Source organism: Schistocerca gregaria, unplaced genomic scaffold (genome assembly GCF_023897955.1).
Source record: "Schistocerca gregaria isolate iqSchGreg1 unplaced genomic scaffold, iqSchGreg1.2 ptg000198l, whole genome shotgun sequence".
Lineage (NCBI taxonomy): Eukaryota > Metazoa > Arthropoda > Insecta > Orthoptera > Acrididae > Schistocerca > Schistocerca gregaria.
In genome coordinates this window covers 5,588,802-5,660,890 of record NW_026061736.1, presented here as the reverse complement: position 1 = coordinate 5,660,890, position 72,089 = coordinate 5,588,802, and positions in this window count along the sequence as shown.

Below are 72,089 nucleotides of genomic sequence, written 5' to 3'. Positions count from 1 at the left end.
GCTGGCTTTGGAGCCTTAGACATGTTCTAGGACCTTAAGATTCTGCATGAAAGGACGACTAGCAGCCGAGTTGCACGGGAGAATGTGAAAAGTGTTCATATGTAGTAAAAACCTGAGAAATCCGTCCGTTTCCGTCATATGTTATCGAATCGACTTAAAGCCAGATGGTCACATTGGCCGCTCTTCTCTCTGAAACGGTTGTACATATCGTCTGCAAAGCTATGTCGCGTGCAGCGGTATGTGGAGACACTAAAATCACCATAGAAGAACACAGATGAAGCATCTAAGTTGATGAAATAGCCAGTAAGAAAAAGTACAATTCAAGTTTTAGGAATCGATTATTGACTTTTTAGCTGGCTTTGGTGCCTTGGACATGAGCTAGGACTTTAAGATTCTGCATGAAAGAAGGACTAGCAGCCGAGTTGCGCGGGAGAATGTGAAAAGTGTTCATATGTAGTAAAAAACTGAGTAATCCGTCCGTTTTCGTCATTTGTTATCGAATCGACTTAAAGACAGATCGTCACATTAGCCGCTCTTCTCTCTGAAACGGTTGTGCTTATCGTCTGAAAAGCTATGTCGCGTGCTGCGGCATGCTGAGACACTAAAAGCACCATAGTAGAACACAGATCAAGCTTCTAAGTTGATGTAATATCCAGTAAGAAGTAGTACAATTCAAGTTTTAGGTATTGAATATGGACCTTTTTGCTGGCTTTGGTGCCCTGGACATGAGCTAGGACCTTAAGATTCTGCATGAAAGGAGGACTAGAGCCGAGTTGCACGGGAGAATGTGAAAAGTGTTCATATGTAGTAAAAACCTGAGAAATCCGTCCGTTTTCGTCATTTGTTATCGAATCGACTTAAAGCCAGATCGTCACATTGGCCGCTCTTCTCTCTGAAACGGTTGTACTTATCGTCTGCAAAGCTATGTCGCGTGCTGCGGTATGCGGAGAAACAAAAAGCACCGTAGTAGAACACAGATGAAGCTTGTAAGTTGATGTAATAGCCAGTAAGAAGTAGTACAATTCAAGTTTTAGGTATTGATTATTGACTTTTTAGCTGGCTTTGGTGCCTTGGACATGAGCTAGGACCTTAAGATTCTGCATGAATGGAGGACTAGCAGCCGAGTTGTACGGGAGAATGTGAAAAGTGTTCATATGTAGTAAAAACCTGAGAAATCCGTTCGTTTTCGTCATTTGTTGTCGAATCGACTTAAAGCCAGATCGTCACATTGGCCGCTCTTCTCTCTGAAACGGTTGTACTTATCGTCTGCAAAGCTATGTCGCGTACTGCGGTATGCTGAGACACTAAAAGCACCATAGTAGAACACAGATCAAGCTTTTAAGTTGATGTAATAGCCAGTAAGAAGTAGTACAATTCAAGTTTTAGGTATTGAATATGGACCTTATAGCTGGCTTTGGTGCCTTGGACATGAGCTAGGACCTTAAGATTCTGCATGAAAGGAGGACTAGCAGCCGAGTTGCACGGGAGAATGTGAAAAGTGTTCATATGTAGTAATAACCTGAGAAATCCGTCCCTTTTCGTCATTTGTTATCGAATCGACTTAAAGCCAGATCGTCACATTGGCCGCTCTTCTCTCTGAAACGGTTGTGCTTATCGTCTGCAAAGCTATGTCGCGTGTTGCCGTAGGCGGAAACAGGAAAAGCACCATAGTAGAACACAGACGGAGCTTCTAAGTTGATGTAATAGCCAGTAAGAAGTAGTACAATTCAAGTTTTAGGTATGAATATTGACCTTGTAGCTGGCTTTCGTGCCTTGGACATGAGCTAGGACTTTAAGATTCTGAATAAAAGGAGGACTAGGAGCAGAGTTGCACGGGAGAATGTGAAAAGTGTTCATATGTAGTATAATCATGAGAAATCCGTCCGTTTTCGACATTTGTTATCGAATCGACTTAAAGCCAGATCGTCACATTGGCCGCTCTTCTCTCTGAAGCGGTTGTACTTATCGTCTGCAAAGTTATGTCGCGTGCTGCGGTATGCGGAGACACTAAAAGCACCATAGTAGAACACAGACGAAGCTTCTAAGTTGATTTAATAGCCAGTAAGAAGTAGTCCAATTCAAGTTATAGGTATCGATTATTGACTTTTTAACTGGCATTGGTGCCTTGGCCATGAGCTAGGACCTTGACATTCTGCATGAAAGGAGGACTAGCAGCCGAGTTGGACGGGAGAATGTGAAAAGTGTTCATATGTAGTAAAAACCTGAGAAATTCGTCCGTTTTCGTCACTTGTTATCGAATCGACTTAAAGCCAGATCGTCACATTGGCCGCTCTTCTTTCTGAAACGGTTGTACATATCGTCTGCAAAGCTATGTCGCGTGCAGCGGTATGTGGAGACACTAAAATCACCATAGTAGAACACAGATGAAGCATCTAAGTTGATGTAATAGCCAGTAAGAAGTAGTACAATTCAAGTTTTAGGAATCGATTATTGACTTTTAAGCTGGCTTTGGTGCCTTGGACATGAGCTAGGACCTTAAGATTCTGCATGAAAGGAGGACTAGCAGCCGAGTTGCACGGGAGAATGTGAAAAGTGTTCATATGTAGTAAAAACCTGAGAAATCCGTCTGTTTTCGTCATTTGTTATCGAATCGACATAAAGCCAGATCGTCACATTGGCCGCTCTTCTCTCTGAAACGGTTGTACTTATCGTCTGCAAAGCTATGTCGCGTGCTGCGGTGTGAGGAGACACTAAAAGCACCATAGTAGAACACAGATCAAGCTTCTAAGTTGATGTAATAGCCAGTAAGTAGTAGTACAATTCAAGTTATAGGTATTGAATATGGACCTTTTAGCTTGCTTTGGTGCCTTGGACATGAGCTAGGACCTTAAGATTCTGCATGAAAGGAGGACTAGCAGCCGAGTTGCACGGGAGAATGTGAAAAGTGTTCATATGTAGTAATAACCTGAGAAATCCGTCCTTTTTCGTCATTTGTTATCGAATCGACTTAAAGCCAGATCGTCACATTGGCCGCTCTTCTCTCTGAAACGGTTGTGCTTATCGTCTGCAAAGCTATGTCGCGTGTTGCCGTAGGCGGAAACAGGAAAAGCACCATAGTAGAACACAGATGAAGCTTCTAAGTTGATGTAATAGCCAGTAATAAGTAGTCCAATTCAAGATTTAGGTATCGATTATTGACTTTTTAGCTGGCTTTGGTGCCTTGGACATGAGCTAGGGCTTTAAGATTCTGCATAAAAGGAGGACTAGCAGCCGAGTTGCACGGGAGAATGTGAAAAGTGTTCATATGTAGTAAAAACCTGAGAAATCCGTCCGTTTTCGTCATTTGTTATCGAATCGACTTAAAACCAGATCGTCACATTGGCCGCACTTCTCTCTGAAAAGGTTGCACTCATCGTCTGCAAAGCTATGTCGCATGCTGCGGTATGTGGAGACACTAAAAGCACCATAGTAGGACACAGACGAAGCTTCTAAGTTGACGTAATAGCCGGTAAGATGTAGTCCAATTCAAGATTTACGTATCGATTATTGACTTTTTTACTGGCTTTGGTGCCTTGGACATGAGCTAGGACCTTAAGATTTTGCATGAAAGGAGGACTAGCAGCCGAGTTGCACGGGAGAATGTGAAAAGTGTTCATATGTAGTAATAACCTGAGAAATCCGTCCGTTTTCGTCATTTGTTATCGAATCGACTTAAAGCCAGATCGTCACATTGGCCGCTCTTCTCTCTGAAACGGTTGTACTTATCGTCTGCAAAGCTATGTCGCGTGTGCGGTATTCGGAGACACTACAAGCACCATAGTAGAACACAGATGAAGCTTCTAAGATGATGTAATAGCCAGTAAGAAGAAGTACAATTCAAGTTTTAGGTATCGGTTATTGTCTTTTTAGCTGGCTTTGGTGCCTTGGACATGAGCTAGGACCTTAAGATTCTGCATGAAAGGAGGACTAGCAGCCGAGTTGCACAGGAGAATGTGAGAAGTGTTCATATGTAGTAAAAACCTAATAAATCCGTCCGTTTTCGTCATCTGTTATCGAATCGACTTAAAGCCAGATCGTCACATTGGCCGCTCTTCCCTCTGAAACGGTTGTACTTATCGTCTGCAAAGCTATAACACGTGCTGCGGTATGCGGTGACACTAAAATCACCACAGTAGAACACAGATGAAGCTTCTAAGTTGATGTAATATCCAGTAAGATGTAGTACAATTCAAGTTTTAGGTATCGATTATTGACTTTTTAGCTAGCTTTGGTGCATTGGACATGAGCTAGGACCTTAAGATTCTGCATGAAAGGTGGACTAGCAGCCGAGTTCCACGGGAGAATGTGAAAATTGTTCATATGTAGTAAAAACCTGAGAAATCCGTCCGTTTTCGTCATTTGTTATCGAATCGACTTAAAGACAGATCGTCACATTGGCCGCTCTTCTCTCTGAAACGGTTGTACTTATCGTCTGCAAAACTGTGTCGCGTGCTGCGGTATGCGGAGAAACTAAAAGCACCGTAGTAGAACACAGATGAGGCTTGTAAGTTGATGTAATAGCCAGTAAGAAGTAGTACAATTCAAGTTTTAGGTATTGATTATTGACTTTTTAGCTGGCTTTGGTGCCTTTGACATGAGCGAGGACCTTAAGATTCTGCATGAATGGAGGACTAGCAGCCGAGTTGCACGGGAGAATGTGATAAGTGTTCATATGTAGTAAAAACCTGAGAAATCCGTTCGTTTTCGTCATTTGTTGTCGAATCGACTTAAAGCCAGATCGTCACATTGGCCGCTCTTCTCTCTGAAACGGTTGTACTTATCGTCTGCAAAGCTATGTCGCGTACTGCGGTATGCTGAGACACTAAGAGCACCATAGTAGAACACAGATGAAGCTTCTAAGTTGATGTAATAGCCAGTAAGAAGTACTACAATTCAAGTTTTAGGTATTGAATATTGACCTTTTAGCTGGCTTTCGTGCCTTGGACATGAGCTACGACTTTAAGATTCTGAATAAAAGGAGGACTAGCAGCAGAGTTGCACGGGAGAATGTGAAAAGTGTTCATATGTAGTAATAACCTGAGAAATCCGTCCTTTTTCGTCATTTGTTATCGAATCGACTTAAAGCCAGATCGTCACATTGGCCGCTCTTCTCTCTGAAACGGTTGTGCTTATCGTCTGCAAAGCTATGTCGCGTGTTGCCGTAGGCGGAAACAGGAAAAGCACCATAGTAGAACACAGATGAAGCTTCTAAGTTGATGTAATAGCCAGTAATAAGTAGTCCAATTCAAGATTTAGGTATCGATTATTGACTTTTTAGCTGGCTTTGGTGCCTTGGACATGAGCTAGGGCTTTAAGATTCTGCATAAAAGGAGGACTAGCAGCCGAGTTGCACGGGAGAATGTGAAAAGTGTTCATATGTAGTAAAAACCTGAGAAATCCGTCCGTTTTCGTCATTATTTATCGAATCGACTTAAAACCAGATCGTCACATTGGCCGCACTTCTCTCTGAAAAGGTTGCACTCATCGTCTGCAAAGCTATGTCGCATGCTGCGGTATGCGGAGACACTAAAAGCACCATAGTAGAACACAGACGAAGCTTCTAAGTTGACGTAATAGCCGGTAAGATGTAGTCCAATTCAAGATTTACGTATCGATTATTGACTTTTTAACTGGCTTTGGTGCCTTGGACATGAGCTAGGACCTTGACATTCTGCATGAAAGGAGGACTAGCAGCCGAGTTGCACGGGAGAATGTGAAAATTGTTCATATGTAGTAAAAACCTGAGAAATCCGTCCGTCTTCGTCTTTTGTTATCGAATCGACTTAAAGCCAGATGGTCACATAAGCCGCTCTTCTCTCTGAAACGGTTGTACATATCGTTTGCAAAGCTATGTCGCGTGCAGCGGCATGTGGAGACACTAAAATCACCATAGTAGAACACAGATGAAGCATCTAAGTTGATGTAACAGCCAGTAAGAAGTAGTACAATTCAAGTTTTAGGAATCGATTATTGACTTTTTAGCTGGCTTTGGTGCCTTGGACATGAGCTAGGACCTTAAGATTCTGCATGAAAGGAGGACTAGCAGCCGAGTTGCACGGGAGAATGTGAAAAGTGTTCATATGTAGTAATAACCTGAGAAATCCGTCCTTTTTCGTCATTTGTTATCGAATCGACTTAAAGCCAGATCGTCACATTGGCCGCTCTTCTCTCTGAAACGGTTGTGCTTATCGTCTGCAAAGCTATGTCGCGTGTTGCCGTAGGCGGAAACAGGAAAAGCACCATAGTAGAACACAGACGAAGCTTCTAAGTTGATGTAATAGCCAGTAAGAAGTAGTCTGAATCAAGATTTAGGTATCGATTATTAAATTTTTAGCTGGCTTTCGTGCCTTGGACATGAGCTAGGACTTAAAGATTCTGCATAAAAGGAGGACTAGCAGCCCAGTTGAACGGGAGAATGTGAAAAGTGTTCATATGTAGTAAAAACCTGAGAAATCCGTCCGTTTTCGTCATTTGTTATCGAATCGACTTAAAGCCAGATCGTCACATTGGCCGCTCTTCTCTCTGAAACGGTTGTACTTATCGTCTGCAAAGCTATGTCGCGTGTGCGGTATTCGGAGACACTAAACGCACCATAGTAGAACACAGATGAAGCTTCTAAGATGATGTAATAGCCAGTAAGAAGAAGTACAATTCAAGTTTTAGGTATCGGTTATTGACTTTTTAGCTGGCTTTGGTGCCTTGGACATGAGCTAGGACCTTAAGATTCTGCATGAAAGGAGGACTAGCAACCGAGTTGCACAGGAGAATGTGAAAAGTGTTCATATGTAGTAAAAACCTGAGAAATCCGTCCGTTTTCGTCATCTGTTATCGAATCGACTTAAAGCCAGATCGTCACATTGGCCGCTCTTCCCTCTGAAACGGTTGTACTTATCGTCTGCAAAGCTATGTCACGTGCTGCGGTATGCGGTGACACTAAAATCACCATAGTAGAACACAGATTAAGCTTCTAAGTTGATGTAATATCCAGTAAGATGTAGTACAATTCAAGTTTTAGGTATCGATTATTGACTTTTTAGCTAGCTTTGGTGCATTGGACATGAGCTAGGACCTTAAGATTCTGCATGAAAGGTGGACTAGCAGCCGAGTTCCACGGGAGAATGTGAAAATTGTTCATATGTAGTAAAAACCTGAGAAATCCGTCCGTTTTCGTCATTTGTTATCGAATCGACTTAAAGACAGATCGTCACATTGGCCGCTCTTCTCTCTGAAACGGTTGTACTTATCGTCTGCAAAACTGTGTCGCGTGCTGCGGTATGCGGAGAAACTAAAAGCACCGTAGTAGAACACAGATGAGGCTTGTAAGTTGATGTAATAGCCAGTAAGAAGTAGTACAATTCAAGTTTTAGGTATTGAATATTGACCTTTTAGCTGGCTTTCGTGCCTTGGACATGAGCTACGATTTTAAGATTCTGAATAAAAGGAGGTCTAGCAGCAGAGTTGCACGGGAGAATGTGAAAAGTGTTCATATGTAGTAAAAACCTGAGAAATCCGTCCGTTTTCGTCATTTGTTATCGAATCGACTTAAAGCCAGATCGTCACATTGGCCGCTCTTCTCTCTGAAGCGGTTGTACTTATCGTCTGCAAAGCTATGTCGCGTGGTGCGGTATGCGGAGACACTAAAAGCACCATAGTAGAACACAGACGAAGCTTCTAAGTTGATCTAATAGCCAGTAAGAAGTAGTACAATTCAAGTTTTAGGTATCGATTATTGACTCTTTAACTGGCATTGGTGCCTTGGCCTTGAGCTAGGACCTTGACATTCTGCATGAAAGGAGGACTAGCAGCCGAGTTGCACGGGAGAATGTGAAAAGTGTTCATATGTAGTAAAAACCTGAGACATTCGTCCGTTTTCGTCATTTGTTATCGAATCGACTTAAAGCCAGATCGCCACATTGGCCGCTCTTCTCTCTGAAACGATTGTACATATCGTCTGCAAAGCTATGTCGCGTGCAGCGGTATGTGGAGACACTAAAATCACCATAGTAGAACACAGATGAAGCATCTAAGTTGATGTAATAGCCAGTAAGAAGTAGTACAATTCAAGTTTTAGGAATCGATTATTGACTTTTAAGCTGGCTTTGGTGCCTTGGACATGAGCTAGGACCTTAAGATTCTGCATGAAAGGAGGACTAGCACCCCAGTTGCACAGGAGAATGTGAAAAGTGTTCATATGTAGTAAAAACCTGAGAAATCCGTCTGTTTTCGTCATTTGTTATCGAATCGACATAAAGAAAGATCGTCACATTGGCCGCTCTTCTCTCTGAAACGGTTGTACTTATCGTCTGCAAAGCTATGTCGCGTGCTGCGGTGTGAGGAGACACTAAAAGCACCATAGTAGAACACAGATCAAGCTTCTAAGTTGATGTAATAGCCAGTAAGTAGTAGTACAATTCAAGTTATAGGTATTGAATATGGACCTTTTAGCTGGCTTTGGAGCCTTGGACATGAGCTAGGACCTTAAGATTCTGCATGGAAGGAGGACTAGCAGCCGAGTTGCACGGGAGAATGTGAAAAGTGTTCATATGTAGTAATAACCTGAGAAATCCGTCCTTTTTCGTCATTTGTTATCGAATCGACTTAAAGCCAGATCGTCACATTGGCCGCTCTTCTCTCTGAAACGGTTGTGCTTATCGTCTGCAAAGCTATGTCGCGTGTTGCCGTAGGCGGAAACAGGAAAAGCACCATAGTAGAACACAGATGAAGCTTCTAAGTTGATGTAATAGCCAGTAATAAGTAGTCCAATTCAAGATTTAGGTATCGATTATTGACTTTTTAGCTGGCTTTGGTGCCTTGGACATGAGCTAGGGCTTTAAGATTCTGCATAAAAGGAGGACTAGCAGCCGAGTTGCACGGGAGAATGTGAAAAGTGTTCATATGTAGTAAAAACCTGAGAAATCCGTCCGTTTTCGTCATTAGTTATCGAATCGACTTAAAACCAGATCGTCACATTAGCCGCACTTCTCTCTGAAAAGGTTGCACTCATCGTCTGCAAAGCTATGTCGCATGCTGCGGTATGCGGAGACACTAAAAGCACCATAGTAGAACACAGACGAAGCTTCTAAGTTGACGTAATAGCCGGTAAGATGTAGTCCAATTCAAGATTTACGTATCGATTATTGACTTTTTAACTGGCTTTGGTGCCTTGGACATGAGCTAGGACCTTGACATTCTGCATGAAAGGAGGACTAGCAGCCGAGGTGCACGGGAGAATGTGAAAATTGTTCATATGTAGTAAAAACCTGAGAAATCCGTCCGTCTTCGTCTTTTGTTATCGAATCGACTTAAAGCCAGATGGTCACATAAGCCGCTCTTCTCTCGGAAACGGTTGTACATATCGTTTGCAAAGCTATGTCGCGTGCAGCGGCATGTGGAGACACTAAAATCACCATAGTAGAACACAGATGAAGCATCTAAGTTGATGTAACAGCCAGTAAGAAGTAGTACAATTCAAGTTTTAGGAATCAATTATTGACTTTTTAGCTGGCTTTGGTGCCTTGGACATGAGCTAGGACCTTAAGATTCTTCATGAAAGGAGGACTAGCAGCCGAGTTGCACGGGAATATGTGAAAAGTGTTCATATGTAGTATAATCATGAGAAATCCGTCCGTTTTCGTCATTTGTTATCGAATCGACTTAAAGCCAGATTTTCACATTGGCCGCTCTTCTCTCTGAAACGGTTGTACTTATCGTCTGCAAACCTATGTCGCGTGCTGCGGTATGCTAAGACACTAAAAGCACCATAGTAGAACACAGATCAAGCTTCTAAGTTGATGTAATAGCCAGTAAGAAGTAGCACAATTCAAGTTTTAGGTAATGAATATGGAACTTTTAGCTGGCTTTGGTGCCTTGGACATGAGCTAGGACCTTGAGATTCTGACTGAAAGGAGGACTAGCAGCCGAGTTGCACGGGAGAATGTGAAAAGTGTTCATATGTAGTAAAAACCTGAGAAATCCGTCCTTTTTCGTCATTTGTTATCTAATCGACTTAAAGCCAGATCGTCACATTGGCCACTCTTCTCTCTGAAACGGTTGTGCTTATCGTCTGCAAAACTATGTCGCGTGCTGCGGTATGCGGAGAAACTAAAAGCATCGTAGTAGAACAAAGATGAAGCTTCTAAGTTGATGTAATAGCCAGTAAGATGTAGTCCAATTCAAGTTTTAGGTATCGATTATTGACTTTTTAGCTGGCTTTGGTGCCTTGGAAATGAGCTAGGACTTTAGGATTCTGCATAAAAGGAGGACTAGCAGCCCAGTTGCACAGGAGAATGTCAAAAGTGTTCACATGTAGTAAGAACCTGAGACATCCGTCCGTTTTCGTCATTTGTTATCAATCGACTTAAAGCCAGATCGTCACATTGGCCGCTCTTCTCTCTGAAACGGTTGTACTTATCGTCTGCAAAGCTATGTCGCGTGCTGCGGTGTGAGGAGACACTAAAAGCACCATAGTAGAACACAGACGAAGCTTCTAAGTTGATCTAATAGCCAGTAAGAAGTAGTACAATTCAAGTTTTAGGTATCGATTATTGACTTTTTAACTGGCATTGGTGCCTTGGCCTTGAGCTAGGACCTTGACATTCTGCATGAAAGGAGGACTAGCAGCCGAGTTGCACGGGAGAATGTGAAAAGTGTTCATATGTAGTAAAAACCTGAGAAATTCGTCCGTTTTCGTCATTTGTTATCGAATCGACTTAAAGCCAGATCGCCACATTGGCCGCTCTTCTCTCTGAAACGATTGTACATATCGTCTGCAAAGCTATGTCGCGTGCAGCGGTATGTGGAGACACTAAAATCACCATAGTAGAACACAGATGAAGCATCTAAGTTGATGTAATAGCCAGTAAGAAGTAGTACAATTCAAGTTTTAGGAATCGATTATTGACTTTTAAGCTGGCTTTCGTGCCTTGGACATGAGCTAGGACCTTAAGATTCTGCATGAAAGGAGGACTAGCACCCCAGTTGCACAGGAGAATGTGAAAAGTGTTCATATGTAGTAAAAACCTGAGAAATCCGTCTGTTTTCGTCATTTGTTAACGAATCGACATAAAGAAAGATCGTCACATTGGCCGCTCTTCTCTCTGAAACGGTTGTACTTATCGTCTGCAAAGCTATGTCGCGTGCTGCGGTGTGAGGAGACACTAAAAGCACCATAGTAGAACACAGATCAAGCTTCTAAGTTGATGTAATAGCCAGTAAGTAGTAGTACAATTCAAGTTATAGGTATTGAATATGGACCTTTTAGCTGGCTGTGGAGCCTTGGACATGAGCTAGGACCTTAAGAATCTGCATGGAAGGAGGACTAGCAGCCGAGTTGCACGGGAGAATGTGAAAAGTGTTCATATGTAGTAATAACCTGAGAAATCCGTCCTTTTTCGTCATTTGTTATCGAATCGACTTAAAGCCAGATCGTCACATTGGCCGCTCTTCTCTCTGAAACGGTTGTGCTTATCGTCTGCAAAGCTATGTCGCGTGTTGCCGTAGGCGGAAACAGGAAAAGCACCATAGTAGAACACAGATGAAGCTTCTAAGTTGATGTAATAGCCAGTAATAAGTAGTCCAATTCAAGATTTAGGTATCGATTATTGACTTTTTAGCTGGCTTTGGTGCCTTGGACATGAGCTAGGGCTTTAAGATTCTGCATAAAAGGAGGACTAGCAGCCGAGTTGCACGGGAGAATGTGAAAAGTGTTCATATGTAGTAAAAACCTGAGAAATCCGTCCGTTTTCGTCATTAGTTATCGAATCGACTTAAAACCAGATCGTCACATTAGCCGCACTTATCTCTGAAAAGGTTGCACTCATCGTCTGCAAAGCTATGTCGCATGCTGCGGTATGCGGAGACACTAAAAGCACCATAGTAGAACACAGACGAACCTTCTAAGTTGACGTAATAGCCGGTAAGATGTAGTCCAATTCAAGATTTACGTATCGATTATTGACTTTTTAACTGGCTTTGGTGCCTTGGACATGAGCTAGGACCTTGACATTCTGCATGAAAGGAGGACTAGCAGCCGAGTTGCACGGGAGAATGTGAAAATTGTTCATATGTAGTAAAAACCTGAGAAATCCGTCCGTCTTCGTCTTTTGTTATCGAATCGACTTAAAGCCAGATGGTCACATAAGCCGCTCTTCTCTCTGAAACGGTTGTACATATCGTTTGCAAAGCTATGTCGCGTGCAGCGGCATGTGGAGACACTAAAATCACCATAGTAGAACACAGATGAAGCATCTAAGTTGATGTAACAGCCAGTAAGAAGTAGTACAATTCAAGTTTTAGGAATCGATTATTGACTTTTTAGCTGGCTTTGGTGCCTTGGACATGAGCTAGGACCTTAAGATTCTGCATGAAAGGAGGACTAGCAGCCGAGTTGCACGGGAGAATGTGAAAAGTGTTCATATGTAGTATAATCATGAGAAATCCGTCCGTTTTCGTCATTTGTTATCGAATCGACTTAAAGCCAGATTTTCACATTGGCCGCTCTTCTCTCTGAAACGGTTGTGCTTATCGTCTGCAAAACTATGTCGCGTGCTGCGGTATGCGGAGAAACTAAAAGCATCGTAGTAGAACAAAGATGAAGCTTCTAAGTTGATGTAATAGCCAGTAAGATGTAGTCCAATTCAAGTTTTAGGTATCGATTATTGACTTTTTAGCTGGCTTTGGTGCCTTGGAAATGAGCTAGGACTTTAGGATTCTGCATAAAAGGAGGACTAGCAGCCCAGTTGCACAGGAGAATGTCAAAAGTGTTCACATGTAGTAAGAACCTGAGACATAGCGTCCGTTTTCGTCATTTGTTATCAATCGACTTAAAGCCAGATCGTCACATTGGCCGCTCTTCTCTCTGAAACGGTTGTACTTATCGTCTGCAAAGCTATGTCGCGTGCTGCGGTATGCGGAGACACTAAAATCACCATAATAGAACTCAGATGAAGCTTCTAAGTTGATGCAATAGCCAGTAAGAAGTAGTACAATTCAAGTTTTAGGTATCGATTATTGACATTTTAGCTGGCTTTGGTGCCTTGGACATGAGCTAGGACCTTAAGATTCTGCATAAAAGGAGGACTAGCAGCCGAGTTGCACGGGAGAATGTGAAAAGTGTTCATATGTAGTAAAAACCTGAGAAATCCGTCCGTTTTCGTCATTTGTTATCGAATCGACTTAAAGCCAGATCGTCACATTGGCCGCTCTTCTCTCTGTAACGGTTGTACTTATCCTCTGCAAGGCTATGTCGCGTGCTGCGGTATGCGGAGACACTAAAATCACCATAGTAGAACACAGATGAAGCTTCTAAGTTGATGCAATAGCCAGTAAGAAGTAGAACAATTCAAGTTTTAGGTATCGATTATTGACTTTTTAGCAGGCTTTAGTGCCTTGGACATGAGCTAGGACCTCATGATTCTGCATGAAAGGAGGACTAGCAGCCGATTTGCACGGGAGAATGTGAGAAGTGTTCATATGTAGTAAAAACCTTAGAAATCCGTCCGTTTTCGTCATTTGTTATCGAATCGACATAAAGCCAGATCGTCACATTGGCCGCTCTTCTCTCTGAAACGGTTGTACTTATCGTCTGCAAATCTATGTCGCGTGCTGCGCTATGCTGAGACACTAAAAGCACCATAGTAGAACACAGATCAAGGTTCTAACTTGATGTAATAGCCAGTAAGAAGTAGTACAATTGAAGTTTTAGGTATTGAATATGGACCTTTTAGCTGGCTTTGGTGCCTTGGACATGAGCTAGGACCTTAAGATTCTGCATAAAAGGAGGACTAGCAGCCCAGTTGCACGGGAGAATGTGAAAAGTGTTCATATGTAGTAAAAACCTGAGAAATCCGTTTTCGTCATTTGTTATCGAATCGACTTAAAGCCAGATCGTCACATTGGCCGCTCTTCTCTCTGAAACGGTTGTACTTATCGTCTGCAAATCTATGTCGCGTGCTGCGGTATGCGGAGACACTAAAATCACCAGAGTAGAACACAGATGAAGCTTCAAAGATGATGCAATAGCCAGTAAGAAGTAGAACTATTCAAGTTTTAGGTATCGATTATTGACTTTTTAGCTGGCTTTGGTGTCTTGGACATGAGCTAGGACCTTTACATTCTGCATGAAAGAAGGACTAGCAGCCGAGTTGCACGGGAGACTGTGAAAAGTTTTCATATGTAGTAAAAACCTGAGAAATCCGTCCGTTTTCGGCATTTGTTATCGAATCGACTTAAAGCCACACCGTCACATTGGCCGCTCTTCTCTCTGAAACGGTTGTGCTTATCGAGTGCAAAACTATGTCGCGTGCTGCGATATGCGGAGAAACTAAAAGCACCGTAGTAGAACACAGATGAAGCTTCTAAGTTGATGTAATAGCCAGTAAGAAGTAGTACAATTCAAGTTTTAGATATCGATTATTGACTTTTTAGCTGGCTTTGGTGCCTTGGACATGAGCTATGACTTAAAGATTCTGCATAAAAGGAGGACTAGCAGCCCAGTTGCACGGGAGAATGTGCAAAGTGTTCACATGTAGTAAAAACCTGAGACATCCGTCCGTTTTCGTCATTTGTTATTGAATCGGCTTAAAGCCAGATCGTCACATTGGCCGCTCTTCTCTCTGAAACGGTTGTATTTATCGTCTGCAAATCTATGTCGCGTACTGCGGTATGCTGAGACACTAAAAGAACCATAGTAGAACACAGATGAAGCATATAAGTTGATGTAATAGCCAGTAAGAAGTAGTACAATTCAAGTTTTAGGAATCGATTATTGACCTTTTAGCTGGCTTTGGTGCCTTGGACATGAGCTAGGACCTTAAGATTCTGCATGAAAGGAGGACTAGCAGCCGAATTGCACGGGAGAATGTGAAAAGTGTTCATATGTAGTAAAAACCTGAGAAATCGGTCCGTTTTCGTCATTTGTTATCGAATCGACTTAAAGCCAGATCGTCACATTGGCCGCTCTTCTCTCTGAAACGGTTGTACTTATCGTCTGCAAAGCTATGTCGCGTGCTGTGGTATGCGGAGACACTAAAATCACCATAGTAGAACACAGATGAAGCATCTAAGTTGATGTAATAGCCAGTAAGAAGTAGTACAATTCAAGTTTTACGTATCGATTATTGACTTTTTAGCTGGCTTTTGCCTTGGACATGAGCTAGGACTTTAAGATTCTGCATAAAAGGAGGACTAGCAGCCCAGTTGCACGGGAGAATGTGAAAAGTGTTCACATGTAGTAAAAACCTGAGACATCCGTCCGTTTTCGTCATTTGTTATTGAATCGACTTAAAGTCAGATCGTCACATTGGCCGCTCTTCTCTCTGAAACGGTTGTACTTATCGTCTGCAAAGCTATGTTTCGTACTGCGGTATGCTGAGACACTAAAAGCACCATAGTAGAACACAGATCAAGCTTCTAAGTTGATGTAATAGCCAGTAAGAAGTAGTACAATTCAAGTTTTAGGTATTGAATATTGACCTTTTAGCTGGCTTTGGTGCCTTGGACATGAGCTAGGACCTTAAGATTCTGCATGAAAGGAGGACTAGCAGCCGAGTTGCACGTGAGAATGTGAAAAGTGTTCATATGTAGTAAAAACCTAAGAAATCCGTCCGTCTTCGTCATTTGTTATCGAATCGACTTAAAGCCAGTTCGTCACATTGGCCACTCTGCTCGCCGAAACGGTTGTACTTATCGTCTGCAAAGCTATGTCGCGTACTGCTTTATTCGGAGACACTAAAAGCACCATAGTAGAACACAGATGAAGCTCCTAAGATGACGTAATAGCCAGTAAGAAGTAGTACATTTCAAGTTTTAGGTATCGGTTATTGACTTTTTAGCTGGCTTTGGTGCCTTGGACATGAGCTAGGACCTTAAGATTCTGCATGAAAGGAGGACTAGCAGCCGAGTTGCACGGGAGAATGTAAAAAGTGTTCATATGTAGTAAAAACCTGAGAAATCCGTCCGTTTTCGTCATTTGTTATCGAATCGACTTAAAGCCAGATCATCACATTGGCCGCTCTTCTCTCTGAAACGGTTGTACTTATCGTCTGCAAAGCTATGTCGCGTGCTGCGGTATGCGGAGACACTAAAATCACCATAGTAGAACACAGATGAAGCTTCTAAGTTGTTGCAATAGCCAGTAAGAAGTAGAACAATTCAAGTTTAAGGTATCGATTATTGACTTTTTAGCTGGCTTCGGTACCTTGGACATGAGCTAGGACCTTAAGATTCTGCATGAATGGAGGACTAGCAGCCGAGTTGCACGAGAGAATGTAAAAAGTGTTCATATGTAGTAAAAACCTGAGAAATCCGTCCGTTTTCGTCATTTGTTATCGAATCGGCTTAAAGCCAGATCGTCACATTGGCTACTCTTCTCTCTGAAACGGTTGTACTTATAGTCTGCAAAGCTATGTCGCGTGCTGCGGTATGCTGAGACACTAAAAGCACCATAGTAGAACACAGATGAAGCTTCTAAGTTGATGTAATAGCCAGTAAGAAGTAGTATAATTCAAGTTTTAGGTATCGATTATTGACGTTTTAGCTGGCTTTGGTGCCTTGGACATGAGCTAGGACCTTGACATTCTGCATGAAAGAAGGACTAGCAGCCGAGTTGCACGGGAGAATGTGAACAGTGTTCATATGTAGTAAAAACCTGAGAAATCCGTCCCTTTTCGTCATTTGTTATCGAATCGACTTAAAGCCAGATCGTCACATTGGAAGCTCTTCTCTCTGAAACGGTTGTACTTATCGTCTGCAAAGCTATGTCGCGTGTTGCCGTAGGTGGAAACAGGAAAAGCACCATAGTAGAACACAGATCAAGCTTCTAAGTTGATGTAATAGCCAGTAAGAAGTAGCCAAATTCAAGATTTAGGTATCGATTATTGACTTTTTAGCTGGCTTTGGTGCCTTGGACATGAGCTAGGACTTTAAGATTCTGCATAAAAGGAGGACTAGCAGCCCAGTTGCACGGGAGAATGTGAAAAGCGTTCATATGTAGTAAAAACCTGAGAAATCCGTCCGTTTTCGTCATTTGTTATCGAATCGACTTAAAGCCAGATCGTCACATTGGCCGCTCTTCTCTCTGAAACGGTTGTACTTATCGTCTGCAAAGCTATGTCGCGTGCTGCGGTATGCGGAGACACTAAAAGCACCATAGTAGAACACAAACGAAGCTTCTAAGTTGATGAAATAGCCAGTGAGAAGTAGTACAATTCAAGTTTTAGGTATCGATTATTGACCTTTTTACTGGCTTTGGTGCCTTGGACATGAGCTAGGACCTTGACATTCTGCATGAAAGGAGGACTAGCAGCCGAGTTGCACGGGAGAATGTGGAAAGTGTTCATATGTAGTAAAACCCTGAGAAATCGGTCAGTTTTCGTCATTTTTTATCGAATCGACTTAAAGCCAGATCGTCACATTGGCCGCTCTTCTCTCTGAAACGGTTGTACTTATCGTCTACAAAGCTATGTCGCGTGCTGCGGTATGTGGAGACACTAAAAGCACCATAGTAGAACACAGATGAAGCTTCTAACTTGATGTAATAGCCAGTAAGAAGTAGTACAATTCAAGTTTTAGGTATCGATTATTGACTTTTTAGCTGGCTTTGGTGCCTTGGACATGAGCTAGGACCTTAACATTCTGCATGAAAGGAGGACTAGCAGCCGAGTTGCACGGGAGAATGTGAAAAGTGTTCATATGTAATAAAAGCCTGAGAAATCCGTCCGTTTTCGTCATTTGTTATCGAATCGACTTAAAGCCAGATCGTCACATTGGCCGCCCTTCTCTCTGAAACGGTTGTACTTATCGTCTACAAAGCTATGTCGCGTGCTGCGGTATGCGGAGACACTAAAAGCACCATAGTAGAACACAGATGAAGCTTCTAAGTTGATGTAATAGCCAGTAAGAAGTAGTACAATTCAAGTTTTAGGTATCGATTATTGCCTTTTTAGCTTGGTTTGGTGCCTTGGACATGAGCTAGGACCTTAGGATTCTGCATGAAAGGAAGAGTAGCAGCCGAGTTGCAGGGGAGAATGTGAAAAGTGTTCATATGTAGTAAAAATCTGAGAAATTCGTCCGTTTTCGTCATTTGTTATCGAATCGACTTAAAGCCAGATCGTCACATTGGCCGCTCTTCTCTCAGAAACGCTTGTACTTATCGTCTGAAAAGCTATGTCGCGTGCTGCGGTATGCGGAGACGCTAAAATCACCATAGTAGAACACAGATGAAGCTACTAAGTTGATGCAATAGCCAGTAAGAAGTAGTCCAATTCAAGATTTAGGTATTGAATATTGACGTTTTAGCAGGCTTTGGTGCCTTGGACATGAGCAAGGACCTTAAGATTCTGCATGAAAGGAGGACTAGCAGCCGAGTTGCACGGGAGAATGTGAAAAGTGTTCACATGTAGTAAAAACCTGAGAAATCCGTCCGTTTTCGTCGTTTTGTTATCGAATCGACTTAAAGCCAGATCGTCACATTGGCCGCTCTTCTCTCTGAAACGGTTGTATTTATCGTCTGCAAAGCTATGTCGCGTGCTGCGCTATGCGGAGACACTAAAAGCACCATAGTAGAACACAGATGAAGCTTCTAAGTTGATGTAATAGCCAGTAAGAAGTAGTACAATTCAAGTTTTAGGTATCGATTATTGACTTCTTAGCTGGCTTTGGTGCCTTGTACATGAGCTAGGACCTTAAGATTCTGCATGAAAGGAGGACTAGCAGCCGAGTTGCACGGGAGAATGTGAAATGTGTTTATATGTAGTAAAAACCGGAGAAATTCGTCCGTTTTCGTCATTTGTTATCGAATCGACTGAAAGCCAGATCTTCACATTGGCCGCTCTTCTCTCTGATACGCTTGTACTTATCGTCTGCAAAGCTATGTCGCGTGCTGCGGTATGCGGAGACACTAAAATCACCATAGTATAACACAGATGAAGCTACTAAGTTGATGCAGTAGCCAGTAAGAATAGTCCAATTCAAGATTTAGGTATCGATTATTGACTTTTTAGGTGGTTTCGGTACCTTGGACATGAGCTAGGACCTTAAGATTCTGCATAAAAGGAGGACTAGCAGCCCAGTTGCACGGGAGAATGTGAAAAGTGTTCATATGCAGTAAAAACCTGAGAAATCCGTCCGTTTTCGTCATTTGTTATCGAATCGAATTAAAGCCAGATCGTCACATTGGCCGCTCTTCTCTCTGAAACGCTTGTACTTATCGTCTGCAAAGCTATGTCGCGTACTACGGTATCCGGAGACACTAAATGCACCATAGTAGAACACAGATGAAGCTCCTAAGATGATGTAATAGCCAGTAAGAAGTAGTAGAATTCAAGTTTTAGGTAATGAATATTAACCTTTTAGCTGGCTTTGGTGCCTTGGACATGAGCTAGGACCTTAAGATTCTGCATGAAAGGAGGACTAGCAGCCGAGTTGCACGGGAGAATGTGAAAAGTGTTCATATGTAGTAAAAACCTGAGAAATCCGTCCGTTTTCGTCATTTGTTAACGAATCGACTTAAAGCCAGATCGTCACATTGGCCGCTCTTCTCTCTGAAACGGTTGTATTTATCGTCTGCAAAGCTATGTCGCGTGCTGCGGTATGCGGAGACACTAAAAGCACCATAATAGAACACAGATGAATCTTCTAAGTTGATGTAATAGCCAGTAAGGAGTAGTACAGTTCAAGTTTTAGGTATTGAATATTGACCTTTTAGCTGGCTTTGGTGCCGTGGACATGAGCTAGGACCTTAAGATTCTGCATGAAAGGAGGACTAGCAGTCGAGTTGCACGGGAGAATGTGAAAAGTGTTCATATGTAGTAAAAACCTGAGAAATCCGTCCGTTTTCGTCATTTGTTATCGAATTGACTTAAAGCCAGATCGTCACATTGGCCGCTCTTCTCTCTGAAACGGTTGTACTTATCGTCTGCAAAGCTGTGTCGCGTGCTGCGATATGCGGAGAAACTAATAGCACCGTAGTAGAACACAGATGAAGCTTCTAAGTTGATGTAATAGCCAGTAAGAAGATAGGTATCGATTACTGACTTTTTAGCTGGCTTTGGTGCCTGGGACATGAGCTAGGACCTTAACATTCTGCATGAAAGGAGGACTAGCAGACGCGTTGCTCGGGAGAATGTGAAAAGTGTTCATATGTAGTAAAAACCTGAGAAATCCGTCCGGTTTCGTCTTTTGTTATCGAATCGAGTTAAAGCCAGATCGTAACATTGGCCGCTCTTCTCCCTGAAACGGTTGTACTTATCGTCTGCAAAGCTATGTCGCGTGCTGCGGTATGCGGAGACACTAAAAGCACCATAGCAGAACACATATGAAGCTTCAAAGTTGATGTAATAGCCAGTAACAAGTAGTACAGGTCAAGTTTTAGGTATCGATTATTGACTTTTTAGCTGGCTTTGGTGCATTCGACATGAGCTAGGACCTTAACGCTCTGCATGAAAGGAGGACTAGCAACCGAGTTGCATGGGAGAATGTGAAAAGTGTTCATATGTAGTAAAAACCTTAGAAATCCGTCCGTTTTCGTCATTTGTTATCGAATCGACTTAAAGCCAGATCGTCACATTGGCCACTCTTCTCAGTGAAACGGTTGTACTTATCGTTTAGAAAGCTATGTCGCGTGCTGCGGTATGCGGAGACACGAAAATCATCATAGTAGAACACAGATGAAGCTTCTAAGTTGATGTAATAGCCAGTAAGTAGTAGTACAATTGAAGTTTTAGGTATCGATTATTGACTTTTTAGCTGGCTTTGGTGATTTGGACATGAGCTATGACCTTGAGATTCTGCGTGAAAGGAGGACTAGCAGCAGAGTTGCACGGGATAATGTGAAAAGTGTTCGCATGTAGTAAAAACCTGAGAAATCCGTCCGTTTTCGTCATTTGTTATCGAATCGACTTAAAGCCAGATCGTCACATTGGCCGCTCTTCTCTCTGAAACGGTTGTGCTTATCGTCTGCAAAACTATGTCGCGTGCTGCGGTATGCGGAGAAACTAAAAGCACCATAGTAGAACACAGATGAAGCTCCTAAGATGATGTAATAGCCAGTAAGAAGTAGTAGAATTCAAGTTTTAGGTAATGAATATTGACCTTTTAGCTGGCTTTGGTGCCTTGGACATGAGCTAGGACCTTAAGATTCTGCATGAAAGGAGGACTAGCAGCCGAGTTGCACGGGAGAATGTGAAAAGTGTTCATATGTAGTAAAAACCTGAGAAATCCGTCCGTTTTCGTCATTTGTTAACGAATCGACTTAAAGCCAGATCGACACATTGGCCGCTCTTCTCTCTGAAACGGTTGTATTTATCGTCTGCAAAGCTATGTCGCGTGCTGCGGTATGCGGAGACACTAAAAGCACCATAGTAGAACACAGATCAAGCTTCTAAGTTGATGTAATATCCAGTAAGAAGTAGTACAGTTCAAATTTTAGGTATTGAATATTGACCTTTTAGCTGGCTTTGGTGCCTTGGACTTGAGCTAGGACCTTAAGATTCTGCATGAAAGGAGGACTAGCAGCCGAGTTGCACGGGAGAATGTGAAAAGTGTTCATATGTAGTAAAAACCTGAGAAATCCGTCCGTTTTCGTCATTTGTTATCGAATTGACTTAAAGCCAGATCGTCACATTGGCCGCTCTTCTCTCTGAAACGGTTGTACTTATCGTCTGCAAAGCTGTGTCGCGTGCTGCGATATGCGGAGAAACTAAAAGCACCGTAGTAGAACACAGATGAAGCTTCTAAGTTGATGTAATAGCCAGTAAGAAGATAGGTATCGATTACTGACTTTTTAGCTGGCTTTGGTGCCTGGGACATGAGCTAGGACCTTAACATTCTGCATGAAAGGAGGACTAGCAGACGCGTTGCTCGGGAGAATGTGAAAAGTGTTCATATGTAGTAAAAACCTGAGAAATCCGTCCGGTTTCGTCTTTTGTTATCGAATCGAGTTAAAGCCAGATCGTCACATTGGCCGCTCTTCTCCCTGAAACGGTTGTACTTATCGTCTGCAAAGCTATGTCGCGTGCTGCGGTATGCGGAGACACTAAAAGCACCATAGCAGAACACATATGAAGCTTCAAAGTTGATGTAATAGCCAGTAACAAGTAGTACAGTTCAAGTTTTAGGTATCGATTATTGACTTTTTAGCTGGCTTTGGTGCCTTGGACATGAGCTAGGACCTTAAGATTCTGCATGAAAGGAGGACCAGCAGCCGAGTTGCACGGGAGAATGTGAAAAGTGTTCATATGTAGTAAAAACCTGAGAAATCCGTCCGTTTTCGTCATTTGTTATCGAATTGACTTAAAGCCAGATCTTCACATTGGCCGCTCTTCTCTCTGAAACGGTTGTACTTATCTTCTGCAAAGCTATGTCGCGTGCTGCTGTATGCTGAGACACTAAAAGCACCATAGTAGAACACAGATGAAGCATCTAAGTTGATGTAATAGCCAGTAAGAAGTAGTCCAATTCAAGTTTTAGGTATCGATTATTGACTTTTTAGCTGGCTTTGGTGCCTTGGACATGAGCAAGGACCTTAAGATTCTGCATGAAAGGAGGACTAGCAGCCGCGTTGCACGGGAGAAAGTGAGAAGTATTCATATGTAGTAAAAACCTGAGAAATCCGTCCGTTTTCGTCATTTGTTATCGAATCCACTTAAAACCAGATCGTCACATTGGCCGCTCTTCTCTCTGACACGGTTGTACTTATCGTCTACAATCTATGTCGCGTGCTGCGGTATGCGGAGACACTAAAAGCACCATAGTAGAACACAGATGAAGCTTCTAAGTTGATGTAATAGCCAGTAAGAAGTAGTACAATTCAAGTTTTAGGTATCGGTTACTGACTTTTTAGCTGGCTTTGGTGCCTTGGACATGAGCTAGGACCTTAAGATTCTGCATGAGAGGAGGACTAGCAGCCGAGTTGCACGGGAGAATGTGAAAAGTGTTCATATGTAGTAAGAACCTGAGAAATCCGTCCGTTTTCGTCATTTGTTATCGAAACAACTTAAAGCCAGATCGTCACATTGGCCACTCTTCTCCGTGAAACGGTTGTACTTATCGTCTGCAATGCTATGTCACGTGCTGCGGTATGCGGAGACACGAAAGTCATCATAGTAGAACACAGATGAAACTTCTAAGTTGATGTAATAGCCAGTAACAAGTAGTACAATTCAAGTTTTAGGTATCGATTATTGACTTTTTAGCTGGCTTTGGTGCCTTGGACATGAGCTACGACCTTGAGATTCTGCGTGAATGGAGGACTAGCAGCAGAGTTGCACGGGAGAATGTGAAAAGTGTTCGCATGTAGTAAAAACCTGAGAAATCCGTCCGTTTTCTTCATTTGTTATCGAATCGAATTAAAGCCAGATCGACACATTGGCCGCTCTTCTCTCTGAAACGGTTGTACTTATCTTCTGCAAAGCTATGTCGCGTGCTGCGGTATGTGGAGACACTAAAAGCACCATAGTAGAACAGAGATGAAGCTTCTAACTCGATGTAATAGCCAGTAAGAAGTAGTACAATTCAAGTTTTAGGAACTGAATATTGAATATTTAGCTGGCTTTCGTGCCTTGGACATGAGCTAGGACCTTAATATTCTGCATGAAAGGAGGACTAGCAGCCGAGTTGCACGGGAGAATGTGAAAAGTGTTCATATGTAATAAAAACCTGAGAAATCCGTCCGTTTTCGTCATTTGTTATCGAATCGACTTAAAGCCAAATCGTCATATTGGCCGCTCGTCTCTCTGAAACGGTTGTACTTATCGTCTACAAAGCTATGTCGCGTGCTGCGGTATGCGGAGACACTAAAATCACCATAGTAGAACACAGATGAAGCTACTAAGTTGATGCAATAGCCAGTAAGAAGTAGTCCAATTCAAGATTTAGGTATTGAATATTGACCTTTGGATGGCTTTGGTGCCTTGGACATGAGCAAGGACCTTAAGATTCTTGCATGAAAGGTGGACTAGCAGCCGAGTAGCACGGGAGGATGTGAAAAGTGTTCATATGTAGTAAAAACCTGAGAAATCCGTCCGTTTTCGTCATTTGTTATCGAATCGACTTAAAGCCAGATCATCACATTGGCCGCTCTGCTCTCTGAAACGGTTGTACTTATCGTCTGCAAAGCTATGTCGCGTACTGCGGTATTCGGAGACACTAAAAGCACCATAGTAGAACACAGATGAAGCTCCTAAGATGATGTAATAGCCAGTAAGAAGTAGTACAATTCAAGTTTTACGTAATGAATATTGACCTATTAGCTGGCTTTGGTGCCTTGGAGATGAGCTAGGACCTTAAGATTCTGCATGAAAGGAGGAGTAGCAGCCGAGATGCACGGGAGAATGTGAAAAGTGTTTATATGTAGTAAAAACCGGAGAAATTCGTCCGTTTTCGTCATTTGTTATCGAATCGAATGAAAGCCAGATAGTCACATTGGCCGCTCTTCTCTCTGAAACGGTTGTACTTATCGTCTGCAAAACTATGTTGCGTGCTACGGTGTGCGGAGAAACTAAATGCACCATAGTAGATCACAGATGAAGCTTCTAAGATGATGTATTAGCCAGTAAGAAGTAGTACAATTCAAGTTTTAGGTATCGATTATTGACTTTTTAGCTAGCTTTGGTGCCTTGGACATGAGCTAGGACCTTAACATTCTGCATGAAAGGAGGATTAGCAGCCGAGTTGCACGGCAGAATGTGAAAAGTGTTCATATGTAGTAAAAACCTGAGAAATCCGTCTGTTTTCGTCATTTGTTATCGAATCAACTTAAAGCCAGATCGTCACATTGGCCACTCTTCTCCGTGAAACGGTTGTACTTATCGTCTGCAATGCTATGTCACGTGCTGCGGTATGCGGAGACACGAAAATCATCATAGTAGAACACAGATGAAACTTCTAAGTTGATGTAATAGCCAGTAAGAAGTAGTACAATTCAAGTTTTAGGTATCGATTATTGACTTTTTAGCTGGCTTTGGTGCCTTGGACATGAGCTACGACCTTGAGATTCTGCGTGAATGGAGGACTAGCAGCAGAGTTGCACGGGAGAATGTGAAAAGTGTTCGCATGTAGTAAAAACCTGAGAAATCCGTCCGTTTTCTTCATTTGTTATCGAATCGACTTAAAGCCAGATCGTCACATTGGCCGCTCTTCTCTCTGAAACGGTTGTACTTATCTTCTGCAAAGCTATGTCGCGTACTGCGGTATGTGGAGACACTAAAAGCACCATAGTAGAACAGAGATGAAGCTTGTAAGTTGATGTAACAGCCAGTAAGAAGTAGTACAATTCAAGTTTTAGGAACTGAATATTGAATATTTAGCTGGCTTTGGTGCCTTGGACATGAGCTAGGACCTTAATATTCTGCATGAAAGGAGGACTAGCAGCCGAGTTGCACGGGAGAATTTGAAAAGTGTTCATATGTAATAAAAACCTGAGAAATCCGTCCGTTTTCGTCATTTGTTATCGAATCGACTTAAAGCCAGATCGTCACATTGGCCGCTCGTCTCTCTGAAACGGTTGTACTTATCGTCTACAAAGCTATGTCGCGTGCTGCGGTATGCGGAGACACTAAAATCACCATAGTAGAACACAGATGAAGCTACTAAGTTGATGCAATAGCCAGTAAGAAGTAGTCCAATTCAAGATTTAGGTATTGAATATTGACCTTTTAGCTGGCTTTGGTGCCTTGGACATGAGCAAGGACCTTAAGATTCTGCATGAAAGGTGGACTAGCAGCCGAGTTGCACGGGAGAATGTGAAAAGTGTTCATATGTAGTAAAAACCTGAGAAATCCGTCCGTTTTCGTCATTTGTTATCGAATCGACTTAAAGCCAGATCATCACATTGGCCGCTCTGCTCTCTGAAACGGTTGTACTTATCGTCTGCAAAGCTATGTCGCGTTCTGCGGTATTCGGAGACACTAAAAGCACCATAGTAGAACACAGATGAAGCTCCTAAGATGATGTAATAGCCACTAAGAAGTAGTACAATTCAAGTTTTAGGTAATGAATATTGACCTTTTAGCTGGCTTTGGTGCCTTGGACATGAGCTAGGACCTTAAGATTCTGCATGAAAGGAGGACTAGCAGCCGAGTTGCACGGGAGAAAGTGAAAAGTGTTCAGATGTAGTAAAAACCTGAGAAATCCGTCCGTTTTCGTCATTTGTTATCGAATCGACCTAAAGCCAGATCGTCACATTGGCCGCTCTTCTGTCTGAAACGGTTGTATTTATCGTCTGCATAGCTATGTCGCGTGCTGCGCTATGCGGAGACACTAAAAGCACCATAGTAGAACACAGATGAAACTTCTAAGTTGATGTAATAGCCAGTAAGAAGTAGTACAATTCAAGTTTTAGGTATCGATTATTGACTTCTTAGCCGGCTTTGGTGCCTTGGACATGAGCTAGGACCTTAAGATTCTGCATGAAAGGAAGAGTATCACCCGAGTTGCACGGGAGAATGTGAAAAGTGTTTATATGTAGTAAAAACCGGAGAAATTCGACCGTTTTCGTCATATGTTATCGAATCGACTGAAAGCCAGATACTCACATTGGCCGCTTTTCTCTCTGAAACGCTTGTACTTATCGTCTGCAAAGCTATGTCACGTGCTGCGGTATGCGGAGACACTAAAATCACCATAGTAGAACACAGGTGAAGCTACTAAGTTGATGCAATAGCCAGTAAGAAGTAGTCCAATTCAAGATTTAGGTATCGATTATTGACTTTTTAGCTGGCTTCGGTACCTTGGACATGAGCTAGGACCTTAAGATTCTGCATAAAAGGAGGACTAGCAGCCCAGTTGCACGGGAGAATGTGAAAAGTTTTCGCATGTAGTAAAAACCTGAGAAATCCGTCCGTTTTCTTCATTTGTTATCGAATCGACTTAAAGCCAGATCGTCACATTGGCCGCTCTTCTCTCTGAAACGGTTGTACTTATCTTCTGCAAAGCTATGTCGCGTGCTGCGGTATGTGGAGACACTAAAAGCACCATAGTAGAACAGAGATGAAGCTTGTAAGTTGATGTAATAGCCAGTACGAAGTAGTACAATTCAAGTTTTAGGAACTGAATATTGAATATTTAGCTGGCTTTGGTGCCTTGGACATAAGCTAGGACCTTAATATTCTGCATGAAAGGAGGACTAGCAGCCGAGTTGCACGGGAGAATGTGAAAAGTGTTCATATGTAATAAAAACCTGAGAAATCCGTCCGTTTTCGTCATTTGTTATCGAATCGACTTAAAGCCAGATCGTCACATTGGCCGCTCGTCTCTCTGAAACGGTTGTACTCATCGTCTACAAAGCTATGTCGCGTGCTGCGGTATGCGGAGACACTAAAATCACCATAGTAGAACACAGATGAAGCTACTAAGTTGATGCAATAGCCAGTAAGAAGTAGTCCAATTCAAGATTTTGGTATTGAATATTGACCTTTTAGCTGGCTTTGGTGCCTTGGACATGAGCAAGGACCTTAACATTCTGCATGAAAGGTGGACTAGCAGCCGAGTTGCACGGGAGAATGTGAAAAGTGTTCATATGTAGTAAAAACCTGAGAAATCCGTCCGTTTTCGTCATTTGTTATCGAATCGACTTAAAGCCAGATCAGCACATTGGCCGCTCTGCTCTCTGAAACGGTTGTACTTATCGTCTGCAAAGCTATGTCGCGTACTGCGGTATTCGGAGACACTAAAAGCACCATAGTAGAACACAGATGAAGCTCCTAAGATGATGTAATAGCCAGTAAGAAGTAGTACAATTCAAGTTTTAGGTAATGAATATTGACCTTTTAGCTGGCTTTGGTGCCTTGGACATGAGCTAGGACCTTAAGATTCTACATGAAAGGAGGACTAGCAACCGAGTTGCACGGGAGAAAGTGAAAATTGTTCATATGTAGTAAAAACCTGAGAAATCCGTCCGTTTTCGTCATTTGTTATCGAATCGACTTAAAGCCAGATCGTCACATTGGCCGCTCTTCTCTCTGAAACGGTTGTATTTATCGTCTGCAAAGCTATGTCGCGTGCTGCGCTATGCGGAGACACTAAAAGCACCATAGTAGAACACAGATGAAACTTCTAAGTTGATGTAATAGCCAGTAAGAAGTAGTACAATTCAAGTTTTAGGTATCGATTATTGACTTCTTAGCCGGCTTTGGTGCCTTGGACATGAGCTAGGACCTTAAGATTCTGCATGAAAGGAGGAGTATCAGCCGAGTTGCACGGGAGAATGTGAAAAGTGTTTATATGTAGTAAAAACCGGAGAAATTCGTCCGTTTTCGTCATTTGTTATCGAATCGACTGAAAGCCAGATACTCACATTGGCCGCTCTTCTCTCTGAAACGCTTGTACTTATCGTCTGCAAAGCTATGTCACGTGCTGCGGTATGCGGAGACACTAAAATTACCACAGTAGAACACAGGTGAAGCTACTAAGTTGATGCAATAGCCAGTAAGATGTAGTCCAATTCAAGATTTAGGTATCGATTATTGACTTTTTAGCTGGCTTCGGTACCTTGGACATGAGCTAGGACCTTAAGATTCTGCATAAAAGGAGGACTAGCAGCCCAGTTGCACGGGAGAATGTGAAAAGTGTTCTTATGCCGTAAAAACCTGAGAAATCCGTACGTTTTCGTCATTTGTTATCGAATCGACTTAATGCCAGATCGTCAGATTGGCCGCTCTTCTCTCTGAAACGGTTGTACTTATCGTCTGCAAAACTATGTTGCGTGCTGCGGTATGCGGAGACACTAAAAGCACCATAGTAGAACACAGATGAAGCTCCTAAGATGATGTAATAGCCAGTAAGAAGTAGTACAATTCAAGTTTTAGGTAATGAATATTGACCTTTTAGCTGGCTTTGGTGCCTTGGACATGAGCTAGGACCTTAAGATTCTGCATGAAAGTAGGACTAGCAGCCGAGTTGCACGGGAGAATTTGAAAAGTGTTCATATGTAGTAAAAACCTGAGAAATCCGTCCGTTTTCGTCATTTGTTATCGAATCGACTTAAAGCCAGATCGTCATATTGGCCGCTCTTCTCTCTGAAACGGTTGTACTTATCGTCTGCAAAGCTGTGTCGCGTGCTGCGGTATGCGGAGAAACTAAAAGCACCATAGTAGATCACAGATGAAGCTTCTAAGATGATGTATTAGCCAGTAAGAAGTAGTACAATTCAAGTTTAAGGAATCGATTATTGACTTTTTAGCTGGCTTTGGTGCCTTGGACATGAGCTACGACCTTAACATTCTGCATGAAAGGAGGACTAGCAGCCGAGTTGCACGGGAGAATGTGAAAAGTGTTCATATGCAGTAAAAACCTGAGAAATACGTCCGTTTTTGTTATTTGTGATCGAATCGAGTTAAAGCCAGATCGACACATTGGCCGCTCTTCTCTCTGAAACGGTTGTGCTTATCGTCTGCAAAACTATGTCGCGTGCTGCGGTATGTGGAGAAACTAAAAGCACCATAGTAGATCACAGATGAAGCTTCTAACATGATGTAATAGGCAGTAAGAAATAGTACAATTCAAGTTTTAGGTATCGATTATTGACTTTTTAGCTGGCTTTGGTGCCTTGGACATGAGCTAGGACCTTAACATTGTGCATGAAAGGAGGACTAGCAGCCGAGTTGCACGAGAGAATGTGAAAAGTGTTCATATGTAGTAAAAACCTGAGAAATCCGTCCGTTTTCGTCATTTGTTATCGAATCGAGTTAAAGCCAGATCGTCACATTGGCTGCTCTTCTCTCTGAAACGGTTGTACTTATCGTCTGCAAACCTATGTCGCGTGCTGCGCTACGCGGAGGCACTAAAAGCACCATAGTAGAACACAGATGAAGCTTCTAAGTTGATGTAATAGCCAGTAAGAAGTAGTACAATTCAAGTTTTAGGTATCGATTATTGACTTCTTAGCTGGCTTTGGTGCCTTGGACATGAGCTATTACCTTAAGATTCTGCATGAAAGTAGGACTAGCAGCCGAGTTGCACGGGAGAATTTGAAAAGTGTTCATATGTAGTAAAAACCTGAGAAATCCGTCCGTTTTCGTCATTTGTTATCGAATCGACTTAAAGCCAGATCGTCATATTGGCCGCTCTTCTCTCTGAAACGGTTGTACTTATCGTCTGCAAAGCTGTGTCGCGTGCTGCGGTATGCGGAGAAACTAAAAGCACCGTAGTAGAACACAGATGAAGCTTCTAAGTTGATGTAATAGCCAGTAAGAAGTTAGGTATCCATTATTGACTTTTTAGCTGTCTTTGGTGCCTTGGACATGAGCTAGGACCTTAACATTCTGCATGAAAGGAGGACTAGCAGCCGAGTTGCACGAGAGAATGTGAAAAGTGTTCATATGTAGTAAAAACCTGAGAAATCCGTCCGCTTTCGTCATTTGCTATCGAATCGACTTAAAGCCAGATCGTCACATTGGCCGCTCTTCTCTCTGAAAAAGTTGTACTTATCGTCTGCAAAGCTATGTCGCGTGCTGTGGTATGCGGAGACACTAAAAGCACCATAGTAGAACACAGATCAAGCTTCTAAGTTGATGTAATAGCCAGTAAGAAGTAGTACAGTTCAAGTTTTAGGTACTGAATATTGAACTTTTAGCTGGCTTTGGTGCCTTGGACATGAGCAAGGACCTTAAGATTCTGCATGAAAGGAGGACTAGCAGCCGAGTTGCACGGGAGAATGTGAAAAGTGTTCATATGTAATAAAACCCTAAAAAATCCGTCCGTTTTCAGCATTTGTTATCGAATCGACTTAAAGCCAGATCGTCACATTGGCCGCTCGTCTCTCTGAAACGGTTGTACTTATCGTCTACAAAGCTATGTCGCGTGCTGCGGTATGCGGAGACACTAAAATCACTATAGTAGAACACAGATGAAGCTACTAAGTTTATGCAATAGCCAGTAAGAAGTAGTCCAATTCAAGATTTAGGTATTGAATATAGACCTTTTAGCTGGCTTTGGTGCCTTGGACATGAGCAAGGACATTAAGATTCTGCATGAAAGGTGGACTAGCAGCCGAGTTGCACGGGAGAATGTGAAAAGTGTTCATATGTAGTAAAAACCTGAGAAATCCGTCCGTTTTCGTCATTTGTTATCGAATCGACATAAAGCCAGATCATCACATTGGCCGCTCTGCTCTCTGAAACGGTTGTACTTATCGTCTGCGAAGCTATGTCGCGTACTGCGGTATTCGGAGAAACTAAAAGCACCATAGTAGATCACAGATGAAGCTTCTAAGATGATGTAATAGCTAGTGAGAAATAGTACAATTCAAGTTTTAGGTATCGATTATTGACTTTTTAGCTGGCTTTGGTGCCTTGGACATGAGCTAGGACCTTAACATTGTGCTTGAAAGGAGGACTAGCAGCCGAGTTGCACGGGAGAATGTGAAAAGTGTTCATATGTAGTAAAAACCTGAGAAATCCGTCCGTTTTCGTCATTTGCTATCGAATCGACTTAAAGCCAGATCGTCACATTGGCCGCTCTTCTCTCTGAAACGGTTGTACGTATCGTCTGCAAAGCTATGTCGCGTACTGCGGTATGCGGAGACACTAAAATCACCATAGTAGAACACAGATGAAGCTACTAAGTTGATGCAATAGCCAGTAAGAAGTAGTCCAATTCAAGATTTAGGTATTGAATATTGACCTTTTAGCTGGCTTTGGTGCCTTGGACATGAGCAAGGACCTTAAGATTCTGCATGAAAGGTGGACTAGCAGCCGAGTTGCACGGGAGAATGTGAAAAGTGTTCATATGTAGTAAAAACCTGAGAAATCCGTCCGTTTTCGTCATTTGTTATCGAATCGACTTAAAGCCAGATCATCACATTGGCCGCTCTGCTCTCTGAAACGGTTGTACTTATCGTCTGCAAAGCTATGTCGCGTTCTGCGGTATTCGGAGACACTAAAAGCACCATAGTAGAACACAGATGAAGCTCCTAAGATGATGTAATAGCCAGTAAGAAGTAGTACAATTCAAGTTTTAGGTAATGAATATTGACCTTTTAGCTGGCTTTGGTGCCTTGGACATGAGCTAGGACCTTAAGATTCTGCATGAAAGGAGGACTAGCAGCCGAGTTGCACGGGAGAAAGTGAAAAGTGTTCAGATGTAGTAAAAACCTGAGAAATCCGTCCGTTTTCGTCATTTGTTATCGAATCGACTTAAAGCCAGATCGTCACATTGGCCGCTCTTCTGTCTGAAACGGTTGTATTTATCGTCTGCATAGCTATGTCGCGTGCTGCGCTATGCGGAGACACTAAAAGCACCATAGTAGAACACAGATGAAACTTCTAAGTTGATGTAATAGCCAGTAAGAAGTAGTACAATTCAAGTTTTAGGTATCGATTATTGACTTCTTAGCCGGCTTTGGTGCCTTGGACATGAGCTAGGACCTTAAGATTCTGCATGAAAGGAAGAGTATCACCCGAGTTGCACGGGAGAATGTGAAAAGTGTTTATATGTGGTAAAAACCGGAGAAATTCGACCGTTTTCGTCATTTGTTATCGAATCGACTGAAAGCCAGATACTCACATTGGCCGCTTTTCTCTCTGAAACGCTTGTACTTATCGTCTGCAAAGCTATGTCACGTGCTGCGGTATGCGGAGACACTAAAATCACCATAGTAGAACACAGGTGAAGCTACTAAGTTGATGCAATAGCCAGTAAGAAGTAGTCCAATTCAAGATTTAGGTATCGATTATTGACTTTTTAGCTGGCTTCGGTACCTTGGACATGAGCTAGGACCTTAAGATTCTGCATAAAAGGAGGACTAGCAGCCCAGTTGCACGGGAGAATGTGAAAAGTGTTCGCATGTAGTAAAAACCTGAGAAATCCGTCCGTTTTCTTCATTTGTTATCGAATCGACTTAAAGCCAGATCGTCACATTGGCCGCTCTTCTCTCTGAAACGGTTGTACTTATCTTCTGCAAAGCTATGTCGCGTGCTGCGGTATGTGGAGACACTAAAAGCACCATAGTAGAACAGAGATGAAGCTTGTAAGTTGATGTAATAGCCAGTACGAAGTAGTACAATTCAAGTTTTAGGAACTGAATATTGAATATTTAGCTGGCTTTGGTGCCTTGGACATGAGCTAGGACCTTAATATTCTGCATGAAAGGAGGACTAGCAGCCGAGTTGCACGGGAGAATGTGAAAAGTGTTCATATGTAATAAAAACCTGAGAAATCCGTCCGTTTTCGTCATTTGTTATCGAATCGACTTAAAGCCAGATCGTCACATTGGTCGCTCGTCTCTCTGAAACGGTTGTACTTATCGTCTACAAAGCTATGTCGCGTGCTGCGGTATGCGGAGACACTAAAATCACCATAGTAGAACACAGATGAAGCTACTAAGTTGATGCAATAGCCAGTAAGAAGTAGTCCAATTCAAGATTTAGGTATTGAATATTGACCTTTTAGCTGGCTTTGGTGCCTTGGACATGAGCAAGGACCTTAACATTCTGCATGAAAGGTGGACTAGCAGCCGAGTTGCACGGGAGAATGTGAAAAGTGTTCATATGTAGTAAAAACCTGAGAAATCCGTCCGTTTTCGTCATTTGTTATCGAATCGACTTAAAGCCAGATCAGCACATTGGCCGCTCTGCTCTCTGAAACGGTTGTACTTATCGTCTGCAAAGCTATGTCGCGTACTGCGGTATTCGGAGACACTAAAAGCACCATAGTAGAACACAGATGAAGCTCCAAAGATGATGTAATAGCCAGTAAGAAGTAGTACAATTCAAGTTTTAGGTAATGAATATTGACCTTTTAGCTGGCTTTGGTGCCTTGGACATGAGCTAGGACCTTAAGATTCTACATGAAAGGAGGACTAGCAACCGAGTTGCACGGGAGAAAGTGAAAAGTGTTCATATGTAGTAAAAACCTGAGAAATCCGTCCGTTTTCGTCATTTGTTATCGAATCGACTTAAAGCCAGATCGTCACATTGGCCGCTCTTCTCTCTGAAACGGTTGTATTTATCGTCTGCAAAGCTATGTCGCGTGCTGCGCTATGCGGAGACACTAAAAGCACCATAGTAGAACACAGATGAAACTTCTAAGTTGATGTAATAGCCAGTAAGAAGTAGTACAATTCAAGTTTTAGGTATCGATTATTGACTTCTTAGCCGGCTTTGGTGCCTTGGACATGAGCTAGGACCTTAAGATTCTGCATGAAAGGAGGAGTATCAGCCGAGTTGCACGGGAGAATGTGAAAAGTGTTTATATGTAGTAAAAACCGGAGAAATTCGTCCGTTTTCGTCATTTGTTATCGAATCGACTGAAAGCCAGATACTCACATTGGCCGCTCTTCTCTCTGAAACGCTTGTACTTATCGTCTGCAAAGCTATGTCACGTGCTGCGGTATGCGGAGACACTAAAATCACCATAGTAGAACACAGGTGAAGCTACTAAGTTGATGCAATAGCCAGTAAGATGTAGTCCAATTCAAGATTTAGGTATCGATTATTGACTTTTTAGCTGGCTTTGGTGCCTTGGACATGAGCTAGGACCTTAACATTGTGCATGAAAGGAGGACTAGCAGCCGAGTTGCACGGGAGAATGTGAAAAGTGTTCATATGTAGTAAAAACCTGAGAAATCCGTCCGTTTTCGTCATTTGCTATCGAATCGACTTAAAGCCAGATCGTCACATTGGCCGCTCTTCTCTCTGAAACGGTTGTACGTATCGTCTGCAAAGCTATGTCGCGTACTGCGGTATTCGGAGACACTAAAAGCACCATAGTAGAACACAGATGAAGCTCCTAAGATGATGTAATAGCCAGTAAGAAGTAGTACAATTCAAGTTTTAGGTAATGAATATTGACCTTTTAGCTGGCTTTGGTGCCTTGGACATGAGCTAGGACCTTAAGATTCTGCATGAAAGGAGGACTAGCAACCGAGTTGCACCAGAGAATGTGAAAAGTGTTCATATGTAGTAAAAACCTGAGAAATCCGTCCGTTTTCGTCATTTGTTATCGAATCGAGTTAAAGCCAGATCGTCACATTGGCTGCTCTTCTCTCAGAAACGGTTGTACTTATCGTCTGCAAACCTATGTCGCGTGCTGCGCTACGCGGAGGCACTAAAAGCACCATAGTAGAACACAGATGAAGCTTCTAAGTTGATGTAATAGCCAGTAAGAAGTAGTACAATTCAAGTTTTAGGTATCGATTATTGACTTCTTAGCTGGCTTTGGTGCCTTGGACATGAGCTATTACCTTAAGATTCTGCATGAAAGTAGGACTAGCAGCCGAGTTGCACGGGAGAATTTGAAAAGTGTTCATATGTAGTAAAAACCTGAGAAATCCGTCCGTTTTCGTCATTTGTTATCGAATCGACTTAAAGCCAGATCGTCATATTGGCCGCTCTTCTCTCTGAAACGGTTGTACTTATCGTCTGCAAAGCTGTGTCGCGTGCTGCGGTATGCGGAGAAACTAAAAGCACCGTAGTAGAACACAGATGAAGCTTCTAAGTTGATGTAATAGCCAGTAAGAAGTTAGGTATCGATTATTGACTTTTTAGCTGTCTTTGGTGCCTTGGACATGAGCTAGGACCTTAACATTCTGCATGAAAGGAGGACTAGCAGCCGAGTTGCACGAGAGAATGTGAAAAGTGTTCATATGTAGTAAAAACCTGAGAAATCCGTCCGCTTTCGTCATTTGCTATCGAATCGACTTAAAGCCAGATCGTCACATTGGCCGCTCTTCTCTCTGAAAAAGTTGTACTTATCGTCTGCAAAGCTATGTCGCGTGCTGTGGTATGCGGAGACACTAAAAGCACCATAGTAGAACACAGATCAAGCTTCTAAGTTGATGTAATAGCCAGTAAGAAGTAGTACAGTTCAAGTTTTAGGTACTGAATATTGAACTTTTAGCTGGCTTTGGTGCCTTGGACATGAGCAAGGACCTTAAGATTCTGCATGAAAGGAGGACTAGCAGCCGAGTTGCACGGGAGAATGTGAAAAGTGTTCATATGTAATAAAACCCTAAAAAATCCGTCCGTTTTCAGCATTTGTTATCGAATCGACTTAAAGCCAGATCGTCACATTGGCCGCTCGTCTCTCCGAAACGGTTGTACTTATCGTCTACAAAGCTATGTCGCGTGCTGCGGTATGCGGAGACACTAAAATCACTATAGTAGAACACAGATGAAGCTACTAAGTTTATGCAATAGCCAGTAAGAAGTAGTCCAATTCAAGATTTAGGTATTGAATATAGACCTTTTAGCTGGCTTTGGTGCCTTGGACATGAGCAAGGACATTAAGATTCTGCATGAAAGGTGGACTAGCAGCCGAGTTGCACGGGAGAATGTGAAAAGTGTTCATATGTAGTAAAAACCTGAGAAATCCGTCCGTTTTCGTCATTTGTTATCGAATCGACATAAAGCCAGATCATCACATTGGCCGCTCTGCTCTCTGAAACGGTTGTACTTATCGTCTGCGAAGCTATGTCGCGTACTGCGGTATTCGGAGAAACTAAAAGCACCATAGTAGATCACAGATGAAGCTTCTAAGATGATGTAATAGCCAGTGAGAAATAGTACAATTCAAGTTTTAGGTATCGATTATTGACTTTTTAGCTGGCTTTGGTGCCTTGGACATGAGCTAGGACCTTAACATTGTGCTTGAAAGGAGGACTAGCAGCCGAGTTGCACGGGAGAATGTGAAAAGTGTTCATATGTAGTAAAAACCTGAGAAATCCGTCCGTTTTCGTCATTTGCTATCGAATCGACTTAAAGCCAGATCGTCACATTGGCCGCTCTTCTCTCTGAAACGGTTGTACGTATCGTCTGCAAAGCTATGTCGCGTACTGCGGTATTCGGAGACACTAAAAGCACCATAGTAGAACACAGATGAAGCTCCTAAGATGATGTAATAGCCAGTAAGAAGTAGTACAATTCAAGTTTTAGGTAATGAATATTGACCTTTTAGCTGGCTTTGGTGCCTTGGACATGAGCTAGGACCTTAAGATTCTGCATGAAAGGAGGACTAGCAGCCGAGTTGCACGAGAGAATGTGAAAAGTGTTCATATGTAGTAAAAACCTGAGAAATCCGTCCGTTTGCGTCATTTGCTATCGAATCGACTTAAAGCCAGATCGTCACATTGGCCGCTCTTCTCTCTGAAACGGTTGTACGTATCGTCTGCAAAGCTATGTCGCGTACTGCGGTATTCGGAGACACTAAAAGCACCATAGTAGAACACAGATGAAGCTCCTAAGATGATGTAATAGCCAGTAAGAAGTAGTACAATTCAAGTTGTAGGTATCGGTTATTGACTTTTTAGCTGGCTTTGGTGCCTTGGACATGAGCTAGGACCTTAAGATTCTGCATGAAAGTAGGACTAGCAGCCGACTTGCACGGGAGAATGTGAAAAGTGTTCATATGTAGTAAAAACCTTAGAAATCCGTCCGTTTTCGTCATTTGTTATCGAATCGACTTAAAGCCAGATCGTCACATTGGCTGCTCTTCTCTCTGAAACGGTTGTACGTATCGTCTGCAAAGCTATGTCGCGTACTGCGGTATTCGGAGACACTAAAAGCACCATAGTAGGGCACAGATGAAGCTCCTAAGATGATGTAATAGCCAGTAAGAAGTAGTACAATTCAAGTTTTAGGTAATGAATATTGAACTTTTAGCTGGCTTTGGTGCCTTGGACATGAGCTAGGACCTTAAGATTCTGCATGAAAGGAGGAGTATCAGCCGAGTTGCACGGGAGAATGTGAAAAGTGTTCATATGTAGTAAAAACCTGAGAAATCCGTCCGTTTTCGTCATTTGTTATCGAATCGACATAAAGCCAGATCATCACATTGGCCGCTCTGCTCTCTGAAACGGTTGTACTTATCGTCTGCGAAGCTATGTCGCGTACTGCGGTATTCGGAGAAACTAAAAGCACCATAGTAGATCACAGATGAAGCTTCTAAGATGATGTAATAGCCAGTGAGAAATAGTACAATTCAAGTTTTAGGTATCGATTATTGACTTTTTAGCTGGCTTTGGTGCCTTGGACATGAGCTAGGACCTTAACATTGTGCTTGAAAGGAGGACTAGCAGCCGAGTTGCACGGGAGAATGTGAAAAGTGTTCATATGTAGTAAAAACCTGAGAAATCCGTCCGTTTTCGTCATTTGCTATCGAATCGACTTAAAGCCAGATCGTCACATTGGCCGCTCTTCTCTCTGAAACGGTTGTACGTATCGTCTGCAAAGCTATGTCGCGTACTGCGGTATTCGGAGACACTAAAAGCACCATAGTAGAACACAGATGAAGCTCCTAAGATGATGTAATAGCCAGTAAGAAGTAGTACAATTCAAGTTTTAGGTAATGAATATTGACCTTTTAGCTGGCTTTGGTGCCTTGGACATGAGCTAGGACCTTAAGATTCTGCATGAAAGGAGGACTAGCAGCCGAGTTGCACGAGAGAATGTGAAAAGTGTTCATATGTAGTAAAAACCTGAGAAATCCGTCCGTTTGCGTCATTTGCTATCGAATCGACTTAAAGCCAGATCGTCACATTGGCCGCTCTTCTCTCTGAAACGGTTGTACGTATCGTCTGCAAAGCTATGTCACGTACTGCGGTATTCGGAGACACTAAAAGCACCATAGTAGAACACAGATGAAGCTCCTAAGATGATGTAATAGCCAGTAAGAAGTAGTACAATTCAAGTTGTAGGTATCGGTTATTGACTTTTTAGCTGGCTTTGGTGCCTTGGACATGAGCTAGGACCTTAAGATTCTGCATGAAAGTAGGACTAGCAGCCGACTTGCACGGGAGAATGTGAAAAGTGTTCATATGTAGTAAAAACCTTAGAAATCCGTCCGTTTTCGTCATTTGTTATCGAATCGACTTAAAGCCAGATCGTCACATTGGCTGCTCTTCTCTCTGAAACGGTTGTACGTATCGTCTGCAAAGCTATGTCGCGTACTGCGGTATTCGGAGACACTAAAAGCACCATAGTAGAACACAGATGAAGGTCCTAAGATGATGTAATAGCCAGTAAGAAGCAGTACAATTCAAGTTTTAGGTAATGAATATTGATCTTTAAGCTGGCTTTGGTGCCTTGGACATGAGCTAGGACCTTAAGATTCTGCATGAAAGGAGGACTAGCAGCCGAGTTGCACGAGAGAATGTGAAAAGTGTTCATATGTAGTAAAAACCTGAGAAATCCGTCCGTTTTCGTCATTTGTTATCGAATCGACTTAAAGCCAGATCGTCACATTGGCCGCTCTACTCTCTGAAACGGTTGTACTTATCGTCTACAAAGCTATGTCGCGTGCTGCTGTATGCTGAGACACTAAAAGCACCATAGTAGAACACAGATGAAGCATCTAAGTTGATGTAATAGCCAGTAAGAAGTAGTCCAATTCAAGTTTTAGGTATCGATTATTGACTTTTTAGCTGGCTTTGGTGATTTGGACATGAGCTAGGACCTTAACATTCTGCATGAAAGGAGGACTAGCAGCCGAGTTGCACGGGAGAATGTGAAAAGTGTTCATATGCAGTAAAAACCTGAGAAATACGTCCGTTTTCGTCATTTGTTATCGAATCGACTTAAAGCCAGATCGTCACTTTGGCCGCTCTTCTCTCTGAAACGGTTGTACTTATCGTCTACAAAGCTATGTCGCGTGCTGCGGTATGCGGAGACACTAAAATCACCATAGTAGAACACAGATGAAGATTCTAAGTTGATGTAATAGCCAGTAAGAAGTAGTACAATTCAAGTTTTAGGTATCGATTATTGACTTCTTAGCTGGCTTTGGTGCCTTGGACATGAGCTATTACCTTAAGATTCTGCATGAAAGTAGGACTAGCAGCCGAGTTGCACGGGAGAATTTGTAAAGTGTTCATATTTAGTAAAAACCTGAGAAATCCGTCCGTTTTCGTCATTTGTTATTGAATCGACTTAAAGCCAGATCGTCACATTGGCCGCTCTTCTCTCTGAAACGGTTCTACTTATCGTCTGCAAAGCTGTGTCGCGTGCTGCGGTATGCGGAGAATCTAAAAGCACCGTAGTAGAACACAGATGAAGCTTCTATGTTGATGTAATAGCCAGTAAGAAGTTAGGTATCGATTATTGACTTTTTAGCTGGCTTTGGTGCCTTGGACATGAGCTAGGACCTTAACATTCCGCATGAAAGGAGGACTAGCAGCCGCGTTGCTCGGGAGAATGTGAAAAGTGTTCATATGTAGTAAAAACCTGAGAAATCCGTCCGGTTTCGTCATTTGTTATCGAATCGACTTAAAGCCAGATCGTCACATTGGCCGCTCTTCTCTCTGAAACGGTTGTACTTATCGTCCGCAAAGCTATGTCGCGTGCTGCGGTATTCGGAGACACTAAAAGCACCATAGTAGAACACAGATGAAGCTCCTAAGATGATGTAATAGCCAGTAAGAAGTAGTACAATTCAAGTTTTAGGTAATGAATATTGACCTTTTAGCTGGCTTTGGTGCCTTGGACATGAGCTAAGACCTTAAGATTCTGCATAAAAGGAGGACTAGCAGCCGAGTTGCACGAGAGAATGTGAAAAGTGTTCTTAAGTAGTAAAAACCTGAGAAATCCGTCCGTTTTCGTCATTTGCTATCGAATCGACTTAAAGCCAGATCGTCACATTGGCCGCTCTTCTCTCTGAAACGGTTGTACGTATCGTCTGCAAAGCTATGCCGCGTGCTGCGCTACGCGGAGGCACTAAAAGCACCATAGTAGATCACAGATGAAGCTTCTAAGATGATGTATTAGCCAGTAAGAAGTAGTACAATTCAAGTTTTAGGTATCGATTATTGACTTTTTAGCTGGCTTTGCTGCCTTGGACATGAGCTAGGACCTTAACATTGTGCATGAAAGGAGGACTAGCAGCCGAGTTGCACGGGAGAATGTGAAAAGTGTTCATATGTAGTAATAACCTGAGAAATCCGTCCGTTTTCGTCATTTGCTATCGAATCGACTTAAAACCAGATCGTCACATTGGCCGCTCTTCTCTCTGAAACGGTTGTACGTATCGTCTGCAAAGCTATGTCGCGTACTGCGGTATTCGGAGACAGTAAAAGCACCATAGTAGAACACAGATGAAGCTCCTAAGATGATGTAATAGCCAGTAAGAAGTAGTACAATTCAAGTTTTAGGTAATGAATATTGATCTTTTAGCTGGCTTTGGTGCCTTGGACATGAGCTAGGACCTTAAGATTCTGCATGAAAGGAGGACTAGCAGCCAGAGTTGCACGAGAGAATGTGAAAAGTGTTCATATGTAGTAAAAACCTGAGAAATCCGTCCGTTTTCGTCATTTGCTATCGAATCGACTTAAAGCCAGATCGTCACATTGGCCGCTCTTCTCTCTGAAACGGTTGTACGTATCGTCTGCAAAGCTATGTCGCGTACTGCGGTATTCGGAGACACTAAAAGCACCATAGTAGAACACAGATGAAGCTCCTAAGATGATGTAATAGCCAGTAAGAAGTAGTACAATTCAAGTTGTAGGTATCGGTTATTGACTTTTTAGCTGGCTTTGGTGCCTTGGACATGAGCTAGGACCTTAAGATTCTGCATGAAAGGAGGACTAGCAGCCGACTTGCACGGGAGAGTGTGAAAAGTGTTCATATGTAGTAAAAACCTGAGAAATCCGTCCGTTTTCGTCATTTGTTATCGAATCGAGTCAAAGCCAGATCGTCACATTGGCTGCTCTTCTCTCTGAAACGGTTGTACTTATCGTCTGCAAAGCTATGTCGCGTGCTGCGCTACGCGGAGGCACTAAAAGCACCATAGTAGAACACAGATGAAGCTTCTAAGTTGATGTAATAGCCAATAAGAAGTAGTACAATTCAAGTTTTAGGTATCGATTATTGACTTCTTAGCTGGCTTTGGTGCCTTGGACATGAGCTATTACCTTAAGATTCTGCATGAAAGTAGGACTAGCAGCCGAGTTGCACGGGAGAATTTGAAAAGTGTTCATATGTAGTAAAAACCTGAGAAATCCGTCCGTTTTCGTCATTTGTTATCGAATCGACTTAAAGCCAGATCGTCACATTGGCCGCTCTTCTCTCTGAAACGGTTGTACTCATCGTCTGCAAAGCTGTGTCGCGTGCTGCGGTATACGGAGAAACTAAAAGCACCGTAGTAGAACACAGATGAAGCTTCTAAGTTAATGTAATAGCCAGTAAGAAGTTAGGTATCGATTATTGACTTTTTAGCTGGCTTTGGTGCCTTGGACATGAGCTAGGACCTTAACATTCTGCATGAAAGGAGGACTAGCAGCCGAGTTGCACGAGAGAATGTGAAAAGTGTTCATATGTAGTAAAAACCTGAGAAATCCGTCCGTTTTCGTCATTTGCTATCGAATCGACTTAAAGCCAGATCGTCACATTGGCCGCTCTTCTCTCTGAAACGGTTGTACGTATCGTCTGCAAAGATATGTCGCGTACTGCGGTATTCGGAGACACTAAAAGCACCATAGTAGAACACAGATGAAGCTCCTAAGATGATGTAATAGCCAGTAAGAAGTAGTACAATTCAAGTTTTAGGTAATGAATATTGACCTTTTAGCTGGCTTTGGTGCCTTGGACATGAGCTAGGACCTTAACATTCTGCATGAAAGGAGGACTAGCAGCCAGAGTTGCACGAGAGAATGTGAAAAGTGTTCATATGTAGTAAAAACCTGAGAAATCCGTCCGTTTTCGTCATTTGCTATCGAATCGACTTAAAGCCAGATCGTCACATTGGCCGCTCTTCTCTCTGAAACGGTTGTACGTATCGTCTGCAAAGCTATGTCGCGTACTGCGGTATTCGGAGACACTAAAAGCACCATAGTAGAACACAGATGAAGCTCCTAAGATGATGTAATAGCCAGTAAGAAGTAGTACAATTCAAGTTGCAGGTATCGGTTATTGACTTTTTAGCTGGCTTTGGTGCCTTGGACATGAGCTAGGACCTTAAGATTCTGCATGAAAGGAGGAGTATCAGCCGAGTTGCACTGGAGAATGTGAAAAGTGTTTATATGTAGTAAAAACCGGAGGAATTCGTCCGTTTTCGTCATTTGTTATCGAATCGACTGAAAGCCATATAGTCACATTGGCCGCTCTTCTCTCTGAAACGCTTGTACTTATCGTCTGCAAAGCTATGTCACGTGCTGCGGTATGCGGAGACACTAAAATCACCATAGTAGAACACAGGTGAAGCTACTAAGTTGATGCAATAGCCAGTAAGAAGTAGTCCAATTCAAGATTTAGGTATCGATTATTGACTTTTTAGCTGGCTTTGGTGCCTTGGACATGAGCTAGGACCTTAACATTCTGCATGAAAGGAGGACTAGCAGCCGAGTTGCACGGGAGAATGTGAAAAGTGTTCATATGCAGTAAAAACCTGAGAAATACGTCCGTTTTCGTCATTTGTTATCGAATCGACTTAAAGCCAGATCGTCACATTGGCCGCTCTTCTCTCTGAAACGGTCGTGCGTATCGTCTGCAAAACTATGTCGCGTGCTGCGGTATGCGGAGAAACTAAAAGCACCATAGTAGATCACAGATGAAGCTTCTAAGATGATGTAATAGCCAGTAAGAAATAGTACAATTCAAGTTTTAGGTATCGATTATTGACTTTTTAGCTGGCTTTGGTGCCTTGGACATGAGCTAGGACCTTAACATTGTGCATGAAAGGAGGACTAGCAGCCGAGTTGCACGGGAGAATGTGACAAGTGTTCATATGTAGTAAAAACCTGAGAAATCCGTCCGTTTTCGTCATTTGCTATCGAATCGACTTAAAGCCAGATCGTCACATTGGCCGCTCTTCTCTCTGAAACGGTTGTACGTATCGTCTGCAAAGCTATGTCGCGTACTGCGGTATTCGGAGACACTAAAAGCACCATAGTAGAACACAGATGAAGCTCCTAAGATGATGTAATAGCCAGTAAGAAGTAGTACAATTCAAGTTTTAGGTAATGAATATTGACCTTTTAGCTGGATTTGGTGCCTTGGACATGAGCTAGGACCTTAAGATTCTGCATGAAAGGAGGACTAGCAGCCGAGTTGCACGAGAGAATGTGAAAAGTGTTCATATGTAGTAAAAACCTGAGAAATCCGTCCGTTTTCGTCATTTGCTATCGAATCGACTTAAAGCCAGATCGTCACATTGGCCGCTCTTCTCTCTGAAACGGTTGTACGTATCGTCTGCAAAGCTATGTCGCGTACTGCGGTATTCGGAGACACTAAAAACACCATAGTAGAACACAGATGAAGCTCCTAAGATGATGTAATAGCCCGTAAGTAGTAGTACAATTCAAGTTGTAGGTATCGGTTATTGACTTTTTAGCTGGCTTTGGTGCCTTGGACATGAGCTAGGACCTTAAGATTCTGCATGAAAGGAGGACTAGCAGCCGACTTGCACGGGAGAATGTGAAAAGTGTTCATATGTAGTAAAAACCTGAGAAATCTGTCCGTTTTCGTCATTTGTTATCGAATCGAGTTAAAGCCAGATCGTCACATTGGCTGCTCTTCTCTCTGAAACGGTTGTACTTATCGTCTGCAAAACTGTGTCGCGTGCTGCGGTATGCGGAGGCACTAAAAGCACCATAGTAGAACACAGATGAAGCTCCTAAGATGATGTAATAGCCAGTAAGAAGTAGTACAATTCAAGTTTTAGGTAATGAATATTGATCTTTTAGCTGGCTTTGGTGCCTTGGACATGAGCTAGGACCTTAAGATTCTGCATGAAAGGAGGACTAGCAGCCGAGGTGCACGAGAGAATGTGAAAAGTTTTCATATGTAGTAAAAACCTGAGAAATCCGTCCGTTTTCGTCATTTGTTATCGAATCGACTTAAAGCCAGATCGTCACATTGGCCGCTCTTCTCTCTGAAACGGTTGTATTTATCGTCTGCAAAGCTATGTCGCGAGCTGTGGTATGCGGAGACACTAAAAGCACCATAGTAGAACACAGATCAAGCTTCTAAGTTGATGTAATAGCCAGTAAGAAGTAGTACAGTTCAAGTTTTAGGTATTGAATATTGACCTTTTAGCTGGCTTTGGTGCCTTGGACATGAGCAAGGACCTTAAGATTCTGCATGAAAGGAGGACTAGCAGCCGAGTTGCACGGGAGACTGTGAAAAGTGTTCATATGTAGTAAAAACCTGAGAAATCCGTCCATTTTCGTCATTTGTTATCGAATCGACGTAAAGCCAGATCGTCACATTAGCCGCTCTGCTCTCTGAAACGGTTGTACTTATTGTCTGCAAAGCTATGTCACGTACTGCGGTATTCGGAGACACTAAAAGCACCATAGTAGAACACAGATGAAGCTCCTAAGATTATGTAATAGCCAGTAAGAAGTAGTACAATTCAACTTGTAGGTATCGGTTATTGACTTTTTACCTGGCTATGGTGCCTTGGACATGAGCTAGGACCTTAAGATTCTGCATGAAAGGAGGACTAGCACCCGACTTGCACGGGAGAATGTGAAAAGTGTTCATATGTAGTAAAAACCTGAGAAATCCGTCCGTTTTCGTCATTTGTTATCGAATCGACTTAAAGCCAGATCGTCACATTGACCGCTCTTCTCTCTGAAACGGTTGTACTTATCGTCTACAAAGCTATGTCGCGTGCTGCTGTATGCTGAGACACTAAAAGCACCATAGTAGAACACAGATGAAGCATCTAAGTTGATGTAATAGCCAGTAAGAAGTAGTCCAATTCAAGTTTTAGGTATCGATTATTGACTTTTTAGCTGGCTTTGGTGACTTGGACATGAGCTAGGACCTTAAGATTCTGCATGAAAGGAGGACTAGCAACCGAGTTGCACGGGAGAATGTGAAAAGTGTTCATATGTAATAAAAACCTGAGAAATCCGTCCGTTTTCGTCATTTGTTATCGAATCGACTTAAAGCCAGATCGTCACTTTGGCCGCTTTTCTCTCTGAAACGGTTGTACTTATCGTCTACAAAGCTATGTCGCGTGCTGCGGTATGCGGAGACACTAAAAGCACCATAGTAGAACACAGATGAAGATTCTAAGTTTATGTAATAGCCAGTAAGAAGTAGTACAATTCAAGTTTTAGGTATCGATTATTGACTTCTTAGCTGGCTTTGGTGCCTTGGACATGAGCTATTACCTTAAGATTCTGCATGAAAGTAGGACTAGCAGCCGAGTTGCACGGGAGAATTTGAAAAGTGTTCATATGTAGTAAAAACCTGAGAAATCCGTCCGGTTTCGTCATTTGTTATCGAATCGACTTAAAGCCAGATCGTCACATTGGCCGCTCTTCTCTCTGAAACGGTTGTACTTATCGTCTGCAAAGCTATGTCGCGTGCTGCGGTATTCGGAGACACTAAAAGCACCATAGTAGAACACAGATGAAGCTCCTAAGATGATGTAACAGCCAGTAAGAAGTAGTACAATTCAAGTTTTAGGTAATGAATATTGACCTTTTAGCTGGCTTTGGTGCCTTGGACATGAGCTAGGACCTTAAGATTCTGCATGAAAGGAGGACTAGCACCCGACTTGCACGGGAGAATGTGAAAAGTGTTCATATGTAGTAAAAACCTTAGAAATCCGTCCGTTTTCGTCATTTGTTATCGAATCGACTTAAAGCCAGATCGTCACATTGGCTGCTCTTCTCTCTGAAACGGTTGTACTTATCGACTGCAAAGCTATGTCGCGTGCTGCGCTACGCGGAGGCACTAAAAGCACCATAGTAGAACACAGATGAAGCTTCTAAGTTGATGTAATAGCCAGTAAGAAGTAGTACAATTCAAGTTTTAGGTATCGATTATTGACTGCTTAGCTGGCTTTGGTGCCTTGGACATGAGTTATTACCCTAAGATTCTGCATGAAAGTAGGACTAGCAGTTGAGTTGCACGGGAGAATTTGAAAAGTGTTCATATGTAGTAAAAACCTGAGAAATCCGTCCGTTTTCGTCATTTGTTATCGAATCGACTTAAAGCCAGATCGTCACATTGGCCGCTCTTCTCTCTGAAACGGTTGTACTTATCGTCTGCAAAGCTGTGTCGCGTGCTGCGGTATGCGGAGAAACTAAAAGCTCCGTAGTAGAACACAGATGAAGCTTCTAAGTTGATGTAATAGCCAGTAAGAAGTTAGGTATCGATTATTGACTTTTTAGCTGGCTTTGGTGCCTTGGACATGAGCTAGGACCTTAACATTCTGCATGAAAGGAGGACTAGCAGCCGAGTTGCACGAGAGAATGTGAAAAGTGTTCATATGTAGTAAAAACCTGAGAAATCCGTCCGTTTTCGTCATTTGCTATCGAATCGACTTAAAGCCAGATCGTCACATTGGCCGCTCTTCTCTCTGAAACGGTTGTATTTATCGTCTGCAAAGCTATGTCGCGTGCTGCGGTATGCGGAGACACTAAAAGCACCATAGTAGAACACAGATCAAGCTTCTAAATTTATGTAATAGCCAGTAAGAAGTAGTACAGTTCAAGTTTTAGGTATTGAATATTGACCTTTTAGCTGGCTTTGGTGCCTTGGACATGAGCAAGGACCTTAAAATTCTGCATGAAAGGAGGACTAGCAGCCGAGTTGCACGGGAGACTGTGAAAAGTGTTCATATGTAGTAAAAACCTGAGAAATCCGTCCATTTTCGTCATTTGTTATCGAATCGACGTAAAGCCAGTTCGTCACATTGGCCGCTCTGCTCTCTGAAACGGTTGTACTTATTGTCTGCAAAGCTATGTCGAGTACTGCGGTATTCGGAGACACTAAAAGCACCATAGTAGACCACAGATGAAGCTCCTAAGATGATGTAATAGCCAGTAAGAAGTAGTACAATTCAAGTTGTAGGTATCGGTTATTGACTTTTTAGCTGGCTTTGGTGCCTTGGACATGAGCTAGGACCTTAAGATTCTGCATGAAAGGAGGACTAGCAGCCGACTTGCACGGGAGAATGTGAAAAGTGTTCATATGTAGTAAAAATCTGAGAAATCCGTCCGTTTTCGTCATTTGTTATCGAATCGAGTTAAAGCCAGATCGTCACATTGGCCGCTCTTCTCTCTGAAACGGTTGTACTTATCGTCTGCAAAGCTATGTCGCAAGCTGCGCTAATCGGAGGCACTAAAAGCACCATAGTAGAACACAGATGAAGCTTCTAAGTTGATGTAATAGCCAGTAAGAAGTAGTACAATTCAAGTTTTAGGTATCGATTATTGACTTCTTAGGTGGCTTTGGTGCCTTGGACATGAGCTATTACCTTAAGATTCTGCATGAAAGTAGGACTAGCAGCCGAGTTGGACGGGAGACTGTGAAAAGTGTTCATATGTAGTAAAAACCTGAGAAATCCCTCCATTTTCGTCATTTGTTATCGAATCGACTTAAAGCCAGATCGTCACATTGGCCGCTCTTCTCTCTGAAACGGTTGTACGTATCTTCTGCATAGCTATGTCGCGTGCTGCGGTATGTGGACACACTAATAGCACCATAGTAGAACAGAGATTAAGCTTCTAAGTTGATGTAATAGCCAGTAAGATGAAGTAGAATTCAAGTTGTAGGTATCGATTATTGACTTTTTAGCTGGCTTTGGTGCCTTGGACATGAGCAAGGATTTTAAGATTCTGCATGAAAGCAGGACTAGCAGCCGAGTTGCAAGGGAGAATGTGAAAAGTGTTCATATGTAGTAAAAACCTGAGAAATCCGTCCGTTTTCGTCATTTGTTATCGAATCGACTTAAAGCCAGATCGTCACATTGGCCGCTCTACTCTCTGAAACGGTTGTACTTATCGTCTACAAAGCTATGTCGCGTGCTGCTGTATGCTGAGACACTAAAAGCACCATAGTAGAACACAGATGAAGCATCTAAGTTGATGTAATAGCCAGTAAGAAGTAGTCCAATTCAAGTTTTAGGTATCGATTATTGACTTTTTAGCTGGCTTTGGTGACTTGGACATGAGCTAGGACCTTAACATTCTGCATGAAAGGAGGACTAGCAGCCGAGTTGCACGGGAGAATGTGAAAAGTGTTCATATGCAGTAAAAACCTGAGAAATACGTCCGTTTTCGTCATTTGTTATCGAATCGACTTAAAGCCAGATCGTCACTTTGGCCGCTCTTCTCTCTGAAACGGTTGTACTTATCGTCTACAAAGCTATGTCGCGTGCTGCGGTATGCGGAGACACTAAAATCACCATAGTAGAACACAGATGAAGATTCTAAGTTGATGTAATAGCCAGTAAGAAGTAGTACAATTCAAGTTTTAGGTATCGATTATTGACTTCTTAGCTGGCTTTGGTGCCTTGGACATGAGCTAGGACCTTAAGATTCTGCATGAAAGGAGGACTAGCAACCGAGTTGCACGGGAGAATGTGAAAAGTGTTCATATGTAATAAAAACCTGAGAAATCCGTCCGTTTTCGTCATTTGTTATCGAATCGACTTAAAGCCAGATCGTCACTTTGGCCGCTCTTCTCTCTGAAACGGTAGTACTTATCGTCTACAAAGCTATGTCGCGTGCTGCGGTATGAGGAGACACTAAAAGCACCATAGTAGAACACAGATGAAGATTCTAAGTTGATGTAATAGCCAGTAAGAAGTAGTACAATTCAAGTTTTAGGTATCGATTATTGACTTCTTAGCTGGCTTTGGTGCCTTGGACATGAGCTATTACCTTAAGTTTCTGCATGAAAGTAGGACTAGCAGCCGAGTTACACGGAAGAATTTGAAAAGTGTTCATATGTAGTAAAAACCTGTGAAATCCGTCCGGTTTCGTCATTTGTTATCGAATCGACTTAAAGCCAGATCGTCACATTGGCCGCTCTTCTCTCTGAAACGGTTGTACTTATCGTCTGCAAAGCTATGTCGCGTGCTGCGGTATGCGGAGACACTAAAAGCACCATAGTAGAACACACATGAAGCTTCTAAGTTGATGTAATAGCCAGTAAGAAATAGTCCAATTCAAGTTTTAGGTATCGATTATTGACTTTTTTGCTGGCTTTGGTGCCTTGGACATGAGCTAGGAGCTTAAGATTCTGCATAAAAGGAGGACTAGCAGCCCAGTTGCACGGGAAATTGTGAAAAGTGCTCATATGTAGTAAAAACCTGAGAAATCCGTCCGTTTTCGTCATTTCTTATCGAATCGACTTAAAGCCAGATCGTCACATTGGCCGCTCTTCTCTCTGAAACGGTTGTACTTATCGTCTGCAAAGCTATGTCGCGTGCTGCGGTATGCGGAGACAGTAAAAGCACCATAGTAGAACACATATGAAGCTTCTAAGTTGATGTAATAGCCAGTAACAAGTAGTACAATTCAAGTTTTAGGTATCGATTAATGACTTCTTAGCTGGCTTTGGTGCCTTGGACATGAGCTATTACCTTAAGATTCTGCATGAAAGGAGGACTAGCAGCCGAGTTGCCCGGGAGAATGTGAAAAGTGTTCATATGTAGTAAAATCCTTGTAAATCCGTCCGTTTTCGTCATTGTTATCGAATCGACTTATAGCCAGATCGTCACATTGGCCACTCTTCTCCGTGAAACGGTTGTACTTATCGTCTGCAAAGCTATGTCGCGTGCTGCGGTATGAGGAGACACGAAAATCATCATAGTAGAACACAGATGAAGCTTCTAAGTTGGTGTAATAGCCAGTAAGAAGTAGTACAATTCAAGTTTTAGGTATCGATTATTGACTTTTTAGCTGGCTTTGGTGACTTGGACATGAGCTAGGACCTTAAGATTCTGCATGAAAGGAGGACTAGAAACCGAGTTGCATGGGAGAATGTGAAAAGTGTTCATATGTAATAAAAACCTGAGAAATCCGTCCGTTTTCGTCATTTGTTATCGAATCGACTTAAAGCCAGATCGTCACATTGGCCGCTCTTCTCTCTGAAACCGTTGTACTTATCGTCTACAAAGCTATGTCGCGTGCTGCGGTATGCGGAGACACTAAAAGCACCATAGTAGAACACAGATGAAGCTTCTAAGTTGATGTAATAGCCAGTAAGAAGTAGTACAATTCAAGTTTTAGGTATCGATTATTGACTTTTTAGCTGGCTTTCGTGCCTTGGACATGAGCTACGACCTTCAGATTCTGCGTGAATGGAGGACTAGCAGCAGAGTTGCACGGGAGAATGTGAAAAGTGTTCGCATGTAGTAAAGACCTGAGAAATCCGTCCGTTTTCTTCATTTGTTATCGAATCGACTTAAAGCCAGATCGTCACATTGGCCGCTCTTCTCTCTGAAACAGTTGTACTTATCGTCTGCAAAGCTATGTCACGTGCTGCGGTATGCAGAGACACTAAAAGCACCATAGTACAACACAGATCAAGCTTCTAAGTTGATGTAATAGCCAGTAAGAAGTAGTACAATTCAAGTTTTAGGTATTGAATATTGACCTTTTAGCTGGCTTTGGTGCCTTGGAAGTGAGCTAGGACCTTAAGATTCTGCATGAAAGGAGGACTAGCAGCCGAGTTGCACGGGACAGTGTGAAAAGTGTTCATATGTCGTAAAAACCTGAGAAATCCGTCCGTTTTCGTCATTTGTTATCGAATCGACTTTTAGCCAGATCGTCACATTGGCCGCTCTTCTCTCTGAAACGGTTGCACTTATCGTCTGCAAAGCTATGTCGCGTGCTGCGGTATGCGGAGACACTAAAAGCACCATAGTAGAACACACATGAAGCTTCTAAGTTGATGTAATAGCCAGTAAGAAGTAGTCCAATTTAAGTTCTAGGTATCGATTATTGACTTTTTTCCTGGCTTTGGTGCCTTGGACATGAGCTAGGACCTTAAGATTCTGCATGAAAGGAGGACTAGCAGCCGAGTTGCACGGGAGAATGTGAAAACTGTTCATATGTAGTAAAAACCTGAGAAATCCGTCCGTTTTCGTAATTTGTTATCGAATCGACTTAAAGCCAGATCGTAACATTGGCCGCTCTTCTCTCTGAAACGGATGTACTTATCGTCTGCAAAGCTATGTCGCGTGCTGCGGTATGCGGATACACTAAAATCACCATAGTAGAACAGATATGAACCTTCTAAGTTGATGTAATAGCCAGTAAGAAGTAGTACAATTCAAGTTTTAGTTATCGATTATTGACTTTTTAGCTGGCTTAGGTGCCTTGGACATGAGCTAGGACCTTAAGAATCTGCATGAAAAGAGGGCTAGCAGCCGAGTTGCACGGGAGAATGTGAAAATAGTTCATATGTAGTAATAACCTGAGAAATCCGTCCGTTTTTGTCATTTGTTATCGAATCGACTTAAAGCCAGATCGTCACATTGGCCGCTCTTCTCTCTGAACGGTTGTACTTATCGTCTGCAAAGCTATGTCGCGTGCTGCGGTATGCTGAGACACTAAAAGCACCATAGTACAACACAGATCAAGCTTCTAAGTTGATGTAATAGCCAGTAAGAAGTAGTACAATTCAAGTTTTAGGTATCGATTATTGACTTTTTAGCTGGCTTTGGTGCCTTGGACATGAGCTACGACCTTGAGATTCTGCGTGACTGGAGGACTAGCAGTAGAGTTGCACGGGAGAATGTGAAAAGTGTTCGCATGTAGTAAAAACCTGAGAAATCCGTCCGTTTTCTTCATTAGTTATCTAATCGACTTAAAGCCAGATCGTCACATTGGCCGCTCTTCTCTCTGAAACGGTTGTACTTATCGTCTGCAAAGCTATGTCGCGTGCTGCGGTATGCTGAGACACTAAAAGCACCATAGTACAACACAGATCAAGCTTCTAAGTTGATGTAATAGCCAGTAAGAAGTAGTACAATTCAAGTTTTAAGTATTGAATATTGACCTTTTAGCTGGCTTTGGTGCCTTGGACATGAGTTAGGACCTTAAGATTCTGCATGAAAGGAGGACTAGCGGCCGAGTTGCACGGGAGAATGTGAAAAGTGTTCATATGTAGTAAAAACCTGAGAAATCCGTCCGTTTTCGTCATTTGTTATCGAATCGACTTTTAGCCAGATCGTCGTATTGGCCGCTCTTCTCTCTGAAACGGTTGTGATTATCGTCTGCAAAACTATATCACGTGCTGCGGTATGCGGAGAAACTAAAAGCACCGTAGTAGAACACAGATGAAGCTTTTTAGTTGATGTAATAGCCAGTAAGAAGTAGTAGAATTCAAGTTTTAGGTATTAATTATTGACTTTTTAGCTGGCTTTGGTGCCTTGGACATTAGCTAGGACCTTAAGATTCTGCATGAAAGGAGGACTAGCAGCCGAGTTGCACGGGAGAATGTGAAAAGTGTTCATATGTAATAAAAACCTGAGAAATCCGTCCGTTTTCGTCATTTGTTATCGAATCGACTTAAAGCCAGATCGTCACATTGGCCGCTCTTCTCTCTGAAACGGTTGTACTTATCGTCTACAAAGCTATGTCGCGTGCTGCGGTATGCGGAGACACTAAAAGCACCATAGTAGAACACAGATGAAGCTTCTAAGTTGATGTAATAGCCAGTAAGAAGTAGTACAATTCAAGTTTTAGGTATCGGTTATTGACTTTTTAGCTGGCTTTGGTGCCTTGGACATGAGCTAGGACCTTAAGATTCTGCATGAAAGGAGGACTAGCTGCGGAGTTGCACGGGAGAATGTGAGAAGTGTTCATATGTAGTAAAAACCCAAGAAATCCGTCCGTTTTCGTCATTTGTTATCGAATCGTCTTAAAGCCAGATCGTCACATTGACCGCTCTTCTCTCTGAAACGGTTGTACTTATCGTCTGCAAATCTATGTCGCGTGCTGGGGTATGCGGAGACACTAAAAGCACTATAGTAGAACACAGATGAAGCTTCTAAGTTGATGTAATAGCCAGTAAGAATTAGTACAATTGAAGTTTTAGTTATCGATTACTGACTTTGTAGCTGGCTTTGATGCATTGGACATGAGCTAGGACCTTAAGATTCTGCATGAAAGGAGGACTAGCAGCCGAGTTGCACGGGAGAATGTGAAACCTGTTCATATGTAGTAAAAACCTGAGAAATCCGTCCGTTTTCGTCATTTGTTATCGAATCGACTTAAAGCCAGATCGTAACATTGGCCGCTCTTCTCTCTGAAACGGATGTACTTATCGTCTGCAAAGCTATGTCGCGTGCTGCGGTATGCGGATACACTAAAATCACCATAGTAGAACAGATATGAACCTTCTAAGTTGATGTAATAGCCAGTAAGAAGTAGTACAATTCAAGTTTTAGTTATCGATTATTGACTTTTTAGCTGGCTTAGGTGCCTTGGACATGAGCTAGGACCTTAAGATTCTGCATGAAAAGAGGGCTAGCAGCCGAGTTGCACGGGAGAATGTGAAAATAGTTCATATGTAGTAATAACCTGAGAAATCCGTCCGTTTTTGTCATTTGTTATCGAATCGACTTAAAGCCAGATCGTCACATTGGCCGCTCTTCTCTCTGAACGGTTGTACTTATCGTCTGCAAAGCTATGTCGCGTGCTGCGGTATGCTGAGACACTAAAAGCACCATAGTACAACACAGATCAAGCTTCTAAGTTGATGTAATAGCCAGTAAGAAGTAGTACAATTCTAGTTTTAGGTATCGGTTATTGACTTTTTAGCTGGCTTTGGTGCCTTGGACATGAGCTAGGACCTTAAGATTCTACATGAAAGGAGGACTAGCTGCCGAGTTGCACGGGAGAATGTGAAAAGTGTTCATATGTTGTAAAAACCTGAGAAATCCGTCCGTTTTCGCCATTTGTTATCGAATCGACTTAAAGCCAGATCGTCACATTGGCCGCTCTTCTCTCTGAAACGGTTGTACTTATCGTCTGCAAAGCTATGTCGCGTGCTGCGGTATGCGGAGACACTAAAAGCACCATAGTAGAACACACATGAAGCTTCTAAGTTGATGTAATACCCAGTAAGAAGTAGTCCAATTTAAGTTTTAGGTATCGATTATTGACTTTTTTGCTGGCTTTGGTGCCTTGGACATGAGCTAGGACCTTAAGATTCTGCATAAAAGGAGGAATAGCAGCCCAGTTGCACGGGAGAATGTGAAAAGTTTTCATATGTAGTAAAAACCTGAGAAATCCGTCCGTTTTCGTCATTTCTTATCGAATCGACTTAAAGCCAGATCGTCACATTGGCCGCTCTTCTCTCTGAAACGGTTGTACTTATCGTCTGCAAAGCTATGTCGCGTGCTGCGGTATGCGGAGACAGTAAAAGCACCATAGTAGAACACATATGAAGCTTCCAAGTTGCTGTAATAGCCAGTAACAAGTAGTACAGTTCAAGTTTTAGGTATCGATTATTGACTTTTTAGCTGGCTTTGGTGCATTGGACATGAGCTAGGACCTTAACGTTCTGCATGAAAGGAGGACTAGCAGCCGAGTTGCATGGGAGAATGTGAAAAGTGTTCATATGTAGTAAAAACCTGAGAAATCCGTCCGTTTTCGTCATTTGTTATCGAATCGACTTAAAGCCAGATCGTAACATTGGCCGCTCTTCTCTCTGAAACGGATGTACTTATCGTCTGCAAAGCTATGTCGCGTGCTGCGGTATGCGGATACACTAAAATCACCATAGTAGAACAGATATGAACCTTCTAAGTTGATGTAATAGCCAGTAAGAAGTAGTACAATTCAAGTTTTGGTTATTGATTATTGACTTTTTAGCTGGCTTAGGTGCCTTGGACATGAGCTAGGACCTTAAGATTCTGCATGAAAAGAGGGCTAGCAGCCGAGTTGCACGGGAGAATGTGAAAATAGTTCATATGTAGTAATAACCTGAGAAATCCGTCCGTTTTTGTCATTTGTTATCGAATCGACTTAAAGCCAGATCGTCACATTGGCCGCTCTTCTCTCTGAACGGTTGTACTTATCGTCTGCAAAGCTATGTCGCGTGCTGCGGTATGCTGAGACACTAAAAGCACCATAGTACAACACAGATCAAGCTTCTAAGTTGATGCAATAGCCAGTAAGAAGTAGTACAATTCTAGTTTTAGGTATCGGTTATTGACTTTTTAGCTGGCTTTGGTGCCTTGGACATGAGCTAGGACCTTAAGATTCTACATGAAAGGAGGACTAGCTGCCGAGTTGCACGGGAGAATGTGAAAAGTGTTCATATGTTGTAAAAACCTGAGAAATCCGTCCGTTTTCGTCATTTGTTATCGAATCGACTTAAAGCCAGATCGTCACATTGGCCGCTCTTCTCTCTGAAACGGTTGTACTTATCGTCTGCAAAGCTATGTTGCGTGCTGCGGTATGCGGAGACACTAAAAGCACCATAGTAGAACACACATGAAGCTTCTAAGTTGATGTAATAGCCAGTAAGAAGTAGTCCAATTTAAGTTTTAGGTATCGATTATTGACTTTTTTGTTGGCTTTGGTGCCTTGGACATGAGCTAGGACCTTAAGATTCTGCATAAAAGGAGGAATAGCAGCCCAGTTGCACGGGAGAATGTGAAAAGTGCCCATATGTAGTAAAAACCTGAGAAATCCGTCCGTTTTCGTCATTTCTTATCGAATCGACTTAAAGCCAGATCGTCACATTGGCCGCTCTTCTCTCTGAAACGGTTGTACTTATCGTCTGCAAAGCTATGTCGCGTGCTGCGGTATGCGGAGACAGTAAAAGCACCATAGTAGAACACATATGAAGCTTCCAAGTTGATGTAATAGCCAGTAACAAGTAGTACAGTTCAAGTTTTAGGTATCGATTATTGATTTTTTAGCTGGCTTTGGTGCATTGGACATGAGCTAGGACCTTAACGTTCTGCATGAAAGGAGGACTAGCAGCCGAGTTGCATGGGAGAATGTGAAAAGTGTTCATATGTAGTAAAATCCTTGTAAATCCGTCCGTTTTCGTCATTTGTTATCGAATCGACTTAAAGCCAGATCGTCACATTGGCCGCTCTTCTCTCTGAAACGGTTGTACTTATCGTCTACAAAGCTATGTCGCGTGCTGCGGTATGCGGAGACACTAAAAGCACCATAGTAGAACACAGATGAAGCTTCTAAGTTGATGTAATAGCCAGTAAGAAGTAGTACAATTCAAGTTTTAGGTATCGATTATTGACTTTTTAGCTGGCTTTGGTGCCTTGGACATGAGCTACGACCTTGAGATTCTGCGTGACTGGAGGACTAGCAGTAGAGTTGCACGGGAGAATGTGAAAAGTGTTCGCATGTAGTAAAAACCTGAGAAATCCGTCCGTTTTCTTCATTTGTTATCGAATCGACTTAAAGCCAGATCGTCACATTGGCCGCTCTTCTCTCTGAAACGGTTGTACTTATCGTCTGCAAAGCTATGTCGCGTGCTGCGGTATGCTGAGACACTAAAAGCACCATAGTACAACACAGATCAAGCTTCTAAGTTGATGTAATAGCCAGTAAGAAGTAGTACAATTCAAGTTTTAGGTATTGAATATTGACCTTTTAGCTGGCTTTGGTGCCTTGGACATGAGTTAGGACCTTAAGATTCTGCATGAAAGGAGGACTAGCAGCCGAGTTGCACGGGAGAGTGTGAAAAGTGTTCATATGTAGTAAAAACCTGAGAAATCCGTCCGTTTTCGTCATTTGTTATCGAATCGACTTTTAGCCAGATCGTCATATTGGCCGCTCTTCTCTCTGAAACGGTTGTGATTATCGTCTGCAAAACTATATCACGTGCTGCGGTATGCGGAGAAACTAAAAGCACCGTAGTAGAACACAGATGAAGCTTTTTAGTTGATGTAATAGCCAGTAAGAAGTAGTCCAATTCAAGTTTTAGGTATAGATTATTGACTTTTTAGCTGGCTTTGGTGCCTTGGACATGAGCTAGGACCTTAAGATTCTGCATAAAAGGACGACTAGCAGCCCAGTTGCACGGGAGAATGTGAAAAGTGTTCACATGTCGTAAAAACCTGAGACATCCGTCCGTTTTCGTCATTTGTTATCGAATCGACTTAAAGCCAGATCGTAACATTGGCCGCTCTTCTCTCTGAAACGGATGTACTTATCGTCTGCAAAGCTATGTCGCGTGCTGCGGTATGCGGATACACTAAAATCACCATAGTAGAACAGATATGAACCTTCTAAGTTGATGTAATAGCCAGTAAGAAGTAGTACAATTCAAGTTTTAGTTATCGATTATTGACTTTTTAGCTGGCTTAGGTGCCTTGGACATGAGCTAGGACCTTAAGATTCTGCATGAAAAGAGGGCTAGCAGCCGAGTTGCACGGGAGAATGTGAAAATAGTTCATATGTAGTAATAACCTGAGAAATCCGTCCGTTTTTGTCATTTGTTATCGAATCGACTTAAAGCCAGATCGTCACATTGGCCGCTCTTCTCTCTGAAACGGTTGTACTTATCGTCTACAAAGCTATGTCGCGTGCTGCGGTATGCTGAGACACTAAAAGTACTATAGTACAACACAGATCAAGCTTCTAAGTTGATGTAATAGCCAGTAAGAAGTAGTACAATTCTAGTTTTAGGTATCGGTTATTGACTTTTTAGCTGGCTTTGGTGCCTTGGACATGAGCTAGGACCTTAAGATTCTACATGAAAGGAGGACTAGCTGCCGAGTTGCACGGGAGAATGTGAAAAGTGTTCATATGTTGTAAAAACCTGAGAAATCCGTCCGTTTTCGCCATTTGTTATCGAATCCACTTAAAGCCAGATCGTCACATTGGCCGCTCTTCTCTCTGACACGGTTGTACTTATCGTCTGCAAAGCTATGTCGCGTGCTGCGGTATGCGGAGACACTAAAAGCACCATAGTAGAACACACATGAAGCTTCTAAGTTGATGTAATACCCAGTAAGAAGTAGTCCAATTTAAGTTTTAGGTATCGATTATTGACTTTTTTGCTGGCTTTGGTGCCTTGGACATGAGCTAGGACCTTAAGATTCTGCATAAAAGGAGGAATAGCAGCCCAGTTGCACGGGAGAATGTGAAAAGTGCTCATATGTAGTAAAAACCTGAGAAATCCGTCCGTTTTCGTCATTTCTTATCGAATCGACTTAAAGCCAGATCGTCACATTGGCCGCTCTTCTCTCTGAAACGGTTGTACTTATCGTCTGCAAAGCTATGTCGCGTGCTGCGGTATGCGGAGACAGTAAAAGCACCATAGTAGAACACATATGAAGCTTCCAAGTTGATGTAATAGCCAGTAACAAGTAGTACAGTTCAAGTTTTAGGTATCGATTATTGACTTTTTAGCTGGCTTTGGTGCATTGGACATGAGCTAGGACCTTAACGTTCTGCATGAAAGGAGGACTAGCAGCCGAGTTGCATGGGAGAATGTGAAAAGTGTTCATATGTAGTAAAATCCTTGTAAATCCGTCCGTTTTCGTCATTTGTTATCGAATCGACTTAAAGCCAGATCGTCACATTGGCCGCTCTTCTCTCTGAAACGGTTGTACTTATCGTCTGCAAAGCTATGTCGCGTGCTGCGGTATGCTGAGACACTAAAAGCACCATAGTACAACACAGATCAAGCTTCTAAGTTGATGTAATAGCCAGTAAGAAGTAGTACAATTCAAGTTTTAGGTATTGAATATTGACCTTTTAGCTGGCTTTGGTGCCTTGGACATGAGTTAGGACCTTAAGATTCTGCATGAAAGGAGGACTAGCAGCCGAGTTGCACGGGAGAGTGTGAAAAGTGTTCATATGTAGTAAAAACCTGAGAAATCCGTCCGTTTTCGTCATTTGTTATCGAATCGACTTTTAGCCAGATCGTCATATTGGCCGCTCTTCTCTCTGAAACGGTTGTGATTATCGTCTGCAAAACTATATCACGAGCTGCGGTATGCGGAGAAACTAAAAGCACCGTAGTAGAACACAGATGAAGCTTTTTAGTTGATGTAATAGCCAGTAAGAAGTAGTCCAATTCAAGTTTTAGGTATAGATTATTGACTTTTTAGCTGGCTTTGGTGCCTTGGACATGAGCTAGGACCTTAAGATTCTGCATAAAAGGACGACTAGCAGCCCAGTTGCACGGGAGAATGTGAAAAGTGTTCACATGTAGTAAAAACCTGAGACATCCGTCCGTTTTCGTCATTTGTTATCGAATCGACTTAAAGCCAGATCGTAACATTGGCCGCTCTTCTCTCTGAAACGGATGTACTTATCGTCTGCAAAGCTATGTCGCGTGCTGCGGTATGCGGATACACTAAAATCACCATAGTAGAACAGATATGAACCTTCTAAGTTGATGTAATAGCCAGTAAGAAGTAGTACAATTCAAGTTTTAGTTATCGATTATTGACTTTTTAGCTGGCTTAGGTGCCTTGGACATGAGCTAGGACCTTAAGATTCTGCATGAAAAGAGGGCTAGCAGCCGAGTTGCACGGGAGAATGTGAAAATAGTTCATATGTAGTAATAACCTGAGAAATCCGTCCGTTTTTGTCATTTGTTATCGAATCGACTTAAAGCAATATCGTCACATTGGCCGCTCTTCTCTCTGAAACGGTTGTACTTATCGTCTACAAAGCTATGTCGCGTGCTGCGGTATGCTGAGACACTAAAAGCACTATAGTACAACACAGATCAAGCTTCTAAGTTGATGTAATAGCCAGTAAGAAGTAGTACAATTCTAGTTTTAGGTATCGGTTATTGACTTTTTAGCTGGCTTTGGTGCCTTGGACATGAGCTAGGACCTTAAGATTCTACATGAAAGGAGGACTAGCTGCCGAGTTGCACGGGAGAATGTGAAAAGTGTTCATATGTTGTAAAAACCTGAGAAATCCGTCCGTTTTCGCCATTTGTTATCGAATCCACTTAAAGCCAGATCGTCACATTGGCCGCTCTTCTCTCTGAAACGGTTGTACTTATCGTCTGCAAAGCTATGTCGCGTGCTGCGGTATGCGGAGACACTAAAAGCACCATAGTAGAACACACATGAAGCTTCTAAGTTGATGTAATACCCAGTAAGAAGTAGTCCAATTTAAGTTTTAGGTATCGATTATTGACTTTTTAGCTGGCTTTGGTGCATTGGACATGAGCTAGGACCTTAACGTTCTGCATGAAAGGAGGACTAGCAGCCGAGTTGCATGGGAGAATGTGAAAAGTGTTCATATGTAGTAAAATCCTTGTAAATCCGTCCGTTTTCGTCATTTGTTATCGAATCGACTTAAAGCCAGATCGTCACATTGGCCGCTCTTCTCTCTGAAACGGTTGTACTTATCGTCTGCAAAGCTATGTCGCGTGCTGCGGTATGCTGAGACACTAAAAGCACCATAGTACAACACAGATCAAGCTTCTAAGTTGATGTAATAGCCAGTAAGAAGTAGTACAATTCAAGTTTTAGGTATTGAATATTGACCTTTTAGCTGGCTTTGGTGCCTTGGACATGAGTTAGGACCTTAAGATTCTGCATGAAAGGAGGACTAGCAGCCGAGTTGCACGGGAGAGTGTGAAAAGTGTTCATATGTAGTAAAAACCTGTGAAATCCGTCCGTTTTCGTCATTTGTTATCGAATCGACTTTTAGCCAGATCGTCATATTGGCCGCTCTTCTCTCTGAAACGGTTGTGATTATCGTCTGCAAAACTATATCACGAGCTGCGGTATGCGGAGAAACTAAAAGCACCGTAGTAGAACACAGATGAAGCTTTTTAGTTGATGTAATAGCCAGTAAGAAGTAGTCCAATTCAAGTTTTAGATATAGATTATTGACTTTTTAGCTGGCTTTGGTGCCTTGGACATGAGCTAGGACCTTAAGATTCTGCATAAAAGGACGACTAGCAGCCCAGTTGCACGGGAGAATGTGAAAAGTGTTCACATGTAGTAAAAACCTGAGACATCCGTCCGTTTTCGTCATTTGTTATCGAATCGACTTAAAGCCAGATCGTCACATTGGCCGCACTTCGCTCTGAAACGGTTGTACTTATCTTCTTCAAAGCTATGCTGCGTGCTGCGTTATGTGGAGACACTAAAAGCACCATAGTAGAACAGAGATGAAGCTTCTAAGTTGATGTAGTAGCCAGTAAGAATAAGTAGAATTCAAGTTTTAGGTATTGATTATTGACTTTTTAGCTGGCTTTGGTGCCTTGGACATTAGCTAGGACCTTAAGATTCTGCATGAAAGGAGGACTAGCAGCCGAGTTGCACGGGAGAATGTGAAAAGTGTTCATATGTAATAAAAACCTGAGAAATCCGTCCGCTTTCGTCATTTGTTATCGAATCGACTTAAAGCCAGATCGTCACATTGGCCGCTCTTCTCTCTGAAACGGTTGTACTTATCGTCTACAAAGCTATGTCGCGTGCTGGGGTATGCGGAGACACTAAAAACACCATAGTAGAACACAGATGAAGCTTCTAAGTTGATGTAATAGCCAGTAAGAAGTAGTACAATTGAAGTTTTAGTTATCGATTACTGACTTTGTAGCTGGCTTTGATGCATTGGACATGAGCTAGGACCTTAAGATTCTGCATGAAAGGAGGACTAGCAGCCGAGTTGCACGGGAGAATGTGAAAACTGTTCATATGTAGTAAAAACCTGAGAAATCCGTCCGTTTTCGTCATTTGTTATCGAATCGACTTAAAGCCAGATCGTCACTTTGGCCGCTCTTCTCTCTGAAACGGATGTACTTATCGTCTGCAAAGCTATGTCGCGTGCTGCGGTATGTGGAGACACTAAAATCACCATAGTAGAACAGAGATGAAGCTTCTAAGTTGATGCAATAGCCAGTAAGAAGTAGTACAATTCAAGTTTTAGGTATCGATTATTGACTTTTTAGCTGGCTTAGGTGCCTTGGACAAGAGCTAGGACCTTAAGATTCTGCGTGAAAAGAGGGCTAGCAGCCGAGTTGCACGGGAGAATGTGAAAATTGTTCATATGTAGTAAAAACCTGAGAAATCCGTCCGTTTTCGTCATTTGTTATCGAATCGACTTAAAGCCAGATCGTCACATTGGCCGCTCTTCTCTCTGAAACGGTTGTACTTATCGTCTACAAAGCTATGTCGCGTGCTGCGGTATGCGGAGACACTAAAAGCACCATAGTAGAACACAGATGAAGCTTCTAAGTTGATGTAATAGCCAGTAAGAAGTAGTCCAATTCAAGTTTTAGGTATCGGTTATTGACTTTTTAGCTGGCTTTGGTGCCTTGGACATGAGCTAGGACCTTAAGATTCTATATGAAAGGGGGACTAGCAACAGAGTTGCACGGTAGAATGTGAAAAGTGTTCATATGTAATAAAAACCTGAGAAATCCGTCCGTTTTCGTCATTTGTTATAGAATCGACTTAAAGCCAGATCGTCACATTGGCCGCTCTTCTCTCTGAAACGGTTGTACTTATCGTCTACAAAGCTATGTCGCGTGCTGCGGTATGCGGAGACACTAAAAGCACCATAGTAGAACGCAGATGAAGCTTCTAAGTTGATGTAATAGCCAGTAAGAAGTAGTACAATTCAAGTTTTAAGTATTGATTATTGACCTTTTAGCTGCCTTGGTGCCTTGGACATGAGCTAGGACCTTGAGATTCTGCATGAAAGGAGGACTAGCAGCCGAGTTGCACGGGAGAATGTGAAAAGTGTTCGCATGTAGTAAAAACCTGAGAAATCCGTCCGTTTTCGTCATTTGTTATCGAATCGACTTATAGCCAGATCGTCACATTGGCCGCTCTTCTCTCTGATACGGTTGTACTTATCGTCTGCAAAGCTATGTCGCGTGCTGCGGTATGCGGAGACACTAAAATCACCATAGTAGAACACAGATGAAGCATCTAAGTTGATGTAATAGCCAGTAAGAAGTAGTCCAATTGAACTTTTTGGTATCGATTATTGACATTTTAGCTGGCTTTGGTGACTTGGACATGATCTAGGACCTTAAGATTCTGCATGAAAGGAGGACTAGCAGCCGAGTTGCACGGGAGAATGTGAAAAGTGTTCATATGTAGTAAAAACCTGAGAATTCCGTCCGTTTTCGTCATTTGTTATCGAATCGACTTAAAGCCAGATCGTCACATTGGCCGCTCTTCTCTCTGAACGGTTGTACATATCGTCTGCAAAGCTATGTCGCGTGCTGCGGTATGCGGAGACAAGAAAATCTTCATAGTAGAACACAGATGAAGCTTCTAAGTTGATGTAATAGCCAATAAGAAGTAGTACAATTCAAGTTTTAGTTATCGATTATTGAATTTTTAGCTGGCTTTGATGCCTTGGACATGAGCTAGGACCTTAAGATTCTGCATGAAAGGAGGACTAGCAGAGGAGTTGCATGGGTGAATGTGAGAAGTGTTCATACGTAGTAAAAACCTGAGAAATCCGTCCGTTTTCGTCATTTGTTATCGAATCGACTTAAAGCCAGATCGTCACATTGGCCGCTCTTCTCTCTGAAACCGTTGTACTTATCGTCTGCAAAGCTATGTCGCGTGCTGCGGTATGCGGAGACACTAAAAGCACTATAGTAGAACACAGATGAAGCTTCTAAGTTGATGCAATAGCCAGTAAGAAGTAGTACAATTCAAGTTTTATGTATCGATTATTGACTTTTTAGCTGGCTTCGGTGCCTTGGACATGAGCTAGGACCTTAAGATTCTGCATGAAAGGAGGACTAGCAGCCGAGTTGCACGGGAGAACGTGGAAAGTGTTCATATGTAGTAAAAACCTGAGAAATCCGTCCGTTTGCGTCATTTGTTATCGAATCTACTTAAAGCCAGATCGTCACATTGGCCGCTCTTCTCTCTGAAACCGTTGTACTTATCGTCTGCAAAGCAATGTCGCGTGCTGCGATATGCGGAGACACTAAAAGTACCATAGTAGAACACAGATGAAGCTTCTAAGTTGATGTAATAGCCAGTAAGAAGTAGTACAATTCAAGTTTTAGATATTGATTATTGACTTTTTAGCTGGCTTTGGTGCCTTGGACATGATCTAGGACCTTAAGATTCTGCATGAAAGGAGGACTAGCAGCCGAGTTGCACGGGAGAATGTGAAAACTGTTCATATGTAGTAAAAACCTGAGAAATCCGTCCGTTTTCGTCATTTTTTTATCCAATCGAGTTAAAGCCAGATCGTCACATTGGCCGCTCTTCTCTCTGAAACGGTTGTACTTATCGTCTGCAAAACTATGTCGCGTGCTGCGGTATGCGGAGAAACTAAAAGCACCGTAGTAGAACATAGATGAAGGTTCTAAGTTGATGTAATAGCCAGTAAGAAGTAGTACAATTCAAGTTTTAGGTATCGATTATTGACTTTTTAGCTGGCTTTGGTGCCTTGGACATGAGCTAGGACCTTAAGATTCTGCATAAAAGGAGGACTAGCAGCCGAGTTGCACGGGAGAATGTGAAAAATGTTCATATGTAGTAAAAACCTGAGACATCCGTCCGTTTTCGTCATTTGTTATCGAATCGACTTAAAGCCAGATCGTAACATTAGCCGCTCCTCTCTCTAAAACGGTTGTACCTATCGTCTGCAAAGCTGTGTCGCGTGCTGCGGTATGCGGAGAAACTAAAAGCACCGTAGTAGAACATAGATGAAGCATCTAAGTTGATGTAATAGAAAGTAAGAAGTAGTCCAATTCAAGTTTTAGGTATCGATTATTGACTTTTTAGATGGCTTTGGTGACTTGGACATGAGCTAGGACCTTAAGATTCTGCATGAGAGGAGGACTAGCAGCCGAGTTGCACGGGAGAATGTGAAAAGTGTTCATATGTAGTAAAAACCTGAGAAATCCGTCCGTTTTCGTCATTTGTTATCGAATCGACTTAAAGCCAGATGGACACATTGGCCGCTCTTCTATCTTAAACGGTTGTACTTATCGTCTGCAGAGCTATGTCGCGTGCTGCGGTATGTGGAGACACTAAAATCACCATAGTAGAACACAGATGAAGCTTCTAAGTTGATGTAATAGCCAGTAAGAAATAGTACAATTCAAGTTTTAGGTATCGATTATTGATTTTTAGCTGGCTTCGGTGCCTTGGACATGAGCTAGGACCTTAAGATTCTGCATGAAATTAGGACTAGCAGCCGAGTTGCAGGGGAGAATGTGATAGGTGTTCATATGTAGTAAAAACCTGAGAAATCGGTCCGTTTTCGTCATTTGTTATCGAATCGACTTAAAGCCAGATCGTCACATAGGTCACTCTTCTCTTTGAAACGGTTGTACTTATTGTCTGCAAAGTTATGTCGCGTGCTGCGGTATGCGGAGACACGAAAATCATCATAGTAGAACACAGATAAAGCTTCTAAGTTGATGTAATAGCCAGTAAGAACTAGTACAATTCAAGTTTTAGGTATCGATTATTGACTTTTTAGCTGGCTTTGGTGCCTTGGACATGAGCTAGGACATTAAGATTCTGCATAAAAGGAGGGCTAGCAGCCGAGTTGCACGGGAGAATGTGAAAAGTGTTCATATGTAGTAAAAACCTGAGACATCCGTCCGTTTTCGTAATTTGTTATCGAATCGACTTAAAGCCAGATCGTAACATTAGCCGCTCTTCTCTCTAAAACGGTTGTACTTATCGTCTGCAAAGCTGTGTCGCGTGCTGCGGTATGCGGAGAAACTAAAAGCACCGTAGTAGAACATAGATGAAGCATCTAAGTTGATGTAATAGAAAGTAAGAAGTAGTCCAATTCAAGTTTTAGGTATCGGTTATTGACTTTTTAGATGGCTTTGGTGACTTGGACATGAGCTAGGACCTTAAGATTCTGCATAAAAGGAGGACTAGCAGCCGAGTTGCACGGGAGAATGTGAAAAGTGTTCATATGTAGTAAAAACCTGAGACATCCGTCCGTTTTCGTCATTTGTTATCGAATCGACTTAAAGCCAGATCGTAACATTGGCCGCTCTTCTCTGTAAAACGGTTGTACTTATCGTCTGCAAAGCTATGTCGCGTGCTGCGGTATGTGGAGACACTAAAATCACCATAGTAGAACACAGATGAAGCTTTTAAGTTGATGTAATAGCCAGTAAGAAGTAGTAGAATTCAAGTTTTAGGTATCGATTATTGATTTTTAGCTGGCTTCGGTGCCTTGGACATGAGCTAGGACCTTAAGATTCTGCATGAAATTAGGACTAGCAGCCGAGTTGCAGGGGAGAATGTGATAGGTGTTCATATGTAGTAAAAACCTGAGAAATCGGTCCGTTTTCGTTATTTGTTATCGAATCGACTTATAGCCAGATCGTCACATTGGCCGCTCTTCTCTCTGAAACGGTTGTACTTATCGTCTGAAAAGCTATGTCGCGTGCTGGGGTATGCAGGGACGCTAAAATCACCATAGTAGAACACAAATGAAGCTTCTAAGTTGATGCAATAGCCAGTAAGAAGTAGTACAATTCATGTTTTAGGTATCGATTATTGACTTTTTAGCTGGCTTCGGTGCCTTGGACATGAGCTAGGTCCTTAAGATTCTGCATGAGAGCAGGACTAGCAGCCGAATTGCACGGGAGGATGTGAAAAGTGTTCATATGTAGTAAAAACCTGAGAAATCCGTCCGTTTTCGTCACTTGTTATCGAATCGACTTAAAGCCAGATGGACACATTGGTCGCTCTTCTCTCTTAAACGGTTGTACTTATCGTCTGCAGAGCTATGTCGCGTGCTGCGGTATGTGGAGACACTAAAATCACCGTAGTAGAACACAGATGAAGCTTCTAAGTTGATGTAATAGCCAGTAAGAAATAGTACGATTCAAGTTTTAGGTATCGATTATTGACTTTTTAGCTGGCTTTGGTGACTTGGACATGAGCTAGGACCTTGAGATTCGGCATGAAAGGAGGACTAGGAGCCGAGTTGCACGGGAGAATGTGAAAAGTGTTCATATGTAGTAAAAATCTGAGAAATCCGTCCGTTTTCGTCATTTGTTATCGAATCGACTTAAAGCCAGATCGTCACATTGGTCACTCTTCTCTCTGAAACGGTTGTACTTATTGTCTGCAAAGCTATGTCGCGTGCTGCGGTATGCGGAGACACGAAAATCATCATAGTAGAACACAGATAAAGGTTCTAAGTTGATGTAATAGCCAGTAAGAACTAGTACAATTCAAGTTTTAGGTATCGATTATTGACTTTTTGCTGGCTTTGGTGCCTTGGACATCAGCTAGGACCTTACGATTCTGCATGAAAGGAGGACTAGCAGCCGAGTTGCACGGGAGAATGTGAAAAGTGTTTATATGTAGTAAAAACCTGAGAAATCCGTCTGATTTCGCCATTTGTTATCGAATCGACTTAAAGCCAAATCGTCACATTGGCCGCTCTGCTCTCTGAAACGGTTGTACTTATCGTCTGCAAAGCTATGTCGCGTACTGCGGTATTCGGAGACACTAAACGCACCATAGTAGAACACAGATGAAGCTTCTAAGATGATGTAATAGCCAGTAAGAAATAGTACAATTCAAGTTTTAGATATCGTTATTGACTTTTTAGCTGGCTTTGGTGCCTTGGACATGGGCTATGACCTTAAGATTCTGCATGAAAGGAGGACTAGCAGCCGAGTTGCACGGGAGAATGTGAAAAGTGTTCATATCTACTAAAAACCTGAGAAATCCGTCCGTTTGCGTCATTTGTTATCGAATCGACTTAAAGCCAGATCGTCACATTGGCCGCTCTTCTCTCTGAAACCGTTGTACTTATCGTCTGCTAAGCTATGACGCGTGCTGCGATATGCGGAGACACTAAAAGTACCATAGTAGAACACAGATGAAGCTTCTAAGTTGATGTAATAGCCAGTAAGAAGTAGTACAATTCGAGTTTTAGATATTGATTATTGACTTTTTAGCTGGCTTTGGTGCCTTGGACATGGGCTATGACCTTAAGATTCTGCATGAAAGGAGGACTAGCAGCCGAGTTGCACGGGAGAATGTGAAAAGTGTTCATATCTACTAAAAACCTGAGAAATCCGTCCGTTTGCGTCATTTGTTATCGAATCGACTTAAAGCCAGATCGTCACATTGGCCGCTCTTCTCTCTGAAACGGTTGTACTTATCGTCTGCAAAACTATGTCGCGTGGTGCGGAATGCGGAGAAACTAAAAGCACCGTAGTAGAACATAGATGAAGGTTCTAAGTTGATGTGATAGCCAGTAAGAAGTAGTCCAATTCAAGTTTTAGGTATCGATTATTGACTTTTTAGCTGGCTTTGGTGCCTTGGACATGAGCTACGACCTTAAGATTCTGCATAAAAGGAGGACTAGCAGCCGAGTTGCACGGGAAAATGTGAAAAGTGTTCATATCTAGTAAAAACCTGAGACATCCGTCCGTTTTCGTCATTTGTTATCGAATCGACTTAAAGCCAGATCGTAACATTAGCCGCTCTTCTCTCTAAAACGGTTGTACTTATCGTCTGCAAAGCTGTGTCGCGTGCTGCGGTATGCGGAGAAACTAAAAGCACCGTAGTAGAACATAGATGAAGCATCTAAGTTGATGTAATAGAAAGTAAGAAGTAGTCCATTTCAAGTTTTAGGTATCGATTATTGACTTTTTAGTTGGCTTTGGTGACTTGGACATGAGCTAGGACCTTAAGATTCTGCATGAAAGGAGGACTAGCAGCCGAGTTGCACCGGAGAATGTGAAAAGTGTTCATATGTAGTAAAAACCTGATAAATCCGTCCGTTTTCGTCATTTGTTATCGAATCGACTCAAAGCCAGATGGTCACATTGGCCGCTCTTCTCTCTTTAACGGTTGTACTTATCGTCTGCAAAGCTATGTCACGTACTGCGGTATTCGGAGACACTAAAAACACCATAGTAGAACACAGATAAAGCTTCTAAGTTGATGTAATAGCCAGTAAGAACTAGTACAATTCAAGTTTTAGGTATCGATTATTGACTTTTTAGCTGGCTTTGGTGCCTTGGACGAGAGCTAGGACCTTACGATTCTGCATGAAAGGAGGACTAGCAGCCGAGTTGCACGGGAGAATGTGAAAAGTTTTTATAAGTAGTAAAAACCTGAGAAATCCGTCCGTTTTCGTCATTTGTTATCGAATCGACTTAAAGCCAAATCGTCACATTGGCCGCTCTGCTCTCTGAAACGGTTGTACTTATCGTCTGCAAAGCTATGTCGCGTACTGCGGTATTCGGAGACACTAAACGCACCATAGTAGAACACAGATGAAGCTTCTAAGTTGATGTAATAGCCAGTAAGAAGTACTACAATTCAAGTTTTAGATATTGATTATTGACTTTTTAGCTGGCTTTGGTGCCTTGGACATGATCTAGGACCTTAAGATTCTGCATGAAAGAAGGACTAGCAGCCGAGTTGCCCGGGAGAATGTGAAAAGTGTTCATATGTAGTAAAAACCTTAGAAATCCATCCGTTTTCGTCATTTATTTATCCAATCGACTTAAAGCCAGATCGTCACATTGGCCGCTCTTCTCTCTGAAACGGTTGTACTTATCGTCTGCAAAACTATGTCGCGTGCTGCGGTATGCGGAGAATCTAAAAGCACCGTAGTAGAACATAGATGAAGGTTCTAAGTTGATGTAATAGCCAGTAAGAAGTAGTCCAATTCAAGTTTTAGGTATCGATTATTGACTTTTTAGCTGGCTTTGGTGCCTTGGACATGAGCTAGGACCTTAAGATTCTGTATAAAAGGAGGACTAGTAGCCGAGTTGCAGGGGAGAATGTGAAAACTGTTCATATGTAGTAAAAACCTGAGACATCCGTCCGTTTTCGTCATTTGTTATCGAATCGACTTAAAGCCAGATCGTCACATTGGCCGCTCTTCTCTCTAAAACGGTTGTACTTATCGTCTGCAAAGCTGTGTCGCGTGCTGCGGTATGCGGAGAAACTAAAAGCACCGTAGTAGAACATTGATGAAGGTTCTAAGTTGATGTAATAGCCAGTAAGAAGTAGTCCAATTCAAGTTTTAGGTATCGATTATTGACTTTTTAGCTGGCTTTGGTGATTTGGACATGAGCTAGGACCTTAAGATTCTGCATAAAAGGAGGACTAGCAGCCGAGTTGCACGGGAGAATGTGAAAAACGTTCATATGTAGTAAAAACCTGAGAAATCCGTCAGTTTTCGTCATTTGTTATCGAAGCGACTTAAAGCCAGATCGTAACATTGGCCGCTCTTCTCTCTAAAACGGTTGTACTTATCGTCTGCAAAGCTATGTCGCGTGCTGCGGTGTGCGGAGACACTAAAATCACCATAGTAGAACACAGATGAAGCATCTAAGTTGATGTAATAGCCAGTAAGAAATAGTCCAATTCAAGTTTTATGTATCGATTATTGACTTTTTAGCTGGCTTTGGTGACTGGCACATGAGCTAGGACCTTAAGATACTGCATGAAAGGAGGACTAGCAGCCGAGTTGCATGGGAGAATGTGAAAAGTGTTCATATGTAGAAAAAACCTGAGAAATCCGTCCGTTTTCGTCATTTGTTATCGAATCGACTTAAAGCCAGATCGTCACATTGGCCGCTCTTCTCTCTGAACGGTTGTACTTATCGTCTGCAAAGCTATGACGCGTACTGCGATAATCGGAGACACGAAAATCATCATAGTAGAACACAGACAAAGCTGCTAAGTTGATGTAATAGCCAGTAAGAAGTAGTACAATTCAAGTTTTAGGTATCGATTATTGACTTTTTTAGCTGGCTTTGGTGCCTTGGACGTGAGCTAGGACCTTAAGTTTCAGCATGAAAGTAGGACTAGCAGCCGAGTTGCACGGGAGAATATGAAAAGTGTTCAAATGTAGTAAAAACCTGAGAAATCCGTCCGTTTTCGTCATTTGTTATCGAATCGACTTAAAGCCAAATCGGCACATTGGCCGCTCTGCTCTCTGAAACGTTTGTACTTATCGTATGCAAAGCTATGTCGCGTGCTGCGGTATGCGGAGACACTAAAAGCACCATTGTAGAACACAGATGAAACTTCTAAGATGAGATAATAGCCAGTAAGAAATAGTACAATTCAAGTTTTAGGTATAGTTGTTGACTTTTTAGTTGGCTTTGGTGCCTTGGACATGAGCTATGACCTTAAGATTCTGCATGAAAGGAGGACTAGCACTCGAGTTGCACGGGAGAATGTGAAAAGTATTCATATGTAGTAAAAACCTCAGAAATCCGTCCGTTTTCGTCATTTGTTATCGAATCGACTTAAGGCCAGATCGTCACATTTGCCGTTCTTCTCTCTGAATCCGTTGTACTTATCGTCTGCAAAGCTATGTCGCGTGCTGCGGTATGCGGAGACACTAAAAGCACCATTGTAGAACACAGATGAAACTTCTAAGTTGATGTAATAGCCAGTAAGAAGTAGTACAATTCAAGTTTTAGATATTGATTATTGACTTTTTAGCTGGCTTTGGTGCCTTGGACATGATCTAGGACCTTAAGATTCTGCATGAAAGAAGGACT